The sequence below is a fragment of the Hordeum vulgare genome, chromosome 3H (genome assembly GCF_904849725.1).
Source record: "Hordeum vulgare subsp. vulgare chromosome 3H, MorexV3_pseudomolecules_assembly, whole genome shotgun sequence".
Taxonomy (NCBI): domain Eukaryota; kingdom Viridiplantae; phylum Streptophyta; class Magnoliopsida; order Poales; family Poaceae; genus Hordeum; species Hordeum vulgare.
In genome coordinates, this window is record NC_058520.1 from 74,357,326 (window position 1) to 74,429,414 (window position 72,089).

General features: G+C 43.8%; 1 protein-coding gene and 1 pseudogene across 3 annotated transcripts; both read right to left on the reverse strand.

The window, feature by feature from the left end:
• Positions 1–10,924: 10,924 nt before the first annotated feature.
• On the reverse strand, positions 10,925–18,594 carry LOC123443025 (aspartic proteinase 36-like). 3 transcript variants are annotated; one of them, XM_045119246.1, is made up of 12 exons: positions 18,316–18,374; positions 17,893–17,983; positions 14,661–14,778; positions 14,311–14,570; positions 13,977–14,195; positions 13,376–13,538; positions 13,204–13,277; positions 13,030–13,114; positions 12,850–12,916; positions 12,626–12,697; positions 12,374–12,536; positions 10,925–11,263 (listed from the first exon to the last, which is right to left on the reverse strand). In XM_045119246.1, coding segments are annotated over exons 2-11 (1,203 nt in total). In that variant the 5' UTR covers positions 17,895–17,983; positions 18,316–18,374; the 3' UTR covers positions 10,925–11,263; positions 12,374–12,393. The 3 variants fall into 3 exon arrangements, with proteins under 3 accessions (XP_044975181.1, XP_044975180.1, XP_044975179.1); XM_045119245.1 differs by lacking the exon at positions 17,893–17,983 and having other exon boundaries at positions 10,925–11,166; positions 18,316–18,594; XM_045119244.1 differs by lacking the exon at positions 17,893–17,983 and having other exon boundaries at positions 18,316–18,594.
• An 8,882-nt stretch (positions 18,595–27,476) lies between these two features.
• On the reverse strand, positions 27,477–27,564 carry LOC123445800 (annotated as a pseudogene).
• Positions 27,565–72,089: the final 44,525 nt, after the last annotated feature.

Below are 72,089 nucleotides of genomic sequence, written 5' to 3' on the forward strand. Positions count from 1 at the left end.
TTCACGGACGTCGAGGCGGCCCCCTCGCCCCTATATATTCCTTGGCGACCGTGCCGTGTTCTAGGTTTCCTCCAAGCGCCGCCACCTCCTTTCCCATCTTCCTCCTCCCTCTCCCTCGTCGACAGAAGGCGGTCGAGCTCCTCCTCCGCCATGGCCGATCCCTGATGAGGTCGCCGCCGTCGACAGTGTACCCCTTCTTCCTCTCCAAGCGATCCAAGAGCACGCGGGACCCCAGGGGAGCCTGTTCCCGTAGCTAGACGAGACGATCGCCTCTGCTTCCACTACTTTGACGATGACTCCTTCCGCTCCGACGACTACCTCCGCAGCGACTTCTTCCTCGACGACCCCTTCTTACTCTCCGTCAGGCGCGGCCTCCTCGACCAGTGGGTGAGGAGCAGGACTCCTCCCCGTTCCCCTGTCGGCAGATCTTCCGTAAGGCCGTAGCACCGCCGCCGTAGCTTCTCTCTGTAGTCGGCGTCGCCGTGCTCGTGGAGCAGTAGCTGTAGGGCATCTCTCGTCGAGTTTAGTGGTGGAATGGATCCGTGGGGATTCCCTCTTCCTCCCAGCTACTAGCCGTTGATCAATTTGAAGCGTAGCACCGGCGGTGACCCTCCCCTGTTCCGGTCGCCATCGCGTGGTAGGAGATGCAGAGAGGTATCCCTAAGTGAGTTACCTCCCCCTGTGTAGTAACAACCGAACGAGTAGCGCAGTGGTAGCAGTGGGTTTTGTCTTCGCGCAGGTCGTGGGTTCGAGCCCCCGCAGCACCCCTTTTTGATGATTTGTTTTGCTGGCACAGTAGCAGTAGGGGAGGCTTACCCTGTTTACCTTCCTCTCTCTGTCGAGCGAGGAGCAGTAGTGTAGTGGTGGTGCTAGTGTGTTGTGGACAGCAGGTTGTGAGTTCGATCCCCAAGCCACCCCTTTTATTTTTTTTATTATTTCCTTTTGTTGTTTTATAGATTGTGCTTGTTGTGTTGCTTGGGCAGCAGTATGTTGTTGCCTAAGATCTAAATAAGTATATTTTCATCTTCATTATGCTTGTGTGCATGTGTGGATGGTAGGCAAGTTGTGTATGTGGTGTGTGCTTATGTGGGTGTATGTATCCATGGTGTGTGTATGTGTGCTTGTGCATATGTGCACTAGTGCATGTGTAGGAGTAGAGTGTTGATGTGGTTGTAAGCACACCCATGTGTGTGTATGTGTTTGTGTGGGTGGACTTGTGAGTGTGATCTCATAAGCATGTGTAGGTGTGTGTGCAAGAGCCTTGTGATGCAAGCATGTGTGAGTGTGTATGGTGATGTGCTATGGAACATACATGAGGTCCAACCCTCATGTCACCATTGGAGTTGTGAGTGTGAGCATGTGCATGTGTAGGTGAAGAATAGTGTGTACCAGATATGATATGGCACTATTTGAGCCATAAGATTCTATGTTGTTTTCCTTTCAACTTTGTGCCTACATGTTGTAAGTAAGTACCTAGGTCGTATATATGTTTTTGGGGTAGAATCTTCCCAGGAATCCATTGGTGGAATCAGATTTCACTTTGGAACACTTTCTGGAAATGCCATTTTTCTGTCTTGATGCTATGTTTAGAGCTTGGTGCCATGTGGTGTGATGAGCCCAGAGAAGGCTAGCACAAAAGATACAACGATCGAACGAGGCGAGGCCTCCTGCCTGGGAGCCTCCTAACTACTCCTGCTCTTCAGCGGCCTCCACGTAGTAGGCACCGTTGGGGTAGCATTCATCATCGGCGGGATATTCCATCTCCTGGGCTCCATCATCTGGTCGCAGCAACGGATCAAGTGGACAAAGGGGGAGCAAAGCAACGGTGAGTACTCATCCAAAGTACTCGCAAGACTGACATTAGAACTACGCTAAGTATGCATCAGTATCAAAGGAAGGGGGGTAATATGTGGACTGGCCGCAACAATGCAAGAGAGAGAGGGAAGGCCTAGTCTTATCGAAGACTAGCATCTTCAGGGGGGTCTTGCAGCAATAGATGAGAGTAGAACAGGTAACACAAGTAATAGCCATATTGTTGCAGCAATATTAATATGAGGTCACGCCCAGAGATTCTTCCTCGACTCCGTGCGAGGAAGAAATCCCAGAGCAAACATTCCAGTTAAGTAACAGTTGTAGTTGTATAAGATCAGGGCACAACTCCAAGTCATCCTGTAACCGTGGACACGGCTATTCGAATAGGTAAGTTCTTCCCTGCAGGGGTGCCAAACATATTCCCCATCATGCTCGATCATACTCTGGCTGGACACACTTTTCTGGGTCATGCCCGGCCTCGGAATATCGACATGTCGCAGCCCCACCTAGACTCAACACAGAGGCCAGCCCGCCGATCTAAATCCTAAGCGCGCAGGGGTCATGGGCCCATCGCCCTTTGCACTCCTGCACGATGCGTGGGCGTCCGAGGACAGTCCTAGCACCCCTTATTACAAGTGTGATGCATATCTGGACCACTCGGGTACGCGCCGCTCCATTGCTGACGTCTGAAGAGGTTCGGTTGATACCACGACGTCGAGTACCCATAATTCTTCCCACGTAGACGGTTAGTGTGTAATAAGGCCTTCCGACCAACCCAGATCAAATACCCAAATCCATTAACATTTTAATTAACTAAACGACATAACCATGCGGGAATCCACCCGCCAAACATTATTCATCAATGTTCCCAGTAACATGGTCAAGTAACTGTGTGGTTGTAACATCAGGGGGAATCCGAGGTATCACCCTCGTTGGATTCCGAATGATGTAACCGTCAAGGTGGACCTAGAGGAATCACCCTCAAGGGTCTCACACTTGAGGGGGTTGCACGACAGAGTCATCGTCAGGAGTGGTGAAGGAGGAATCACCCTCGATAACCACGACCGACTAGCTGCATTACACATATGGCATCATGAGTACTTCGTGAGGTGTCACCCTCGGTACCCGATAGTAGCTCTGCAGCGTCGTACAAGTAAGGGGGTGTAAGTGTTGTGTCGGGTCTTGGCTCGTCGATCAGGGATCGAGACTTGATGAAAAAGCGGGGCAACTGGACTAAGGGTCGAAGGGGATGACTAGGCCACCTATACTAAGCAGTTTAAAGTGTAGTACTGGAAAGTAGCAGTTCATCAAAATTAGGCTATGCACCAGATATAGGAACTAACTACAAAAGTAGCAAAATTCTAATGCATGCATGAGGGGGAAAGAAATGGGCGATATAGGAATGATCAAGGGGGGTTTGCTTGTCTTGTTGCTCTGCAGCAAAGGGCTGGTCGTCGGGAGGGGTAGTCGTACCCGGCAGCAGCGTCAGTCTCGGAGTCTACCGGTAAGAAGAGGGGGAAGAAACAATAAATATAACACCGATGCAAACACTAAGCATGACATGTCAAAGCAGGGTTAGGCATGAGCTAACGCAATGCTATCCGTCATAGATGGGTCGGGAAAAATATGAAATGATATTTCCCGGGTCTCTCGCTACTACCCGTTAGATCAAAACGATCGAAAAGTTTCATGTTTTTTATGCTAGGGACGCGTGATAGACGAACGGATATCGTATCCGGGTTCGTCTCATTTTGTAGATGAACTCTTTCATGTTCAAAATATTTCCATCTGACTTACGGTTTATTTTATATTAATTTTTAAAGTTGTATTATTTATTTAGGAATTAACAAATTTAAATAATTCAGTTATTTTAATTATGACATCAGCAGACAACAATAACTTTGACACGTCAAATATGATCAGTGGGTCCCATGTATCATAGGCACATTTATTTTTAAGGTTTAATAAATATTTAATCAGGTTAATTAGTGGGGTGGGACCAAGCTGTCATACACTGCTTAGGGCATTTAATTTATTTTAATCAACAAATTACCTAATAATTTGTTTAATTAAATATATCTAATCTTTAAACATTATATTTACTGATTACTTATTTATTTTATTACTATTATTTTATTATCCTTACTATTATTATTTCTTTAAATATTAAATCCTAATTATCCAAAAGAGTAATTACTGTCTAAATAACTAATTAATCCAATTAATTAATTTATTAATATCAATTATTTATAAAACTATTTCTATTTATTTTAATTCTTGTTTTTGGGGGCATGGGCCCCGCATGTCATTTGGGACAGCGAGCGTACAAACACTACACGCACACACATTCGATGCACACACATATATACTTACATACATACATTCATTTTAACATACACACATATTTATACAGATGCATTGCACATACACTTATCTGCATGTATATACAAATTTTTATACCCTTGCAAACATACATACAAATATCATTTTTTTCTCTAAACAATTCACACGGGTAATCCCCCTCCTCCTCCTGACTAGGAGGAGGGAAACGGCGCAGGGGCGAGCCCTGGTGGTCCAGACAAACAAGGAGGGCTAGTGGCCGGAGCTGTGGAGGGGGAGAGGAGGAGGTGAGGGAGGAGCCCCAAGGGCTCACAGGCGTGTGGAGAGGGGGCGGGATCGGCGAGGCGCGGGGTAGGCCGGCAGAGAGGAGACGAGGACGACAGCGAAGGGGCCGCAGCAGCGATGGCTCGGCGAGCTCGACCTCGATCTCGGACAAGGGAGGGTCAAGTGGGGTCGAGGCGACCGGTGGTGGTGAAGGGCGACGGAGCCGACGAGTTGCCGGAAGCCCGCAGTGCGCCGACGAGGGCGGACTTGGCCGGGGCGTGGTGGTGAGAGGGAGGTAGCCGTCGGGGGGCGTCGTAGGGCACCGTCGTGGAAGGGGGTCGGTCGGTTGTGGGGCGAAGGCGGACGGCGGGGTCGGCCTGAGGTGGGTCGGAGGTGACCGGAGCGGAGGCCGGAGGTGCCTGGTGAGGAGGGGCTCGGTGGGGGACCTGGTGGAGGGTGGTGATGAGAGGGAGAACGAGGGGGTCTGGCTCGATGGGGGAGTGGGGAACGAGCGAGCGAGAGATGGGGGCTTGCTAGGTTCGTGGGGGTCTGGGGAAAATGAGCGAGGGGGAGGGAGGCTCGGCGGTGGGGTGGGTGAGCGAAGGAAGGTTGGGTGGTAACAAGGGGATCGAGTCCCTCGTGCTGTGAGGGTGGCTGGTGGCGGCTGGGGCGGGAAGGGAGTGAGCTGCGAGGTGGGCTAGGGTTCCTAGGAGGGTTTTATACCCCGAGTGTATGGTGGGCTGGGTCGGTGGCCGGCTGGGCCGGGTGGCCGAGTTGGGACGGGGGTTTCTTCTTTTTTTTCTGTTTTCTTTTTATTATTCTTTTTTTATTTACAGTTTTAGTTTTATTTTAACCCTTTTGTTTATTCATTTCTATTACTCTTTACTGCATTTTAATTTTAAAAAATATTAATCATTATTTATTTGCTACAACCGGAACATCTTAGTTTTGATAATTGGGGACTTTTATCGCTTTACTTTATTTAAAAATTTGAATTTGAATCGGTTTAAAACTACGCGAGATTAACAATAGTAATCCGGTGGCATGACATCATTAGCATAAGATTACTATAGCTTAATTACAGAGATTACTGTAGCAAAAACTGAGGATGTCACAGAAGCCCTATTTTCTACTAGTGACTCCAATAAACTATTACCTCACATATGCTCGTGAGATCACTTCCTTGTGTTAATTGCTATCTAGCAGTTAATGCTTTGTTGTTTATTGATGAACGATTTGTATGTTCAGATTGTTATCCATATCATTACCCCACTGATCATGTTCATTGTGATCTTATGTGAATATATGTTACATTCTTCATGACTTGGCTGAAACCATGTTGTGAGTAACCATGTGAAATTGCATAAAGTTTTTTTTTGAAATTTTGATATTATATTGTGGTGTGATTCTCTAGTGGTTATATCCGACATTGAGTTAATGTCACTTTTCTGATATGGTCCTAAAGGAGAGCACTGTGTCATAAGTTTATCTAGGAGCGGTGGTCCAAGTGACAAATAATATCAAACTCTAAAGGAGTTAATGGTTCTTTATAATTTATTGCTATGGTAAGATTTATCTTAATTATTTTTGGTATTGTTGGATGCTTGCTAAAAAATATAATCATAAGTTTGTATGAGTCTGAAGTAAGGGAAGTACATTAGTGTAGCATCTACCACTAGGGATGAAAATGAATTGGAAACTTTCCGCTTTTCCGGAGGAAAAATGAAAACAGAGAGGAGATATGAAAGCGGAAATGAAAATTTGCAAAACGGAAATGGAAATGGATTTTTTAATGCGAAAACGGAAACAAAAACGGAAGAGTGTTTTCCGGTGGAACATATGTGGAAATGGAACTTTTCGTTTCCGTGAATATGGAATTTCCCGTTTTTACTATTGGCATACGGCTGCTTTGTAGCCCAACCACCAAATCTCTCCCTATAATATATATATATATATATATATATATATATATATATATATATATATAAAGCAAATTCGGTTTCTGGTCGTCCGTCTTGAAAATTACCCCTCAAGTTTGCGTAAATTACCCACCATGCCACCGGTAAGTAATAAAAAACGTTTCACAAAGCGAAAAAACTTGGACTGGGGAGGCCCATGTAAAAACCTTCTATATTACGCTCTGCATGCTGGGAGAATATCCGGCACACCGAAAAATCTTCTATTTACGATCAGCGTGTCAACAGGGTAAATTCTTCTATTTCCTTCAATACGGGTTGTCTGGAGATAGTTCAGAATGCAGTTAAAGGTTTTCTTCAAGTTCCCAATGAATCCTTGACAGGTATTTGGGGATACCGACAGAAGTAGGCCACTCAAAGAAAGGAACTTTCAAATTTTTGAGTGATAGAATATGGGAGAAGGTTAAAGGCTGGATGAGCAAATGCCTCTCTACAGGAGGGAAGGACGTTCTTATAAAGTTAGTGGCTCAGGCTATTCCAGTCTACTCCATGTCTTGTTTCAAGCTCCCTAGAAGTTTATACAAATGTTTGTTTATTCAGAAAAACTTCATGCATTTCAAAAAAAAAAGTTTGTGAATTTAAAATAAAATCCTCCAACATCAAAAATTATGTTCATCTAATTGGTGGTCAATTCAAAAGAAAATATTTAAACCCGTTCGAAATATAAAAAATATTCACAAGTTTTAGTAAATGTTTGTAAATTGTAAAAATTGTTCTCGATTTTAAAATCATTCCCACATTTGTAAAATTGTTCACGAAAGATCTAATGTATGTAGTTAAACATTAATGTTTCTAAGTATATGTGACAATATACCCGTGTGAATTTTGAAGAATTAACTGTTGGATGGATCGGATTATTATTGTATGTTTTCTAAAAAAAATCTTGAAATGGAGCATAAATCTTTGAGTTACCAAGATTTTTGACAACCATGATATATATTTTTTGAAAATGTAAAGATTGCTTTAACTTATGAATAAATTTAAAAGAAGAAACATTTTCTTGCGTTTGTGCACAAAATTTCTAAATGAAGCGATGATATGTGAACATAATGTGGTCACCATCATTGGAGATTATATTTTTTTTTGTGGCAACGCACGGGCCATTTTGCTAGTAACACATAATGACACAATGAGCATAATGGATCATTTGATGCCCAACTTATACTACCATATATGTACTCACCTAGACCCTATACACAATTGTCATGTACTAATACAATGCTAGGATATGTTGCTAACATAATCAAATTATTTTGTAGACATGTTAGCAATTCATTAATTTTTTGTTGTTGTCTGTATTACTCTATGATTCAAGGGGGTTTGAAATTCCGGTCAATGCCCACCTCTATTTCTGTATCTGTTTTGTATTCGCTCCATGTCTGTTTCCGGTAGTATCTATTTCCGTATTCATTTCCGGGGTTTCTGTATTCGTTTCCACTTCTACAAAACAATATGAAAACAAATGTGATAGCACTAAGTTCCGTCCGTTTCCGCTCCGTTTTCATCCCTATCTACCACACAACACTTATCGAAGAAATGAAAGTTACACTCAGTAGAACTAGGTGAAAACAACATGGTGAAATACCAGCTATCCTCAAGAACGATTTGATCCATATCAGAAACACAACCAGCTTGTCCAGCAAAATTAAGGATTGTACTACATGTTGCTTTCATTACTTTTCTAGTTATTTCAATTCTTGCACTTTCTCTCTCAATCAAACACACAACAAAACAAACTTTGTAACATGTACCATGAATCTTTCCTATTTCATAAGCCAATTTCCTCTTCTCCTCGGTTAGTTTAACACTATATCTATCAGAAAGATCTAAAATTGATCGCCTATACTTGTGGGTTGTCACATATCATGATTGTGGTTCATATGATGTACACCTAGTGGTGATGTTGATCATGCAATGATTTTTTTATGTCAAGATCGTGTTGATGTCTCCAGTTATTTGTTTTCTCTAGGCCAAATTAGATGGGTAATCGGTAGAGGGATGGTGTACATTAGTTGGGTTTAATTTTGCAAGTAATCTACCATGGTTAAGGTAAATAGAAAAGGTTTGCAATGTATCATTGGCACTAAGGATAAATTATTGTATGATGCCTCTAATGAAATTATGCAATCAACACTATGTCAACTTGCTTAATAAAATTATCCATTCTATACTTAATTCTTGGATAATGGAGTGAGAATCTCGGCCAAAGAGTGTACTATTAACCATAGATGGAGGGAGGGTCTCCGTCTAAGGATTTATTGATATATTGTCCATTTAAGATCCACTCTTTACACAGTCTAGTATGGGCATGAGATAGTTCACTTCTTTTTCACATGTACTCCTCCGTTCCATAATATAAGTCTTTTTAGAGATTCTACTAGAAGACTACGTACGGATGTATATGGACATACTTTAGAGTGTAGATTCACTCATTTTGCTTCGTATGTAGTCCCCTAGTAAAATCGCTTAAAAGACTTATATTTAGGAACGGAGGGAGTATATGTTACTTTGCCACACTTTTATCTTTTGGAGAGTTACTATTGGTGAACCTATGAACCCCGTTCCAATTTTCACTATGAGAAAACACTTCCAACATATTTTACTTGTGCTTAAATTTTTAGTTATTATTTATTCCAAAAATACAAAATAATTATCAATTAATATCTTTTACATAAAGAAAAGCTACTAAGGTAGACACGCTTATAAGTGTTGTTGGGGTCAGAAGTGAAGTTTCAAATAGGTTGCAAAACTTACCGTTAATGTAGAAAACTTGTACTTCAATGGTTGATACCTTGGTTTATCGCCGAGGAAGTTTTTTGTTGTTTCCTACAAATCCTTGTAATTAGGGGCCAATTACATTGTATTGGCTATAACATGCAGCCATTAGGTGTGTTGGCATAAATCCCCTTACCCCCTTCATCATACATAGAATAATGTGAGACCGTACACCAAGCATGGGAAAAAGGAAAAGTATTCTTTTTAACAGCCGCGCCCTGCGCGCTCCACGTGTCCCTGTGGGACCAACGCACCGGCCATCACAATTCACAACCTTATCTTTTTGCAGGCGAGCAACTCGTTTCTTCCTTCTCCGTCTCTGCCATCTCCTACCTTCCATCCCCACTCCTTTTCCTCTCGGCTCTCTCTCTAGCAGCAAGGCCAACGACCACCGAAGCTTTTGTGCCCCATGCACTACTACCACCAGCTGCTGCAGAGACTCACCATCGCCACCGTTGTCGTTGCAAAGACCACGGGCTGCACCCTACAGATCTCGTCGGCGATGGGCGCTGCAACACGAGAACGCAGTGTCCCTCAACAGCCAGTGCTGCAACCGTAGCATCCCGCTGGCGGCGGGCGCAAGCAGTGTCCTTTAACTGTCAGCGCTGCAACCGCAGCATCGCGTCGACGGCGGGCGTCGCATTGAAGCTTTTCGTCGCGTCTGGTGCTGCCATGGAGCAGCACCGGTGCTACCATGAAACGACGGCGACGATGTTGTAAGTGTTGCGAGGCGTCATCAGGTGCATCGACGCTGCAATGCACCGCGTGCATCGGTGCGACGGAGCCATCGGTGCTGCATTGGAGCTCTGCCGGAGTTGCATTGGATCTTCACCGGAACTGTCGATGTTGCATTGAAGCTCTACCGGAGTTGCATTGGAGCTTCACCGGAGCCGTCGGAGCTATGTTGGAGCTCTACCGATGCTTCATACGATCACCGATGTGGTCGTCGATGTTGTGATACAGCATCGTCGGGGCCATGGAGGTGTTGCGTACTTGCATTGAAGGAGACACAAGGTCAAGAGAGATCATCGTGTCGTGGATGTCTTGCAAGAGGAGGAAGAAGGGATGTGAAGCCTATAATCGAACGGCCCAGTGTACCTAATCGGAGGGCTCCTGAGGCAGATGATGTTTTACACACATCATCCAGATGATTTGTAGCAGTTGCATGGGAAAAATGGGGGAAAGGAATCTTCGGCTTACCTGTGTGGTTGGTCAACCCTCTCTCCCCGTCGGGAAGCGACATCCACGGCATTAACTTCTATCACTTCGCCTCCTCCACGGCTTCGATTGAGAGAGAGGTGGAGAGGATTTACTCTCTAGTGTTTCTAACAACTGAAGGGACAGAAAACTCACCACCTGAATTTAGAAATGCCAGCTGTGCAACAAAGGACCGCAATAGCCTACGAATATTCGCTGGGGTCATGGCATTTGCGAACGATTTTTACGGTCTTTTTTAGAATTTTCTGGCAGACATAGAATTTGCTGTGAAAATTGTCTTGTTCACTTGAAGGATTTTCCATACTCTCAACACTTAAATTGACGCGAAAAACGTATGTTTTGGCATGGTCATCCAGCGAACGTTTGCTGAATAACATTACCCAAAAAGAGAGAAACGGCCGACCTCTCGAACATACTCCCTCCATTTTAAATATAGGTCTTTTTAGAGATTTCAATACAAATTACATACGGATGTATATAGATGTATTTTAGAGTGTAGATTCATTCATTTTGCTCTGCATGTAGTACATATTGAAATCTCTAAGAAGACTCACATCCAGCACATTTAGGAACCAAGGGAGTACAATGTATCCAGCACAAGCGTCCAGAACAAAGAGCACTCTCCGATTTCAACAGCAATACAATACCACTGGTATACGAATGATGGTGCGGCAATAGTCTCATTAGACTTAGAACAATACAAGGGTTCAACAGCAATTAAGTTCAATAAAATAAGAGCATGACTTCTGATGCTCGATGAACTGACGCTGCTCCTCTGATCCTGATAAAGAAAGTCATGAAGTTCAGCTGCAGTAGTTAATTTTTTATCCAAAGCATGACTCCTGATGCTCGAAAAGCGATGTATCTCCTCTGAAATCCTAGTAAAGCAAGACACGAATTGGTTGAATGTTGCTAATATGTTATACATAATATACTACTCCCTCTGTCCGGATATACTTGTCATGGGAATAGATAGGAATAGATGTATCTAGATGTATTTTAGTTCTAGATACATCCATTTTTATCTGTTTGTGCGACAAGTATTTCGGACGGAAGGAGTATGTTGTACTACTGTTCGTCAAATCTGATAATGTATTACAGGGTGGTTTTTCACCTTTTTCTACTAGGAAACCATGTATCTGAACATAACCATAATTCAACATTTCACATGCAAAGCCTTGTTGTGTGTTCTTTTTGTGGTCCATATTTCTCACAATGGAGTACTAACTAAAATGCACAATGGGATACTGACACTAGCCAGTTATAGATTCTTGCATGTTCTTCTTGTTTTGGTTCGCCATTATTCTTCCAAATGGCCTATCCTTTCAAATTTTTGTCAACTTGTATTATGATGCATCAATCTCTCAATTGTAAGGTCATGTCACACTAAATTAACACCCATAAACCAGAATGACCTTGCGCTGCTGGGTGACTTTTGGCTAGCTAAATGCTCATTATGCGGTCGAGATGGTTTTCTCCAATGTTAATAGAACTAGATAACTCAAGTACACAAGCTGAAGATTCTGCCACTAGGATGACAACTGCCCAGTGCATTGACTCATATGATTTTTTGCTACTAAAGTTGCAGCCTATTTGCACAAGCATGCACTCTGTTCAGGTTCTAACTAGAGAAATTAGAACATCTAATTAAGCAATGCAACATATTTGCATACAGTCATGTGGGGAGTTTGTTCGCAAGATTAGAGGCTAATACGTTTTCCTCTAAATCTGATATTTTTCTGTATGTCCTTCAAACTGACAATGATTGTTTAGAAATTGCACAATGCTACTGGTTCTGTGGATTAAAATTCATTTTACCATCATATGAAAATTTTGATTCTCTCTTGATTAGACAGATGACACACACGTGAACACACACATTGTTATAGCAACTACTCCTTCCGTTCCTACATAATTGTAGTTGCGGAGAACTAATCTAGTTCTCCCCAACTACAATTATTTAGGTACGGAGGGAGTATATGGCATACCTTGCATGGTGAGCCACTAACTAGCAGTGGAAATGACACAAGATGAGGATATGTGCAATGATGGTAGCAACCCCAGTAAGTGTCCAGATTTTATATGATGACACATTCCCAGAACTGACATGTTTCTTCCTAATCGAGCTGGTAACATTAACCGGCCGAGAACCTGGCAGAGACATGTAAAAAGTTGATTAGTGACAAAGATGAAAACGAGAAGAGCCAAGGTCAAATTATCAGACAGAAATTAGAACTTACAATCAAAATCCATCCAACCAAAGAGCATGTTCTCCAAATCATGAACAATGATTTTATCTTTCAGTACAATATCTGTCATTAACAAGCAAATTGTTGGCACAAAATCCCAACATTACATTGCCACAGAATTGTTAATAATGTTGGTTAACAAATAAATTTGGAAGTTCATATTAAAAATATGCCACAAACACTAAACTATACTATTAAGAATTCATTTAACTGACCTCCAAGTACCGTTATTTGTTCACCATAGTTCCTTTTCCATGCAATACAGTAAATTACTTGGTCCTCCTACAAAGCAAATTATCATAAGATAAATTTATGAAAGAAAGTCTACAAACTGGTAATCAATTACATATGCAATTATATATAGAATTTCAACATTGAAAGACTTTCAGACTTACAGAATGTAGATAGTTGTTTGGCCTCAGTTTCATTACAGCACCGCCCGCAAAGCGCAGTGTCAGTGTTGGAAATGATAGATCAATACTGTCCGAGAAGAAAACAGAAATGTGAAAATAATGTGTACCAAAACATAATTAAAAGATATTTTTTCTTTCATAGAGATGAAAAACTACTTGATAGATGTAACGAAGCATCGATCTGAATTCTTGACCATAGAGCGTACATGTGGAGAAACTGCAGCGGTTATCTAAAAATAAGAAGCATAAGAATGTAGTGTAAGTAGGTCATATACTGCTGTTATAGCCAAGGCAAGTAGGCAATGACAAAGTACATCGCCAAACTCACCGCCTTGATGAATGGGTCATAAGCACCATCTGCCAGGTAAGTCAATGAAGTTCCCGAATCTGCAATGGTTATATGTGTACCTGATGGTCTAAAAACTGACGGTTCAATTGGAACCTCTTGACCATTCACAGAAATACTCTCCAGATACAGTTGAAAATATTTCCTGTATTTCATCAAACAAGTTAGGGCATGAACTTTGGCAAGAGAATTAAAAGAAGATTTATTGACAAGTGATAGAGCCAATATTAAGACAAACAACATATCCATAAAATACGTGTCACAATAATAGCTACCGGAAAGTATGTGTTTTACTCGTGTATTTTTCGAACAACATCAAAACACAAGTCATTTTTGCATTAGAAGGAGCACATCAAGCCAGAATAAAGCTAACAAATAAAAATGCTGTAAAAAAAGCACCTAAAGCCAGCAAACAAAAAAGTAAGCAACTATGAAAAAGGTTCCCTAGTTCGCCACATGTATTATCATAGCGGCAGAGAAAGTATGGTCACATCATATTTGGGATGGAGTCTCTGTGGTACTGATGGTTATCCACACGTATAAGATTATCTGTACTGAATCTGCATTGAACCAAGAAACTTACGGTGAAGGTAACAATGGAGTGTAAACAATTCCCTCTTCCAGAATTTCTCCAAATACAAGGATACTGCCCCAATATGCACTCTTCAAGCATAGAGAGAATACGCCAGGGATTAACCCCTGAGAATGGAGCTGCGAACTGAAGGACATTTGATGCGGCGCAAAGGTTAAAATGCCATTAAATTTTGCCTCTACCAGTTCACCTGACAGTAAAGTGCTACATCTGTTACAACAAATATTGAGAGTCAAGAGCTGTTGAACCTATCCAACTGACATGCACTTCAATTATCTTTAAGGAAATTAATGGTCTATATGAAATAGGGAACAGTAAAACTAACCCAAAAATAATAGTGGCTGGAGCAGAAGATGTGTGTCCAACTGCATTGAGAATCTCTAAATGCACCATGTCAGATATATAGTATCCCGTTGTGTTAGAATACGCAGTAGCTCCAGGACCATAGCCTGCATGCAACTCGCAGGAATCACTCCATTTGCTGCACGCTGCAAACTCAGGGATCATGGCTTGACATGTCTTGTTTGAACATGCCATCAGAGATGATGTAGATGATGATCTAGGGTCAAATAGTCCTGGTAGGGACTGAGCACAAAACAGCAGAAATTATTTGTATTGCCAAACAGAGCATTTTGTTCTAATAGTAAATATAGATAGGAGATAAAAGTGACTCACACTAACACTAGATCCACCTGGTGTCTGGCAAGAAACCCATGATATGAAACTCCCGGTATCAATTAGCATGCTGAAATTCTTTGACGGGTTACCCAGTTGAATACGTGTCAGATATGGCCTGCAAAAGTGTAGATTCAAATGTGAGAAAAAAATTGTTGCAGAATCTGAACAACATAGTTTACAATTTGATATATTCACGCTGTACAAATGAAACGGCATCAACATCACGAGCTAAAGACTCGAACTGTTTGATCCGAACTAATAAATTGATAGGGTATTCAAGGTTCACAAATCAGATATACGTGTAAGAGCATCCGGTGTTACATTTTCCGCCTCTAATCTAAGGCCTTGGAGGCTTGCCACACATGTAGAAAGAAGAAAAAGAAAAGCAGCGAGTGTGTGCCTCACAGCCTCAGCCGCGAGTTAATTGCAAAACAATCACCATAACTGCGGCCTCGTTATTAGAAAAGAAACACATTTTTTTCTTGCGAAGAAACAAACAGCGCTCAGTAACCTTTTTGCAAAAAGCACTGATCGCACAATAAACAACGTTTGGCGCAGAAGCTGACTGGTAGGTCCCACTGAAAGCAATGATGTGGCAACAGAAACTCATGCCGTTAGACTGGACCATTCGATTCACATAGGGCCCAACCGTCAGCATCTATATTCCCTCCTCTCTCGTGCACCCTCCTCTGCCTCATTGGCATTGGACCCAACACCTAGCAAGCAGTGTGGCGAGAGGCAGCGCCACCATCGGGGCAGTCCACGGCCACGCAGGGCACATGCATCACGGAGACCCACATGATGATTTTGGATCCAGAAAAAGAGAAGGTAAGCTCATTGTGGTACATTGAATCAAACAATTCTTTTCGGGAAGTTGATAACAACAGCGGGCTAGTGTTCCTAATGTTAGGAAAATTTTGTGTGTATAGTCTGATCGTGCACGCACTAACCACATCTCCTTATTCTCTAGGATCTCTCCGTTACAGTGACGGAGAGTGGCCAAAACAAGAGGGGTGGCCACTGCATATCAGAACACACAATATGCAGTAAAAAAGGCACTAAGTCATAGAATAGAAAGGGATAATTAGATATTAGATGAGCAAGTGATCATGTCATCAGTTCACACAACTGACCGTATCACTATGTTAGAACACACAATATATCTTATTCACACAATGGGACAAAACAAACAGATATGAAGTGTTCAGACAATACCTGGGCATTGTCGGCAAGTAAAATTTTGTGCTCCCACAGAAAAGACCACACCTATCTTATTCACACAATGGCACAAATAAAACAGATATGACATGTTCAGAAGAACCTCGGCATTGTGGGCAAGTAAATTTTGCTATATCATCAGGATACTCATCCCCTGTTCTCTCTAAAATCGACTACATGCTGTTTCCCCATTGTTAGGTGAATACAAAATTCTTTTCTCTAGGATGGCAAATACAAAATTCAGAAGGCATCAAAACACGAATCAATGAATCGATGGGGTGGACAGGACATTACTGGGGGTGTACATCAAAATTTCAGTCAGTCAACTAGGCCGCTTGCACTAATCGGAAAACTACTACTAGGACATAGTGGACTGAACATCCTAATGAAAAGAAAACCAAGGGTCCAGGCCGGCGAGTGGACGACGACGTCGGGCGCCGCGCGGCGTGCACTGCCGGCATGGGCGCCGCGCGGCGTGCACTTCCGGCATGGGCGAGCCGCGTGCGGGCAGCGCGGATCCAAGCTCGGAGAAGCCGGAGGTCAGCCCTGGGCGTGCCGCGTGCATCCACTCCACACCAACGGCCAGCCGAGAGTGGAGAAGGGGATTGAGGTCTCGGGGGAGGAGGCTGGAGGCGGACGGACCGTACCTGGCCAAACGGGCCGGGCCGGCGCGGCCCGCTATATTCGTGCCTGGCACGGCACGGCCCGTCAGGGCACGTTTATTAAACGGGCTGTGCCGTGCCGGCCCATGTGCCCGGGGTCCAGGCCTAAACACGATATGCGGCATAAACGTGCCGGCCTGTGGCATGCTGACCGGTTTGATTTAAAAAAAAAAACAAAAAAAAAAACACTGGCCCCGCCCCTCTCCCGCCTAAACCCACCCCTCTCCCGCCTAAACCCACCCCTCTCCCGCGCTCCTCCTTCTTCATGCGGTCCCGCCCATGCCAGCTGGCCGCGTCGCGTGACGGCGCGATTTGCGCCCTGCCGGGGTGGAGGCCTAAGCACGGCCCAGGATGTGCTCGTGCTTGGCCCGGACACGATTAGCCTGTGCCGGACCGGGCCTGTCTCATGCCTGGCCTGCGGGCAGCCGTGCCGGCCCGTCAGACACGGCACGTTTGGCTAGATTTGGGACGGACTCGACGAGGCAACTGTGCTATCAGCTGATGGGTTGGGCCCGAGTGATCTTTTGGAAGCGGGTCGTGGTTCACCTTCCCCGGCCCGCTGCTGCATCCCTCACCTCTGCGTGGGCCGAGGTTTGCCAAGAACACAGAGAGAACATTACTTATTTTTTTTATTTGAACACCGCTCGTCCACCTTCCCCGGCCCGCTGCTGCACCCCTCACCTCTGCGGCCGTGTCGTCGGTCACCTTGCCTGCCCTCTCTGCACGCTCTCGCCTCTCCGCACCGCTTCACTCCTCGGTGGCTCGGTCACCCCACCGGCCACCGTCGTCGGCCCCCTTCCTGCCCCTTCGGCAATCTTGTTGACAACCACATCACAAATTACACAAAGTTAACTTGATGTGGCCGAGCATAACTACCACAAATGGCGCACGTTCTTCCTCTTCCTTCTTCTCATAGTACAACGTCACCCTCACGTCGAGCACCCACCGCCGGCCTCTCCCAATGACATCTAGCGCTCTACTGACGCGCGCGGCCACATGTCCCTCTGGATTTACGCCATTGTCAGTGATCCTCCTCCTCAACTTCGTCATGGGTGCCGATGTCGTCCATGCGACCATGCCGACGAGCTTGATGGAGATCCGCCAAACGGCACCTCCGTCGCGGCCGACGCGGTCGCGGAGTCGTCGGCAGCATGCGCTGTGAACCATAATTTGAGGTTACCTTCCCTAATGATGCCCGCGAGAAGAAGCCCCCTCCCTCACCCCCCTCAATCACCTTCAAAGTAGCTAGCGGCCTGCCGGCACTCGCAAGCAGCAAAGCAACGTCGCCGAGCAGAGCCGGGGGAGTGGACGGGCGGCCCGGTACAACCATGACCAGCGGAACGACTCACATGGACGAGATCGAGGCCGTCCGCGTCGTTCTACTGGCCCTGGTGAGCACCTCCAGCAGGACTCAATATACTCCCTCCGGTCTTTTTTAGTCTGCATATAAGTTTTGTCCGAAGTCAAAGTATCTCTAATTTGACAAAACTTATACAAAAAATTATGAACATTCACCATACCAAATCAATATTGCTAAATTCTTTACGAAATGTAGTTTCATAATGTATATATTTGGTATTGTAGATATTGATATTTTTTAATATAAATTTGGTCAAACTTTATGAAGTTTGACTTGACCAAAATTTAATATGCGAGTAAAAAGGACGGGAGGGAGTACTACCGGCACCTCGATCGTCAGGAAATGATAATAGACGACCAGACATGTCGCTGTAACTACTGCTAAACTAAAGATCGATGCTGCAAAAACGTACCCGCCGGCCAAATAACTGTTCCCTGTGCCGACCACGGGGAGATCAGCAACACCTTCACGCATCAGACCACGCATGGTCAGTCGGAGTTTGTCGATGTTGATCATCTCCGTGGAGGATGCTAGCCGTCGCTCCAGTCTCAGAACGACGGGCTGAGGAGAGGCTCCGGCAGCAAGCAACGCCACCGCACCGAGCAGCACTGCTGCTGCAAAACAGGGCCGGAGGAGCCCGACGCCCACCATTGGAGAGCTGTTCTATGTTTCTCGGGGAAGAAAGGGTTTAAAGTGAGGTGCGCGGAAGAGAGAGGAGCTCGCTGATGCCAGGAGAAAAGGACAGCTGTGTTCAACAGGCATGCAATCATAACACAGTGGCCTGTTACAAACAAACACCAAAGAGGTAAAATGTTTTGCCTTTCTCTATTTATGGTTACTGTCACTGAAGCGCGGCATGTGCTCGCATGTTCTCTCAGGTCTCAGTTCACGAGTCCAGCTGGTGCAAATTGCTCGATGCACGCATATAGAGAGCTGCAAAAAAAACTGTTCCAACATTTTCCTTTAACCTAATTTCTTATTAGGATGTCTCCAAAAATACACCCCATCTCTCTTTCATATATCATATAGAGAGAGAGATGCAAATCTCTCAGTAATCCAATCCACCGCGGCGGAAGCTAACCGCCCGGATTTCACGGCCCGGCACGCCACTGCCACGACCGGCCAAAGTCCCCCTTCCCGTCGGCGATTCCCGTCCTTCCACCCCGTCGGTGGCCAGCTGCAACCGCACAGTTGCATCATCGGCGGCCATGTCGCCTCCCCTTTCCTCAGGCGTCATCGCTTCCCCTTCCCTAGCTGGTCGTTGGCGATTGTCGCACCTCCATCGAGACCACACTGTCGGCACCACTACCGCCTCCCTGCACCATCATGGTATCGGCCACCGCAACACACCACTGGGTCGTAGGCAGTTGTCACTCTTGTTTCGTGTACCACTTTGATGTTGGTCATCAGGGCTCCGTTGGCGTGTCTTCTAGGAGAGAGAGAGAGGGGGGAAGGGACGGAGGGAGGGAGGGGGGAGAGAGAGAGAGAGTAGTCACTGACGGGTGGAGGTGCATAAATTCCAGGCAGGTATAGATGAAGTTGTACTGAAAAACTGCCACAAGTGCACGCTTACAAAAGCCATAAAAATATTGAGGGAGCTCCTAAACGCACATATAGTATGGTACCATATAGAAAACTCTTGGGAGATGTTATTGAGTATTTGACAAAACTACCACTTTAAAGGTAAGGGGCCATAGAACTATCACTTTTTTTTAAATGGCTGGAAACTATACTATTTTTTTATTTTGTGACTAAAAACCATCATTATTGAAAAAATAGGTAGTTTAGATGATTTAAACACGTTTCTGATATGGGAGGCCCACCTGTCAGTACTGACATGACGCAAAGTCAACTTGTTTATTTGAACCGTTAAATTGATCACTCATATATGTGAGGCCCGTGTGTGAGCAGCGACCTTCTTCTTCCTTGTCCTTTTTTCTCTTAGGCTTTTCAATGAACGCCTCATGTGCACTCACGCTTGAGCTCCGAACTACTCCATGACGACTCCCCGACGCAACACCTCCCCGGCGTCGGTCGGGTCAGATGCCTCACGCTGTTGTGCTCGTGCTGCTACTGCCTCGAAATAGGCTTTCGTCCCGCTATATGGATATAGCAACCACCAGATACAACATCCCGAACACCGTTGGGGCGGACAACACAAGCACGCCCAAAAGAAAATACAAGAGAAAATAAGAGAAAAAAGCCAACAACACCGGATCAACGAAAGCTACGACTTCCCGCGACCGTTGTGCCCATCGAAGATAACTACCACGCTCCAAAGCCACCGAGTTGTCGTGTACCAAGCACCACCTTCAAGAAGGAATGCGACGATGTCGACGCTGTTGCCCGAACGAATCCTAGGATTTCTCCCGGTACACGGAGGGTGGTGGGGTGAGAGGGTCACCCGACGCCCTTCAAGAAGGATGGTGGCGCCCGCAGGCGTCACCGCGTTGGTGCCGTCAAGATCCGACAGGGATTTCTCCCGACCCCTCGCACCCGACACCCAGGACCAACCTTCGGCTCCACCACACCCGCCGTCCACCAACATGCACCAACACAGTCACAAGGAAGTCGTCGTCGTCTCACCACGGCCAACGAAGCGAGGCCGATCGGATCCAAACGAGACACCCGTAAACAAGGACCGACAGCACCGCAACCACGAGGGAGGGAACAAACTCCACCAGCTTAGGCGGTAGCAGACCGGGCATAGCAGCAGATGCACACCAGACCAAATGTCCAGCCGATCAGAACGGACCCGTGAAGCTCCACCGCCACGCTGCAGCAGTCACGGCACATCAACCGTTGTCCCTGTCACGAGGAGCTCGCCAGAGCCACCGGAGGACAGCCCACCACGGCCCCAGCAGGCCCGCCCCGACCCAGATCGGGCCTCTAGGGCCTAGATCTGAGCCAGCCGGGCGCCGCCGGCCGCCGCATGCGAGGGCCATCACCGCCGCCAAGGGGCAGCGCCTCCGCACCGCCGTCGTCCAAATCCGCGCCGGAGCGCCGCCGGTCGAAGGGCTCCGCCGCCAGGACCGCCTGCCCGAGCCGGGATCCAGCGACTGGGGAAGAAGGGGGGCCGCCATTGCCGGGCTGCGGGGCGCCGCGCGGGCAACGCCCCGCCGCGCCCGCCGGCAGCAGCGGCGAGGGGGAGGGGCGGCGGCGGCTCGCTGGGAAGGGAAGGAGAGGGGAGCCGCCCCGGTCGCCTCGCTCGGGGGAGGGCGACGCGGGGGGCCTCGGAGGTCCTGTATTCGCTCTCGTGTTATTCGCTCTCGTGCTGATACTGCGCCGGCCCCTGCGTGCTCGTGCTGCTGCTATTAGGCGTGCGCCGGCACAGAGCAGCAAGGTGTGGCATACGGCGGCACATAGCATCCAGGTGCGCCGTGCTCGATCTGGTGCAGCTGCTAGGCGTGCGGCAGCGCGGAGCAGCAAGGTGCGCGTACGGCGTCACGGAGTAGCAAGGTAAAACATAGGAGTATCTTTTTGACCCATTTTACTCTATCTAAACAAAATATGTAATTCCTATCAAAAGTGACAAAAGAGGGTGGAAAATAGACTCGACTTAAAAAAGAATGAGTGACATGCATATATAATTTTTTTTTGCGGAAGACATGCATACTCATATCTTTATTTGTTTTGTTTATCATATATACCAATTGTTACGTACAACATCTCACAGGAAGTCAAGCCGCGTCTAGGTTGGGGATAGTCTAGTTAAATTTGCTCGTACTGAAGGAAGAATCATGACTTGGTTGGGTTCTGGTCCTGATGTTTCTTTACAGTTAGCTGATGATTTTACAGTTAGCTGATGATAATTATAAGGACAATATGCATGAGTTGAGTAATATAATTGTTTCACCCGCAAAAAAAGCCGTGTCTGTTCCAAGTGAAAGAACGTTTTCGGGACAAAGGCAAAAAATAAAACAAGGGGATATTTGATGTGTGGCTGTTCTTTTCCTAACAACGACTCTCTTTTTTTTAGGGGACAACGATTACTTTTTTAGACATGTAAGTACCCACCTCACCAGGTTGCCTATTCAGTGAAACTTGAAATGCTCACGGGCGTGCACCGTCACTACACATTGTGCGGTGTAGACATGCCTTTTTGCCTGTATAATGATCTCAGAAATAGGTTTCCTTTTTATTCTCTATTTGTAGAAATAGAGATCCCACCACCTTTGACCCGTGTCGTTTGTTGTAGATCCGAGGCCTACCTGATAAATATACCTGCTGTTTCCGGCGAGCCCAATCTTGGCCACAATGATCTCGCCGATGCAGGCAAGTAACCCATTAATTTTGAGCACAAAATAGTGTGTTCGTATTTTGCATCAGTAATTTGATAAGGTATTATGCATGATTTGAAACTGCTTAAGAAAGGTGTGTAATGGATCTATTATTAGTCAGAGGAACAGAGGGAGTAATATTTTTTTTTGAGGGGATAATTAGATACCTAGAAACTCTGGCCTAAAAGTTTCTGCACAAAGGCATAATACTGTTGAAGTGGATATCCGATTTATTCGTGAGCAGCGGTGAGTGTTGGGATGAAATTTTGGCAAAGCATCTTTTCGATCCACAAGATGCTTAAGAGGTTCTAAATATTTGTATTCATGCCTATGTGAGGAAGATTTTATTGTGTGACACTATGAGAAGAATGGTATTTTTTTATTAAATAGTATGTGTACAATTTTGCACTTAAATTAAAGGATAATCAGGACACTGTTGGCCAATCTAGAGGCGAACCACGACACATTGCAAAAGGAGGATATGAGAGTTAATTTGAAAGGCAAATGTCCCCCAGAAGATTAGAGTTTTTGTGTGGTGTGCTGTTGTCAATAGCTTAGCAGTCCTAACAAATAGAGTTAAGCACCACCAGACTAATTCAGGTATGTGCTCTATTTTCATGATGTAGAAAATAAAAACAATTTTCATGCTTCGGTGTGGTGTTCTAAAGCTCGTGCTCTGTGGTTGGCCTTGAGAGATTACTGGAATATTCTGGATGAAGAGTTCTTCAAGTGCTCGGACCAGATTGGCTTTTGACATTTAATTATGGATCAGCTTGGAGCAGCGGCATCAAGTCTTACTCCTTTTGTGGCGAGCATGGCATATGAGAAATGACTATCTCAGAAAAGGAATCCATTACTATCTCACGAATTTTTGTGGGTAATTATTGTTTCTTTTACACGGTCAATCACGACAATATCCAGTTCAATCCTAGCAACAAAGGTAAGAAAAAGACGAGAGGTGTTATTGCGGATTTATGCACAGTTGAAAGAACACATGGTGTGGAAATCACCTCCTTATCAAGATCAATGTTGACACTAGTTTAGTGTGTCAAATAGGCTTGAACGTCTTATCTTTTGTGATAGACGGTTTCGTGCTATATAGGCTGAGGCGCAGCTCTCAGATCGCGTACAAACTTGTATGACAAGGAATATAAAAGGAGGATAGAAATAGAGTTGTTACAAAGATAGAGATAAGATCTTAAACTAACAACCTAATCTATCAAGCTTCGGCTTCCTTGGTCAGGAAGACTTGTAGCGCGTCGTGGTTTAACACCCTCCCTTAATCACAACTTCATCAAGTTGAGATTACGCTTGAATTCTTCAAAGTTCTTTGTAGGCAAGGATTTTGTGAAGCCATCTGCAACTTGATCTCTGAAATGAATAAATCAAATTTCTAGCTGTCGACTTGCAACTCTTTCTCTGATAAAATAAAAGTCTATTTCAATGTGCTTTGTTCTTGCATGAAACACAAGATTAGCAGATAGATAAGTAGCACCAAGATTGTCACACCACATACATGGAGCTTTGGTGCTTTTAACACCAAGTTCTCTCAGCATGGATTGTACCCAAATGATTTCAGTGGTGGCATTTGCAAGTGCCTTATACTCAGCTTGAGTACTTGATCTTGACACAGTAGGTTGTTTCTTTGCACACCAAGATATTAGATTGGGTCCAAAGAATACTGCAAACCCACCAGTAGAGCGTCTATCATCTATACACCCTGCCCAGTCAGAGTCAGAGAAAGCACTGAATAAAGTAGATGAAGACTTATTAAAGGTAAGACCAAGATTCATAGTATTTTTCACGTATCTTACTATACGCTTGGCAGCAGTCAAGTGGACTGTAGTGGGTGCATGAAGGAACTGACATACTTTGTTGACAGCAAAGGAGATATCAGGCCTAGTCAGGGTTAAGTACCGAAGTGCTCCTACCAGACTTCTGTAATTTGTGCTATCTTCCTGATTTAGGAGATCTCCTTCTGTGAGTGACAATTTTTCTGAACTAGACAAGGGAGTTGGTGATGGTTTACATCCTTGAAGACCAACTCTTTTTACCAAATCAACAACATGTTTTTCTTGAGACAGATGGAGGCCGTCATCATGTTTCTTTACCTCAATCCCTAAGAAATAATGCAGATCACCCAAGTCCTTCAAAGCAAACTCAACACTTAAGTCCTTCAACAGTCCTGTCACTGCCTCATCAGATGAACTACTGACAATGATATCATCAACATAGATCAATACAAATATGGATGTGTTTGACTTATTGTAAATGAACAGAGATGTATCAGACTTAGAGGCAATGAAACCAAGTGCTTGTAGTTTCTGACTAAGGCGTGAGTACCAAGCCCTAGGAGCTTGTTTTAGTCCATATAAAGCTTTGTCAAGCTTGCACACATAGGATGGTGAGTTTTTACTTACAAACCGAGGAGGCTGCTTCATATATACTTCCTCTTCCAGAACACCATAAAGAAACGCATTCTGCACATCTAGCTGTCTGAGGCTCCATCCCCTGGATACGGCAATGGACAATACAAGACGAATGGTGGTAGCTTTAACAACAGGACTGAATGTGTCCTCATAGTCTATGACATACCTTTGTTTGAACCCCTTTGCCACAAGTCTTGCTTTGTAGCGGTCTATGGTTCCATCTGACTTTCTTTTGATTCGAAAAACCCATTTGCAATCAATTAGGTTCTTACCTCGTGTTGGAGGAACTAGATGCCACGTTTTGTTTTTCTGGAGTGCCAGGTATTCTTCTTCCATGGCTTTCTTCCAACGTGCATCCTTGAGAGCTTCCTCAACTGTACCAGGTTCACCTGTGTTGCAACAAGCGAGACCAAACTTTGTTTTATAATTAACATGTGTGATTACCCCTTTTTGAAGTCGAGTCCGAGGCTGCACAGGTTCGGCTTCACCATCCCGCTGCACAGCCGATCCTGCGGGTGCCCCTGGTGCTGGTTCTGTAGCATGCACCAACTCGGGATTTTCTGTGGCTGTGGCGGAGTACTGATCAGGTGCAGGTGGCGCAGAAGATCCACTAGTGACCCTGGCGCTCTGCACGGGACCGACAGGATCAGCCCCGGGTTCAGTGCCAGCGCGTCGCCGCTCATAGCAGAGGGGTCCGTCGGCTGGCCAGCGCGTAGGTGCGTGCCGCGTGTCGCCTGTCGGGCTGTCGGCTGGTGGATTGTTGCCGCTGGGCGACGCATGCAGCGACACGGACTCCGAAGGAGATCGACTGGGCGAGTGCAGCTGCAGCAGTGGCACAGACTCCGAAGACGATCGCCTGGGCAGGTGCTGTTGCGGCAATCCCGAGGGGGATTTGCTTCCTGGCTGCGGACACATGAAATATGGTCCGGGAGAAGTGAATTCTTGATCGTTTTGAGTGATTTCTTCACGTGTAATTTCTCCTACTGCATCATAGGGCTCATGCACATGATTAGGAAGGTTAGTCAATGCTGAATCAACACAATTTTCATCCCCCCTTGAATCATACCCGGTGAGAGACAAAGGTAGAAGCAAAATTTCTTTTCGGAGTAAGGCACCAACGTTTGGATGAAGATCAGCGAAGGGAAACTTGGTCTCATCAAAAACGACATCTCTGGAGATATAAACTCGCCCAGTAGACACATCTAGGCACTTGACACCTTTGTGTTGAGCACTATATCCAATGAAGACACGCTGTTTGGATCTAAACATGAGTTTTTGAGTGTTGTATGGCCGAAGATTAGGCCAACATGCACATCCAAAGACACGTAGAGAGGTGTAATCAGGTTTGATGTGGAGGAGTCTCTCGGTGGGTGTTTAATTGTTTATGACACGGCTTGGGAGCATATTTATAATATGAACTGCAGTAAGGAAGGCCTCATCCCAGAATTTGAAGGGCATGGAGGCACCAGCAAGTAGAGCAAGACCAACTTCTACAATATGGCGGTGCTTGCGTTCTGCCGACCCATTTTGTTGATGGGCATGTGGGCAAGACACGTGATGAGAAATTCCAAGTTCCTGAAGGAACGAGTTTATTTTCTCATATTCGCCTCCCCAATCAGATTGGAGGGCTATGATTTTGGCATCAAATTTGCGTTCAACGAGTACTTGAAAATTACGAAATACTTGGAGAACTTTAGATCTTTTCTTAAGAAGATAGATCCAAGTGTATTTGTTGTAGTCATCGATGAAACTAACATAGTACGTGTGTCTACTAACAGATGAAGGAGCAGGCCCCCATACATCAGAAAAAATGAGTTGCAATGGCTTGGTAGAAACACTGGTAGAAATTGGATAAGGTAACTGATGACTTTTAGCTCTTTGACAAGAATCACAAATAGTTTCAACACTACGCTCTCCAACATATGGGAGCTTATTTTTCCTAAGCACTCGTTCAACTAAAGGAAAATCTGCATGTCCTAGTCGATCATGCCACCGTGTAGAGGATAATTTGGTGACACTAAAAACTTGCTTATTGAGTCTTCGAATCTCCGGAAGCAAAGGATAGAGCCCTCGAACACATCTACCTCGATACAGGATTTTCCTCGTTGCCTGATCCTTGATCAAAAAATAGAAAGGGTGAAATTCAAGGAAGACATGATTATCAAGGGCAATGCGGTGAACGGAGAGAAGATTTTTTGATGCACTAGGGACATGCAAGATTTTTTGATGCACTAGGGACATGCAAGATTTTTCTAAGATGAATTTTCCTATAAGGGGTTTTGATAATTGAGTGACCAACATGACGGATTTCCATACCTTCTCCGCTTGCGGTGTGGATGTGATCTTGGCCACGGTATTTCTCCCTCATGGTCACCTTCTCAAGTTCACCGGTGATGTGGTTTGTGGCACCACTATCCACATACCAGTTCGTGTCCACTCCATAGGAGCCGTCTGCAGCACCAACCATCTTTTCATCTTGGGACGAGTCACCGTCGTCGTCAAACCTGTACCAGCAATCCTTGGCTGAGTGGCCAAGCTTACCATAGATCTGACACTTGATGGCATCAGGGTGCGAGCGGTTGGAGGAGTTGGAGTTGTTGCGGCGGCCCTTGTTGTTGTTGTAGGAGGGCCGGTCGCCGCCGCTGTTGTTGCTGAGAGAGTTGGTGGAGTTGTTGCTGGAGCCGCTGGTGTTCTTGGCCTTGTTGCGCGGCGGTCCTCGATGGCGTGAGCCACCACCGCGGCCACGCATAGCCGCGTTTGTAGAGGACTTGAAGCCACCGCCAGAGTTGTTCCCTTGGAAGAGGGCTACCCTCTGGTCGAAGTTGCTCATTTGAGCAAATAGGACGTCGAGGGAGACTGGAGCAGCTCGGGCTCGAGCGCGGAGACGAGTGGCTGGTACTCGAGATCGAGACCAGCGATGATGTAGGAGATCAGCTCGTCATCTCCAAGCGGCTTGCCTGCAACCGCAAGTTCATCCGCCAGCGAGCGCATGTGTGCAAAGTAACTTGCCACAAACTGCGTCCTCTTCTGTGCGTTGGCCAGGGCCACGCAGATGTTGTTGACGCGAGACAACGACTGGGATGAAAACATGTGTGCCAGCGCCGTCCAGAGGTGTGTGCATGGGCGATCGAGGTCACCTGCACCAAAACCTCCTTCGAGAGATTATTCAGAAGATAGCCTAGTACCTGCTGATCCTCTCGAACCTAGATCGGATGAAGGGGGTCCGGTGTGGACTCCTCCTTCCCGTCTTTGTCCTTTCGGACGATGGTCTTCATCGGCTCCGGCATGCTTCCGTCGACGTAGCCGAAGAAGCCCGCACCCCTGAGCTGAGGCGTGATTTGCGTTCGCCAGGGTATGTAGTTGGTGCGGGAAGCCTTTCGGTAACTTGCCCTGAGAGGCCGGAGTGGGTAGCGCTAGCGGAGGTGGCCATGGCGAGTGAAAGCTTTTTTTCGGTGGAGAGCTAGATGCGATATGGAAGAGTCAGGCTCTGGTTACCATGTCAAACAGGCTTGAACGTCTTATCTTTCGTGATAGACGGTTTCGTGTCATATAGGCTGGGGCGCAACTCCCAGATCACGTACAAACTTGTATGACAAGGAATATAAAAGGAGGATAGAGATAGAGTTGTTACAAAGATAGAGATAAGATCTTAAACTAACAACCTAATCTATCAAGCTTCGGTTTCCTTGGTCAGGAAGACTTGTAACGCGTCGTGGTTTAACATAGTGGAGAGTATTATTGATGCAAGTGCGAGGGTTGTTGTCAGAAATTCTTCCGAGCGAAATTATCATTTCCTCATGGGATTTCGTTTGTTGGTATGCAGTGTCAATGAAGCAGAGCTTCGTGCTTCCCTAGCGGGACTTTAAGAAAATGATTGTGCTTTTATACATTCTTTCCTTGCAAATGATAAGTTTGACTGTTCCCATCTCGTTGATATTAAGAAAGAGGCTCTGAGTATTGTCGGGATAGTCCAAAATTTGATTTTGTTCGAAAATAAATTGATGTGCCAATGTGGTGACTTGAGCTTGCTAAGTTTAATTTTAATAGTACTCCCTCCGTCATAGTTTATAAGGCGTGCACGTATACCTAGGTCGTCAATTTAACTTATATAAAATATATTGTTTAACATAAAAATTATATCATTAGAAAATAGAACATCTAAAGTTTTTACTGATATAATTTTTGTAATATATGTCTCTCATTAAGTTGGTCAAATTAATGACCTAGGTATACGTACATGCCTTATAAACTGTGATGGAGGGAGTAGCTCCGATGGGCTTCTTGTTAATTACGCCCCGCCCTGCGTGGCGCATATTGTAATGAATGATTGTAATATCTCTTTTGCTCAACTAATTAATATACGGTTTAAAAAAAAAAATATCCCACTCTTACGGGCACATGGCTAGCTTAGCGCAGCTGGTTTAAAAGAGGATGATCGATGGAGCGGAGGAAGTAGAGATGGCCAGATGAGAGGAGAGTGTGATGGATGCATAGTTGACAAGATGGGTGAAACAGAGATAGAGGCGTTAGAGCATCTCTAGCAAATCTGTTAATAATTCATACATAAAAAATGTTTAAGGTATACTGCAAAACGCTTTCGCAGGATCGTGTAAGCAATGGCAGAACAGATCCCGTAAATTGATGCTGCATTTTAAGAAAACAAACTTTTCGGTAACAAAATTTTGAGTCCATCACAGTGCATACATAGGAAATACAAACATCATGCTACAAATTTAACCCTAAATCAACTATTCGGCCTCCGGCCCAAGGGCTCTGACCGTCGCTCCAGGAGAGTCGCCCACGGTCTCGCGCTTACCTTGACCGCCATGGCTCCGCGACACTATCGGAGTTGTCGACCTCCGCTCCGTGCCCTGAGCCGACCCAACACATTCGCCGCAGCTTCCACCAGCGCTGTCGGACATTGAGGAGGGCAAAAACAGAGAAGAGGCGGGTGGGTTTCCCACCGGAGTTGGCTAGGACTCACGACGGAGGGGATGAATTGCAACAGAAAGGACCCGGAAGGCTAACCCTAAAATCCCACCATGATGTGTATAATTTTTTTGAGGAACCAGCAGGAGCTCTGCTTTTTCATATAGAAGAAGAAGAATTGACCAGTTAATAAGAAAATCTGGCCGAAAACCGATACAAGAACGACCCACACACCGACCCCGAGGTCGCGCATCCAACGAGTCGCCAACTCCGTCGCCCGAGCAACCGAAATCGACACCCTACAACCCTCTCCAGAGCCGCCGCTCCGACTTACAACCAACAAGAACACACGTCGACCCCAAGGTCACGCTCCGGGCGAGCCGCCCGCTTCGTCACCCGAGCAACCGAAACCGACACCCTACAACCATCTCCGGAGCCGCTGCTCCGACATCCACACTAGCCCCGAGGCCACGATCCAGCCGAGTCGATGGCTTTGTCGCCCAAGCGACCAAAGGCAACACCAAACGCAAAGGAAATCTACGGAGCCGCCGCTCCGACTTCCACACCGGCCCCGAGGCCGAGCAGACACCTGACCGACGACAAAACTCCAAGCCACTAGAGCTGACAAGCGACCAGACCTCCAAAGGCATTGCCCCCAAGGAGGAAGCGACCGAACGAGTCGACCTGATGTGGCCAAGGCCGAAGCTAAGGTTTTCACCCGGAATTTGACTGAGGCGACAAGGGAGGTGAAGGGGCTCCACTCGACGACGCCTCCAAGGAGGGAAACGACGTCCAAAGACGTCGTCGCCGTCGGCATCAACCGTGGTCATGCTAGGCTTTCGCACGGAGCTCACCAAACGCATTGCCGCCGCAGCCCGCCGACGTCCCTCGCAAGAATTCATGATGCACCAGAGAGCCTGCCGCCGCCAACCACCAGTCACACACAGCTAGCAAAAACCACCGCGACACCTCACGCCGTCGTAGCCGCCCTGCTCCAGCCACCACATGCAGCGTCGCCGCGCTGCCATCCTCCACACCATCGCACGAGACCAACCCGTCCAAATCCGTGCTGCCACCCGCCTTCACCCAGCCGACGCCCACGCAGCCCGTCGGAGCGGCACGTCGGAGTGCCTCAACCGCCAGATCTGGGCGCCGAGTGCCAGATCGACGGTCGCCGGCCTTTGCCACGCCCCGCTCGCCAGCCAGCTGAGGGAGGAGGTGAGCAGCGCCGCCACAATACCCGGGGCGGCTGCCCCGGCTTGCTCGTGCCGACGAGGCGTGGCCGTCGCCAGATGCGGGCCTTCGACCGCGGCCAAAGCCACGCGACGCGCGACGAGGGCCCTCCGCCGCCGTCCGCCAAGTGGGCTTTGCCCGCCGGCCTCCTCCGGCGGCAACGAGAGGAGCGAGAGAGGAGAGGGGAGTGGGGGTGGCGGCGGCTAGGTTATCGCCTGAGTCGCCCCTCGGGAGCGCCGCAAGCGAGCAAAGTTTTCTCGTGATTTCCGTATGGGAAACACTTCTGGCCGGTGCGCCGGCCGAACCGTTCGGCCGGCCACGCGCGACCACGCGGGCGTCCACTGACTTGACATGCAGCTTTTTTTGTCTAAAATTGTTGCAACCAGCGTCATATTTGCTACAAGCGTTTTGTTTTGCTACATCCGTCCGCTAAAAAAGTTGCATCCACGGTTGGTTGCAACTCCAGTTCGTCTGATTTTCGTTACAATCGATGTTTTTTATTTTTGCTACAACCGTGTTAATTTTTGCTACAACCGGTATTATTTTTTCCTACAACCGTTCACTAAAATAAGTTGCATCCACGTCTCGTAGATATTTGCTACAACCGGAGTTTGACTTTTGTTATCACGCACCATCAGCTTCGTTTTTTTGCTACGATCACGTAGATATTTTTTTTGCTACAAATTTTATTTTTTGTTGCAACCGTTGAAAAAATTGCTGCATCGCACCAAAATTTGCTGCATCAGAGAAAAAAATGTTGCATAAAGATCTAACGGTGCGAACGCGCGGGGTTGATGGATCGTGCGTGGCTGACCGAAAGTTTCGGCCAACGCGTCGGCGCAGAGCACTAGCCTTTCCGTATGTGTATATAGCTGTGCAGGGGCCGAATTTCCGGATCGCCCTTAAAAAACACGGATCAGACCGATATACAGAATCTGTTCGGACCATAGAAATGCCTAAACGCTACATATCAACCGGATTTTTTCTACTCTCGGAAAAAATGCGGAATTTTTCGGATAGACAGTCTTTTACGAGATGTGGTAGCTAGACGAGCGGGCGCGCTACACTCACGCGGGAGCTCCAGACCATGGTTGTGCACGCACGCACTTGAGCCCATCCCAAATGAAGATCACGCGGGCAGCTTGCATGTGCAAGTTGGCTTGCTACTTTGGCACCGATAAGGTAACCTGCATTGACGCGGCAGCACATGTGGTCGAGCGATCGAACCGCTCGATCGAAATAGGCCCGGGCGTTATTTCCTGCAGACGCGCACATGTAGAATTAGCAACATGCTGATGCACCGCCGCCCTCGCGAAAGGAAACCAGTGCACGCATGCATGCACCGCCGCCCTCCGTGCTACTCACCGCAGTACTGCCAGTACACGGTCACTTGGCTCACTCACACGCCGACACGTGTACATATTAGACGGCCCGAGGCGCCCGTGCAGTGACAAAGCTCGTCGATTAACAAAAAGACTTAGTCCAAAGGGGTGTTTGTTTACATGGAGTTTTGGAGTTCTTTTTAGTCTCATCTAAATCAAATATGAGGAACTTTTAGAGACTAAAAATGGGCATTTGGAACTAAAGAAAGAAGTCCATATGGAAGCGTCTTTTTGGAACTTTTTTAAAACTTCTTTCAATAATGTCCCTACTTTTAACATGTTATTTAATAATGTTTAGGGGAACGCCACGCGTCCGCCGGAGGATTTTTAAAAATTATCCGTCACCTAGCTAGCCGTCAGATGCAGATCTAACGTCCCGCGTCCCCGCCGCATGGTCAGTAGTTATTTCCTGAAACGACGCTCGAGTTGCGGAAACTTTCGCTTTGTTGCAGGATCCGTTAATTCCTGAAACAACGGTCGAGTTTCAGAAACAATTTGCTTGTTGCAGTTTTTTTTTCTTCGTCTGTCTGTAACATAGGTATATTTACGGAAGAATTTTTTGCAACAATGATTGAGTTTCAGGAATTTTTGCAACAAAGGTCAAGTTGCGGAATTTTTTTCGTCTCTCCCTTCTCCGATCTGACGCCGCCGCTGCCCCACCAACCAGCCGCAGCACGCGCCCCGGCCCCCGCCCGCCCGCCCGCCCGCCCGCCCGCCACACTCGCGGCAGGGCAGCGCGGCGGCACCCATGCCCTAGCTCGCCCAAGGTGTTCCCTCCTCGGCGGCCGCAGCCTCCTGACGCTCCGCCCCTGCAGGAAATCCATGGCCTCCCCTTCCTCGCGCGTCGGAGGGGACGCAGCAGGCCGGCGGCGGAGGGGAGGCCCAGCCTGTGGCGAGCACGGGAGCGCGTGGGCATATTGCGGCGACCTGCTGGCTCGTATGAGCAGTAGCGTTGCGGGAGCTTGAGGTGGTGGTGGCCATGCCATGTCGTAGGAGCTGGGAAAAGGAGCTGGTTGAGAAGGAGATAAGAAGGATTTAGCGGTGCGACGGACACGCGTCGCGTGATGAAGGCGACGGACGCCTAGTGTTTGATCCGCCGGATGAAAGGAATACTTTCCCTAATGTTTAGTGCATTACTAGGGGTAACATGGTCTTTTAGCATGTCATTTAATAACCTTTGACTCATGTTTAGTCTCTAGAACCAAACAGATAGAGACTAGAAACTTTTAGTTGTGACTAAAAAAAGTCCTACGACTTTTTAACCAAACAGGGCCTAAAAATTGACAAAAATCGAACGTAGGTACAACTTCATTAATTAACGAACGAATTTGCCCGATTGTCACCATTGATCGATGCCCAGCTTACAATAAGTGATTACCAGTTCGTTGATGGTTCACTGTAGAAGGAAGGTAAAGGGATTGGTGGAATAGTCACTGTATTGTTTGAGCCTCATGAGCTTGTATATAGGAATACAATGACCAACTTAAAATACAAGACAAGATAGAAAAAATCTAGTCTATCTCATATTTTATAATAATCAATATACATGTACGTTGTTGAGCTCATCTATTTTAGCAATTGAACGATAGGAAATTGTATAAACATATTACACGAGACATGATTTTTTGATGATTTTTTGCACTATCCCAATTTTCATGGGATGCTAGAATAATACTCGCGAGAATCTCAATAAAACATTGATGCATGAGAAGCCTGCCCAGTTTAGGTTAGGCCTATCTTGAGCAAATAATAAATGGTAACAATCAAGAAATCCAAAATGCTAGTAACATACAATAGAATTTGTACGTATAATTAACATTGTCCGAGTGGAAAACAAGACAATATGAAACAAAGCAGAACTAAATCAACATCACCAGAAAGATACAAAAAAGATGCCTCAACAATTGTCTTAATGCGTCTCCATGCCCACTTTACAATGCTTGCACCACTAATATTACACTAAAATACCAAAACCATATTCTCACTATAGTATGCCGTTCATACTCGGTGTTCTTGCATGCTAGAGTTGACGACCGCCCACTCCATTATGTGAATGGCATTTCAAAATAAGACATAATCTCTTTGGGAACCATAAATAAGAAATAAAATCTATCTACCAGTATAATGTAACAATTAAGTCAATTCGTAACATTTGTAATGTCTGATTATTTTGATAAAGATCGCCTTTTAGGGTTATGAGGTTCTCAAACTACTGATTTCAAAGAAGAGAACTGAAGAGACAGTAACATCGAGATGAGATCACACCTCAATAGTTGTAGATAAGAGTCTTACATGGTACCATTATTGACAAGGAAAAAAAGTATTGCTTATGATGCTATCATCTGGATGTTAGGTGTTGCTTTCTGAGAAATCTCAAAATTAGACTGAAAGTCATATTGTCGGTGTGCCATCATACTCATAAATAAGATTTATAAGTATGTAAGATGTTCCTTGTATGAAATTTCTCTAACATATAGATAATCTAGTAGGTCACTTCAGTTCATGTGGCAAATCTGTATTAGTGAAGTTAATAACTCAAGTCATGAACATTCACATTTTCAACCCTGATCACAATCATTTATCTTTGTAAATCCGACCCTTTAGGCTCACTTACGATGGATGGTATTGATAATGGACACACATTCTGACAGCAGCCCACTAGATGTTGCTTTTGTATTGGTTCTAATTCTTTTATGGCGCTGAGGTGCTCAGCTTCGGAAGTTATATTCCGCTTCCTTTAATCAAATGTCTAGTCTTTCTTGCTAGTATCTCAAGAAAGATAGTTCCATTTAGATATTCAACCTATATAACCTATGAACGCAAATCATATAGATTAATTGGTGAAATTTTTTAAAAAGAAAAGAGTAATTGAAAATTGATCTAAGCAACAGCTGAGCTACCTATTATTAGCGCAACTATCATCACAATAAAGTACACTCTAATACTCTCTGTGCATTGAAAATGACATCTTTAATTACTTGTCAGCAACAAATGGAAATAGCAAGGAAGTGAATATACACCTCTGAAGAGTCATTACAGTGTCCATAACTGTGAAGAGTAGACATCCATGAAGGCGGTTGCAGTTTCATACAATTAGCATAATATGAACCAAAAATAAGGAAGGAGCAATTCATAAATTAAAGGATTTGAAGTTGACAAGCTTCCACCATGCATAGTTGGCATAGCAACAATACAGTGTGATTCAAGGAATTATGCTAAATAGTGTTTTGGTGTCTAATTATGAGTAGATTTCACATGACCGAGTAAACAACCAATAGTGTAAGTGAAGAGAAAGATAAGTACTAAGATCATAATTTTAACTGAGTTATGCAAAACATCTTTTATTGGGAAGGATACCCATAGGCGAGATAGAACCATACAATGATGGGTTTCTGTCTCATCAGCACATATTGAATTTTTGCTTGTACATCCTATGTTTTTCAAATTAAGGAGCCTTCTACTCCAGTTTTGCTTAAAATGAAACCGTATGCTCTCACACACCAATACACTCAGCATTTGTTTTGTGTGAGAATACATGATGTCCCTTTAATCAAATTACAGGGGTCAAAGAAAAAAGAAACAGTAATGTCGAATCGAAAATATCATAACTAATCTTCACTACACAATGAATGTGCTAAATACTAACATCTTTCATGACGCATGCAAGGGTTGTGTTCTTGAGAAACCAATTTGACATTATTTTCACATGTCAAACTTCGTTGATGTCTTAAATCTCCAGAATCCATGAGAAGTTATTTTTCTTCTTGGCTAATATGAATATTTTATATGATTGTCTATTGTTTTTGTTAATATGTATGATGTGTTGTATACTCAGGATTGTTGACCAGCTATTCAAATTGGTCGTACATGTATGTTTAACAAACCAATCATTCTAGTAAGAGAATGTGTTCCATTACTACATTATGCTGTATTATCGAGTAGTAAAGTCTTTAGATAGTTTTCTATCAGCCCATGAATAAAGTTAGAATAAAAAAATTATATGCCATCATTTTGCATGACCTCTTACTTTTTGAGTGTAGGCAATACATCATGGAGAGAGTGCAACACTTTATTCAAATAGGAGTGTTTGTAAACTGATTATGAGTGATGGCAAAGGTGATTTGGTGATACATCTCTAACATATCAATATGCAATAATATGCTATTTTATAATATTTTTGGGAACTAACCTATTAACCAAGTGCCTTGTGCGAGTTTATTTTTTTGCTTGTTTTTGGTTTTCCAGGAAATAAGTACCAAACAAAGTCTAAATGCTATGAAACTTTTTGATGATTTTTTTGTGAAAAAAAGAGACCGTGAAAGCTTTTGAAGGAGACCATGCAATAGACGAGGAGACGACAAGGCAACACGGAATGCTTTGATGCCTTGTGGGCCCCTCATGGCTCCATCTGACCTAATTCCACCTCCATGAATTCTCTAAAGTCGGCAAACCAACGGAGAGCCACCCGAAACACTTTTTCTGTCGCCGCAAGTCTCTGTTCTGCCATGACCCCATCTAGAGACCTTTTCTCGTGCCCCGTCGGAGGGGGAATCGATCATGGAGGCCATCTACATCAACCTTGCTACCTCCATGATGATGTGTGTAGTCCACCCCAAACCTATAGGTCCATAGCTGGTACCTAGATGGCTTCTTCTCTCTCTTTGATCTTCAATACAAAGTTCACTGTGATACCCGCGATGCTCTATTCGATGTAATCCCCTTTTGCAGTGTGTTTGTTGGGATCCGATGAATTGTGGGTTTATGATCAGATTATTCATGAATATATACTGATTCTTCTTTGAATTCTTTTATGCATCATTATTATATTTTCGTATTTCTCTCCGATGTATCGCTATGGTTTGGCCAACTAGATTGATTTATATTTAGTGGGAGTGGTGCATTGTGATGGGTTCAATCTTGCGGTGCTCAATCCCAGTGACACAAAGGGACATGACACATATTTGTATTGTTTCCATTAATAATAAAACGACGGGGTTTGAACATATTGTTTGTCTTAATTTGTCTACATCATGTCATCCTGCTCCAAGCATTACTCTATTTCATACTTGATACTCTAGATGCATGCTAGATAACGGTCGATGAGTGGAGTAATAATAGTAGATGCAGGAAGGAGTCGGTCTACTTGTTTATGGACGTGATTCCTATATCCATGATCATTACCGTGAATAACATGTCATAACTATGCGCTATTCTGTCAACTGCCCAACAATAATTTGTTTGCCCATCGCGTTCTACGTTCAAGGGTGAAGCCTCTAGAGAAAAGTTATGGCCTCCGAGTCTACATAAATATATTTACTAAAAATTTATTTACCTTGCTGCAATTTATACACTTTCATATTTATAGTATCTATCTATCAGTATTTAATCCTTGCAAGTAACGAGTTCAAGGGGCTTGACATACCTCTTGCCCACGTTGGGTGCAAGTGTTTGATTATGTGTGTGTAGGTGTTATCGAAGGGGGTTTGCATGATTCTCTTACTGGTTTGATAACCTTGATTCTCACTAAGGTAAGTACTTATCTCTACTGTGTTGCATCTTCCCTCCTCTTGGGGGGAAAACCCAACACAATTTACAAGTAGCAGGAAGAATTCCTCACGTCGTTGCGGGGGAGACTTTATCAAATTCTCATCATGTACCTACACACACTATATTTACTTGGTTTACTTTGTACTTGCCTAGTATGATATCCTTATCTTTGACACACCATAATAGAAAGTGAAAAAATAAAAATCTAAGATAAATGGATTCTCATCCACTTGCTAATATATTCAAACTTGTTGCTTATTGTGAACGAGTAGCTAATAATGAAGTGATAAATGGAACTTCTATTGCGATATGATGACCCACAAGTATAAGGGGTCAATAATAGTCCTTTCGATAAGTAAGAGCGTCGAACCCAATGAGGAGCGTAAGGAAATGACAAGTTGTTTTCAGCAAGGTAATTTCTGCAAGCACTGAAATAGCGGTAACAGGTTGTTTGATAGCAAGATAATTGTAACAAGTGACAAGTAGCAATAGTTACAATAGGTGCAGCAAGGTATCCCAATCCTTTTGTGACAAAGGACAGGCAAGAACAATTTCTTATAAAAGGCAAAGCGTTCTTGAGGGCACACAAGAATTTCATCTAGTCACTTTTGTCATGTTGAATTAATTTGCGTTCGGTACTTTGATAATTTGATATGTGGGTGGACCGGTGCTTGGGTGTTGTTCTTACTTGAACAAGCCTCCCACTTATGATTAACCCTCCCACAAGAATCCACAACTACGAGAAAAGTATTAAGAATAGGTTCGAACCATAACATTAAACATAGGGATCCCAATCAGCCCCTTACGTAGTAGTGCATCGACTGGGGTTTAAGTTTCTATCACTCTCGCAACCCACCCTGTAATTACTACACCACAATTCATTCCCTTAGGCCCGAATATGGTGAAGTATTATGTAGTCTACGTTCACATAACACCACTAAGGGAATCGCAACATTCATATCATCAATATATCGAACGAATATCAACTTCACAGGACTACTTGCAACATGAATTCTCCCGTGGCCTCAAGAACAAAAGTAACTACTCACAAGTGATCAACATGTTCATGATCACAGAGGTATTAAATAGCATATTGGATCTAAACATATGATCTTCCATAGAGTAAACCATAAAGCATCAACTACAAGATGTAATCAACACTACTAGTTTTGAGAGGAGATAGTGCTGATGGTACCAATCCGAGGATCCGGTACAAGATTGAGTATAACAAATGAACTAGGGTTTAGTGCTGATGAAGATATTGATGAAGATTGGCCTCCCCAAAACGAGAGGGTTGATGGTGATGACGCTGGCCTCAATTTCCCCCTCCGGGAGGAAGGTTCCTTCCGTGGAATCGCTCCATAGGAGGGCAAAAGGGCTCCTGCCCAGGTTTTGCCTCGAGGCAGTGGCGCTTTGTCTCGAAAGTACTCCTCTAATTTTTTATAGGGTGAAAGGAAATTTATACGAGAAGATGATCGCCAGAGGTGGGCCAGGGGGCCGCTAGACATCAGGCCGCGCTAGGGGAGCTGGCGCGCCCTAGTGTCTAGTGGGCGCGTGGTAGCCCTCCTCCAGTACTTCTTCGCTCCAGTATTTTTTATTTATTCCAAAATAAATCTCCGTAAAGTTTCAGCCCAATTGGAGATGCGTAGAATAGGTATCTCTGACCTAGCCTTTTCAGGTCCAGAATTCCATCTACCGACATTCTCCCACTTGATGTAAACCTTGCAAATTATCACAGAAAAAGCATTAGAATTACTCCACCAAGTGGAAAAATGCATAAAAACACTATAAATAACAGTAAGAAAACATGATGCAAAATGGACGTATCAACTCCCACAAGCTTAGACCTCGCTTGTCCTCAAGCGAAAGCCGATAACAAAAATCATGACACATGCTTTGAGAGAGAGGTGTCGATAAAAACAAAATACGGACATAGTAGCATCATGCTCATTATTATAACAACAAATAGAACTTTATTAAATACTCCGTCACAACATTTTCATCATATACCTTTTATCATAAAGGCTTCTTATAAACAAGTAGCAATTCATCACAACATTGAAGTATGAAGCATAAACTCTATAGAAAACTAACAAACTATGTTTTCAGTCAACTTTGCAACACAATTCATCATACTTCCACGAAGGGTCACATATCAGAGCTTTTAAGAAAGTCTACATACTCAACCATCAATTAGTCTTCTATGATTGCTAACACTCACCGCATATGTATGAGCAACCGGTTTCAATCGGACACATAAAAATATAGGGGCTTATAGTGTTGCCTCCCAACGTATCCACCTCGAGGGTGATGTAAACAATAATAAATCATGACCACCCACATTCAGATGGATATATATGTCTAGATCTTTCCCAACCACATGATGCTTCCCAAAGAGAAGATACAAGAAGTAGAGGAAAATACTTTGACTCTTGCACAAAAGTAAATACATAAAGGTAAAATATAAGCCCTTCGTAGAGGGAAGCAGAGGTTTTCATGCGCTTTTTGGTTGTATGCTAAATCTCTTTGTGCAAAGGAACATTACATTATATGCCCCCTTGTGATGACACCCTTTATTATGCAGTCCGTCGCTTTTATTATTGCCATCACAAGTTTGTACAACGCTTAATTTCCCTTACACTAAATGGTCAAACATGTTTAGAAACATTTTTTATTGCTTTGTGCACCAATTACAACTTGCTTGAAAGATCTTACTCAATCCATAGGTAGGTATGGTGGATTCCTGAAACATGGATTTAGGTTTAAGCTTTTGGATGCACAAGTAGTATCTCTACTTAGTGCGGAGTTTTGGCTAGCAAAGGTATTGGTCAAGCACCACATGTTATAGGATATATAACAATATAACTTCTATGTGAATGTGAAAAAGCATAAATCATTATGTTGTCTTGCTTGTCCAATGTCAACAATTTTGGCATATTATAATTAATGGGGGCTCACAATCATAAAAGATGTCAAGGATAGTGCATTTGCATGTAAATCTTCTCTTCCCTTATTAATTCTTTCATGTGTTGCATCACCGACCAATACTATGTTTGTCAACCTTCAACAAATTTTACCACTTATACTTTTCCTTATGTGATGTCACTACTTACTATAAGATTGGCATATGATCTTTTTCATTATTTTACTTTATTTTAATTGTAGCAAGAATGCAAAGAAACAAAACTCAAACTAAACTTTATTATATAACTCTCACTCGATTACATAGATAGATAGATAGATCACGAAAATAGCACCCAAAAGAAAAGGATTGATAAAACTAAATTATTATTTGACTAAATTATGAAATAGCTAAAGATCAAACTAAGATGGATAAAGATAAATAAGAGTGATGGTGATACGATACTGGGGCACCACCCCCAAGCTTGGCACAAGCCAAGGGGAGTGCCCATACCCGTGTTACCGTGTACTCAAGTCTCCTTCTTTGGTGGTGAAGGTGGAGTTGGTTGTGTAGATGATGAGGTAGCATCATAGTGCAGTCTCAAGAGGTTCTCCAGATGTTGAATAATGCTCCGGAGATTCATGACTTGGTCCTTTAACAAAATATTTTCACGAGTAAGATATTTATTCTGAACACGAACCGTTTCGAAAGATCTAAAGGATTTGATTTCAATAGGGGTGAGATGCTCATAGTAGGGTTGGAGGTAATCTTATTCTGCCTATTCTTTTGGTGGCATGGCATGCACTTATTCTGGAGCTTGATCCCCCTTGACTTCCTTGCCCTTGTTCTCCTTAGCGGCTCCTACGTGTTCCTCCTTCTTTAGTTCCATCTTCATCAGCCAAGCATCTTCTTCTACGTGGTTGGAGGAAGGAGAAGACATGATGACCGACTTGATAGTTCTGACAGAGAAACAACACGAAACAAGAACACATGATTTCTCCGTGGTACTCAGGTCAAATAATCAGGAGATATATATATAGAGAGAGAATTTTTATACAAGGAAATATGTGTCCCACAAGAAAACGGAGCCAGGAAGGTGCCCAAGGGGCCCACTAGACATTAGGCCGCGCCAGGGGGGCTGGCGCGCCCTGGTGCCGAGTGGGCACCTCGGTTGCCTTCCTATGTGTTTCTCAATTTCCTAATTTTTCTAATATACCAAAACTGCAAGAAAATATTTGTGTGGATTTTTCTGAGCCCGTTTACTCACCGTATCACATACCGATTACTTTTAAGGGTTCTCGAATGTTCTTGAAGGTCTCCTTAATGTGGTGCTCCGGTGTCATTGTTTAGATAATATTTGTTTCAACATTAATTGGTGTACCTCGGATATAGTACTCTATTCTTTGTCCATTGACCACCTTCGGGTTAGTGCCTTCGGGATTATTGATTTTAATATCTCCAGGCAGATAAATTCTTCGGTGATATATGGTGCTTCCCATTTGGAGAGAAGTTTTCCTGCAAAAAATGTAAGACGAGAATTGTACAATAGAACATATTCACCAACTTTGAATTCTCGCATTTGGATTCTTTTTTCATGCCATCTTTTAAATTTTTTCTTTGAATAGTTTGGCATTTGCATAAGCTTGGGGTTCTCCATTCATCTAATGAGGTAATATCAAATAACCTCTTTTCAACAGCAAGTTTGAAATCATAGTTGAGTTCTTTAATTGCCCAATAAGCTTTATGTTCTAACTCAAGAGGTAAATGACATGCTTTCCCATAAACCATTTAATAAGGAGACATGTCCATAGGATTTTTAAGCTGTTCTCTAGGCCCACAATGCATCATCTAATTTCTTAGACCAATTCTTTCGGGGCCTATTGACAGTATTTTGCAATATTAATTTTATTTCCCTATTGGTTAATTCTACTCGACCACTAGACTGAGGATGATAGGGATATGCAATTCTATGGTTAACATCGTATCTAGGAAGCAACTTACGAAAAGCACCATGAATAAAATATGAACCACCATAGGTCATTAATTATCTAGGGACTCCAATACATGAGAAAATAACTTCCTTAAGCATTTTAATAGAGGTGTTATGTTGGTTGGAATAGCTTCTATCCATTTAGTGACATAATCAACGACAACCAAAATATGTGTGTACCCATTAGAGTAAGGAAAAAGGTCCCATATAATCAAATCCCCAAACATCAAATGGCTCAATAACAAGTGAATAATTCATAGGCATTTCCCGACGTCTACTTATATTACCAATTCTTTGACATTCATAACAAGAGAGGACAATCTTACGAGCATCTTTGAAAAGAGTAGGCCAATAAAATCCAGACGGTAAAACCTTGTGTGCAGTTCTATCTCCCACATGGTGTCCTCCATAAGCCTCGGAGTGACACTTCCGTAGGATTTATTCTTATTCATGCTCGGGTATACAACGTCTAATAATACCATCTACTCCCTCTTTATAAAGATGTGGGTCATCCCAAAAGTAATGTCTTAAATTAAAGAAGATTTTTTTCCTTTTGTTGATAGGTGAAACTAGGCGGTATGTATTTAGCAACAATGTAATTGGCATAATCACCAAACCACGGTGCGTTATGAGAAACATTGACCACAACTACTTGTTCATCAGGAAAGCTATCATCAATAGGAAGTGGGTCATCAAGAACATTTTCTAACCTAGACAAGTTATCACCTACAGGGTTCTTAGCTCCTTTCCTATCAATGCTATGCAAATCAAATTCTTGTAGCAAACCCACCTAATAAGTCTAGGCTTAGCATATTTCTTTTCCATAAGATATTTAATAGCAGCAAGGTCAGTATGAACAATTACCTTGGAATCAACAACCTAAGATCTGAATTTATCACAAGCAAATACAAATGCTAAGAATTTATTTTTCAATGGTAGCATAGTTTCTCTAGGCACTGTCTAGAGTTTTACTAGCATAATGAATAACATTTAATTTCTTATCAACCCTTTGTCCTAGAACAACACCAATAGAATAATCACTAGCATCACACATAATTTGAAAAGGAAAGTTCCAATGAGGTGGTTGAACAATAGGTTCAGAAGTTAAGGCTTTCTTAAGTGTTTCAAAGGCTTCTACACAATCATCATCAAAAACGAAAGGAACATCCTTCTGTACCAGATTAGTAAGAGCCCTAGAAATTTTAGAGAAGTCTTTAATAAACCTCCTATAGAAACTAGCGTGACCAAGGAAACTACGGATACCTTTAATATCTTTAGGACATGGCATCTTCTCAATTGCATCAACTTTAGCCTTATCCACCTCAATACCTCATTTGGAAATTTTATGACCCAAGACAATACCTTCATTCACCATAAAGTGGCACTTCTCCCAATTCAAGAAAAAGGTTAGTTTGCTCACCTCTCTGCAAAACTCTCTCAAGGTTGCTTAAGAAATCATCAAAAGAAGTTCCGTAAACGGAAAACTCAGGAAGACCTCAACAATATTTTCACAAAAAACAGAGAATATAATAGTCATGCATCATTGAAAGGTAGCAGGTGCATTGCATAATCCAAAAGTCATACGTCTATAAGCATAGGTTGCAAAAGGACAAGTAAAGGTGGTTTTGTCTTGATTAGGTTGTGACACGGATATTTGAGAGAAACCAGAATAACCATCTAGAAAGCAAAAATGTGGATGCTTCGATAATCTTTCTAGCATTCGTTCTATGAAAGATAAAGGATAATGATATTTCCAAGTAGCTTCGTTTAATTTTCTAAACTCAATTAACATTCTATAGTCAGTCACAATTCTTTGTGGAATGAGTTCATTTTTATCATTGGGTACGAGAGTAATTCCTCATTTCTTAGGAACACAATGAACGAGACTTACCCATCTACTATCACCTATGGGATAAATTATATATGCTTCGAGAAGCTTTAATATTTCATTTCTTACCACTAATGGGGATATGTACCTAGGGTAGGGTCATAGGCCTGACCTACATGTCCTACCCAAGGACACAACGTTCAGGACTTAAAGATTTCAAGGAATATTCCGACTGACTCGCCATGGGTCACTCGATAGAGCATCCACTCGGAGACTTTCTCCTTCCACTCGACGAAAGACTTCCACTCAGAAGAATTAGAAGCCAGTCGACCGTGGAAGTTCAGAAGTCACTCCAGGGAGGCCAACAAGGAGGCATTCGACTGGTCATTATAAGTAACATTTATTACGTACGTTATCAGTAACGCACGCCTTTGTCTTTATTACTCTAACCCTTGGTTGCCTGGGCCTTGATGAGGGGTAGCGCACTCTATATAAGTGATACGTCTCGAACGTATCTATAATTTTTGATTGTTCCATGCTGTTATATTATCATTCTTGGATGTTTTACAATCATTTTATAGTCATTTTATATCATTTTTTGGTACTAACCTATTGAAATAGTGCCCAGTGCCAGTTGCTGTTTTCTGCATGTTTTTTACATTGCAGGAAATCAATACGAAACGGAGTCCAAACACAGCGAAACTTTTTGTGGATTTTTTGGGCTAGAAGACATCCAGTGGGCTAGGAACGCACCTGAGGGGAGCTCCAATGGGAGCACAACCCACCAGGGCGCGCTTGGGGGCCCAGGTGCGCCCTGGTGGTTGTGCCCTCCTCGGTGGCCTCCCGCACCACCTCTTTGCTCTATAAATACCCCAATATTCCATAACCATAAAGAGGGGGACGGAAATCAATTGCAGCCGCCGGAGAGTCCAGAAACACTAGATCCAATCTAGACACCAACACGGAGGGATTCATCGTGTCCATTCGTGCCTCTCCGATGATGTGTGAGTAGTTCTTTGTAGACCTACCGGTCCGTAGTTAGTAGCTAGATGGCTTCCTCTATCTCTCTTGATTATCAATACAATGGTCTCTTGGAGATCCATATGATGTAAGTCTTTTTGCGGTGTGTTTGTTGGGATCCGATGAACTTTGAGTTTATGATCAGATCTATGTTTTTATCCATGAAAGTTATTTGAGTCTTCTTTGATCTCTTATATGCGTGATTGATTATAGCCTTGTATTTCTTCTCCGATATTTGGGTTTTGTTTGGCCAACTTGATCTATTTATCTTGCAATGGGAAGAGTTGCTTTGTGATTGGTTCGATGCTACGGTGCCTGATCCCATTGACAGAAAGGGAAACGACACGTATGTATCGTTGCTATTAAGGATAACAAGATGGGGGGGGGGTCTATTTCTAAATAAATAGATCTTGTCCACATCATGTCATCGTTCTTATTGCATTACTCTGTTTTTCCATGAACTTCATACACTAGATGCATGCTGGATAGCGGTCGATGTATGGAGTAATAGTAGTAGATGCACGCAGTAGTCGTTCTACTAATCTTGGATGTGATGCCTATATAATGATCATTGCATGGATATCGTCATGATTTTTTGAAGTTCTATCAACTGCCCAACAATAATTGTTTTCCCACCGTTTGCTATTTTTCTCGAGAGAAGCCACTAGTGAAACCTACAGCCCCCGAGTCTCTTTTCCTCATATTTGCCTTTGCGATCTATTTTCCTTTGCTTTTATTTTCAGATCTATTAAACCAAAAATACAGAAATACCTTTCTGCAATTTATTTGTTCCACGATCTATTTATCCTATCTACCACTTTTACCTCACGTTATGTGCCTATCTTGAGGCGCCGTACCTAAAAGGGATTGGCAACCCCTTTAACACATCGGGTTGCAAGTATTTGTTATTTGTGTGCAGGTGTTGTTTATGTGGTGTGAGGAGGTTCTCCTACTGGTTCGATAACCTTGGTCTCATCACTGAGGCAAATACCTACTGTCGTTATACTGCATCATCCCTTCCTCTTTGGGGAAATACCGACGTAGTTCTAGCACACATCAAAAGGAATTTCTGGTGCCGTTGCCGGGGAGGATAACATCAATCAGGTTCCTAATCACAAATCTCATCTCCTCGAAATTTACATTATTTGCCATTTGCCTCTCGTTTTCCTCTCCCCCACTTCACAAAAATTTGCCGTTTTATTCGCCCTCTTTTTCGTTCATCGTTTTCTCATCAGTTATGTTTTTGTGTGCAATCTTGTCTACCACTTTTTGTCGTTATAAATAGCTCTTCCTCTATTGTGTACACCCCCGAGAACGAGGTTCTTAACTTTAAACAAAGGTGAGGGGAGAAATTAAAAGATGCTTGGTATAGGATTTGCAATGCTCATAATAGATCTACCCGTAAGCAATCTACGTTGTTCTTCTTCGTTGTTTTTATGTGGGCATCACCACTTGGTATAGATTCGTCCTTGATACTACTACGGGTGGAAACTTCTGGATGTGTCCTTCTCTTGATGCTTTTAATGCTTTGGGAAATTTAGTGGGTTCACCCCCTCTCATGATCAATGAAACAATCGTTACCCTTGAGCATGTTATGGAAAGACTAGGTGCTATCAAAAAGAAAATGCTTACCGAGGAACATATTGAAAACATGGTTATAAAAATGCAAAGCTATGCTACTAAAATTGGGTCAAAAGCGGGAGAAATTTTCAAGTTGTTAAAAGAAAAGAATACTATAATTCATGAAAGAATCAAAGAAAGCCCGTCTAGGATTGATAAACTGGAATAATTTTTTTCTAATCTAGGTACAGCCTTTGCTTCCACTAAAACTCCCGTAATAATTAGTAAAACTACTCAAGCCACTAAAAGCAAGGGTGCAACTTCTAGCAATGATAAATGAGATCTTAACATGATTAGTATCCATCCCAATTTTATTGAAGTCATAAGAGATCCTTTTTTGAAAAAAAAAGTTTTCCAATCTCGTGCCTAGAAGTTTTGTCGTTGAGAATTTATATGCAAAGTCTTTGGAAAATCCTAAGTGTCCGATCAAATAATTGAAGGATAAATATAACAACACTTAGATCCTACACGTTATGCCAAGCTAGGGGCGTAAAACGATATCGCATTTTGGGAGGCAACCCAACTTGTATGTTTTTTGCTTTTTGGTTATCTTTCTGTTTTCAATAAAATACACAATTATACCTCTGGTTAGATGTGTTTTTTGGTTTAAATTAGTGTTTGTCCCAAGCAAGGCCTTTGGGGTGATTTGGGTGAAAGTTGATTTGATCTTGCTGAGAACAGAAACTTTTGCGCTCACAAAATTATTTTTCATTTTTAAGAGAAGAGTGCTTTTGAGTTGATTCTTTTTGCAGAAGATTAATAAACAAATTATTCACATCTTCCTAATTTGTAAGAAGTTTTGGAGTTACATAAATATTTGAAGTAGTTAGATTGTTACAGATTATTCTGTTTTTGACAGGTTCTGTTTTCTTTGCGTTGTGTGCTTGTTTTGATGATTCTATGGTTTTATTTGATGAGTTTTTGCCATAGAAAAGCTGGAATACAGTAGATATAATGAAAATAAATAAAATATGAATAGGTTTTCAACAGTACTTATAGTAGTGCTTTGCTTTCTTATACTAACGGATCTCACGAAGATTTTGTTGAGTATTGTGTGATCGAAGTTTTCAAGTTTTGGGTGATCTTACGATGGATGAAGGAATAAGGATTAACAAAAGTCTAAGCTTGGGGATGCCCCAAGCACCCCAAGATAATATTCAATAATTATCAAGCAACTAATACTGGGGATGCCCTCGAGTGGCATCCCCTCTTTCTTCTAACAACCATCGGTATTTTACTTGAAACTATACTTTTATTCGTCACATATTATGAGTTTTGCTTGGAGCGTCTTGTATGATATGAGTCTTTGCTTGTTTTGCTTTGTGTTTTAAGTCTGGAATCCTTGCTGGACACACCTTTTTGAGAGAGCCAAAATTATGCTATGCTTTCTCCTATGCTTCACTTAAATTTTTAGAGCCATGGATTTGCTCTAGTACTTCACTTATATCTTTTTGAGCACGATATGCTTTGTTATTTTTGAATAAATGCTTTCATGCTTCACTTAGATTTATTTGGGAGTTAGTAATTTTTTTGAGAAATTCTCTCTTTCTTCACTTAGATTATTTTGAGAGAAAGAAAAATTATGCTCATGTTCTTCACTTAAATTTGTTTGAGCTTATCAAAAGCAACATATGAAAATAGTCCCAAAGTGATAGATATCCAAGGAGGATATAATAAAAAAATCATGAAGATCGTTGGACAAAATAAACTTTATTCTTAGTAATGGTTTTGAGATATGATGATATGATATGTGAGTCATGTTGATGAGTAAGTGTGCTTTAGTAAGAATATTAATGTTAAGGTTTGTGATTCCCTATGCAAGCACGAAAGTCAATAGTTATGCAATGAAATTTATATCCTACTTGTGGTGCATTATTCGGTGTTACTTATGCTTAATAATTGGGTACGAGATTTTTCGTTTCTTGGTTGGTCGCTTCTCAATCTTTTTGCTAGCCTTCATTTTGCACTAAGTATGATCACTACTTGTGCATCCAAAACCATTTAAACCAGTTTTGCCATATGAGTCCACTATACCTACCTATATGCGGTATTTCCATGCCGTTTTAAGCAAATTTGCGTGTGCCATCTCTAATTTTCAAAATAAATTTCTCTTTTGTGTGCTTAACCGCTCGCGACGTGGTGAGGGGTGGCCAATATTTTCCATTCTAGATGTGTTATTCTCACGATGAGTGTTTATTCACTTGTCATTACACGAGAGTATGACAAAGGTATTAGGGATGCCTAGTCCAGAAATGAAAAAAAATGAATTTACTTTTTGTTGTCAAATAATAAATTTCTTGGAAAGTGTTGGTATGGAGGGCACCCGTGGATACGGACAAGCCATGGAAAGTGAAAGTAATGGTGGAAAAAGGAATATACTTTATTTTCTGTTTGAGAACCGCCTATGATGTATCTAGCATGGAAAGTGTTGGGATCTCTAAGTCGTTTTCGTTGGTGGGAAAAGTATGCCTCCCAAAATGTTTATATCTCTCAATTTTCTCTTTGAGATCTGGCACCTCTACAAATCCCTACTTCCCTCTGCGAAGGGCCTTTCTTTTACTTATGCAATTTCTATTTTGAATTTGAGTCTCCACCTTCTCTCGTAAAGCACCAACTAAGGGGCACTATGATCGTATTTGAGCATCGGGTGTAGCTAATATTCGAGTGTGTTTCATGAATGGATCAATGATTGAGCATAATGGGCTAGGGATAAATTGCTTTAGTGTTGATATTTTGAAAGACATGGTTGCCTGTTGGTATGCTTGATTATTAAAGTCTTCATGTCAAAACTAGACAATTGCTTTGAACTATATAAAAGTCCAAATGTCCATGCTATAAAGAAAAGAAATGTGATGAACATGTTAGGGAGCATTCCACATCAAAAATTCTGTTTTTATCATTTACCTACTCGAGGACGAGCAGGAATTAAGCTTGGAGATGCTGATACGTCTCCAACGTATCTATAATTTTTGATTGTTCCATGGTGTTATATTATCATTCTTGGATGTTTTACAATCATTTTATAGTCATTTTATATCATTTTTTGGTACTAACCTATTGACATAGTGCCGAGTGCCATTTGCTATTTTCTGCATGTTTTTACATCGCAGGAAATCAATACCAAAAGGAGTCCAAACACAGTGAAACTTTCTTGGATTTGTTTGGGACAGAAGACATCCAGTGGGCCACGAACGCACGTGGGGGGAGCTCTGATGGGAGCACAATCCACCAGGGCGCGCATGGGGGCCCAGGCGCGCCCGTGTGGGTTGTGCCCTCCTCATTGGCCTCCCACACCGCCTCTTTGCTCTATAAATACCCCAATATTCCAGAAACCCTAAAGAGGTGGACGAAAATCAATTCCAGCCACCTCAGAGTCCAGAAACACCAGATCCAATCTAGACACCATCACAGAGGGCTTCATCATGTCGATTGGTGCCTCTCCGATGATGCGTGAGTAGTTCTTTGTAGACCTATGGGTCCGTAGTTAGTAGCTAGATGGATTTATCTGTCTCTCTCTCTTGATTATCAACACAATGGTCTCTTAGAGATCCATATGATACAAGTCTTTTTGCGGTGTGTTTGATGGGATCCGATGAACTTTGAGTTTATGATCAGATCTATGTTTTTATCCATGAAAGTTATTTGAGTCTTCTTTTATCTCTTATATGCGTTACTGATTATAGCCTCGTATTTATTCTCCGATATTTGGGTTTTGTTTGGCCAACTTGATCTATTTATCTTTCAATGGGAAGAGGTGCTTTGTGATGGGTTCGATCTTACGGTGCTTGATCCCAGTGACAGAAAGGGAAATAGATGGGGTATGTATCGTTTCATTATGGATAACAAGATGGGGTATATTTCTACATAAATAGATCTTGCCTACATCATGCCATCGTTCTTATTGCATTACTCCGTTTTTCCATGAACTTAATACACTAGATGCATGCTGGATAGCGTCCGATGCTGGAGTAATAGTAATAGACGCACGCAGGAGTCGGTCTACTAATCTTAGACGTGATGCCTATATAATGATCATTGCCTGGATATCATCATGATTATTTGAAGTTCTATCAATTGCCCAGCAGTAATTGTTTTCCCACCGTTTGCTATTTTTCTCGAGAGAAGCCACTAGTGAAACCTACGGCCCCTTGGTCTCTTTTCCTCATATTGGCCTTTGCGATCTATTTTCCTTTGCTTTTATTTTCATATCTATTAAACCAAAAATACAAAAATACCTTGTTGCAATTTATTTGTTTCGTGATCTATTTATCCTATCTACCACTTTTACCTCACGTTATTTGCCTATCTTGAGGTGCCGTACCCGAAAGGGATTGACAACCCCTTTAACACGTCGGGTTGCGAGTATTTATTATTTGTGTGCAGGTGTTGTTTACGTGGTGTGAGGAGGTTCTCCTACTGGTTCGATAACCTTGTCCCCATCACTGAGGGAAATACCTACCGTTGCTATACTGCATCATCCCTTCCTCTTTGGGGAAATACCGACGCAGTTCTACACACATCAATAAGCCACCCCTCCCCTCTGGCACAAGGGTTCACACCCCCTGTAACACACACTACACACAACAAGAGCTCCTGAGCACTGAGACGTAGGGATGTTACCTCCACGAGAGGGGCCTGAACTCATACATCGTGTGTACAAGCTTGTCATAGCTAGGACTCTGCCCTCTCCTTTCATACCCCTCTCCTCTATTGTCAGGTTCGTTCCCACGATAGTTGGCGCCCACCGTGGGGCACGCGTCTAAGCGACTCCCAGAATTTTTGCGATTTTCATTCTTGATCATGTATTCCGGCGGAGATTTGTTCTTGGGCCGCGAGATCTGTCTCGACACGCTTGTCTTCATTGCTGATGACTCGCCATGGCTTCAGGAGGCGCCTCTTGACATTGAGGCGCTCTCGATCTGCAGGGCAACGCACTTGTGTGCAAGTTCCCGCGGCGTTCTCCTTCGACAGCCATCGACCCTGATGTCGATTGCTCTCCCCGCTACTCGTCGCCACAAGATATCCAGTCGATCGCGACTCTAGCGATGGGTGAAGCACGCGGTGGCTCGCCAGGCATCGTCTCCACAGATTGCGGATTTCGAGCCCGCCGAATCACTTCGCGACGCGTTTGACTCGGCATCAGATCAGTCTGATGTCCCTTTCGAGCGCAAGAGCTGCAATCCTCCAGCTGAGGTCTTCATGGCGAGTTCTATGGAGAGCCCGCCTGGGTTCAGTCGCGCTGGACGCAAGGCTGGAGAGCCGATGAGTGGACACGACCAACAACATCCTCTAGTTTCCGGTTGACGTTAGCAACAACTGTTTCCGAGTGGACCATAGAAGAACGTCGAGTTATTTCGTACTCCAGTTCTAAATGTTGCAGCCGCCGCTAAGATAGAAGATTCCATTCAGCCGTCAAACTCAGAGGCTGGCAGAGGCTTAGAGCAGATTCGTACATTGCTTCAAGCAGCGCAGCAGCAGAATTTAGCTGTATCACAGTCACTCAATAGATTGCACAGTAATTCACCCAGGGAAGATATAGTTCATTCGGTGTAGAGTCCAGGGTCACCTCAGTGTCGTAGAGGTGGAGGTTACCGAGAGGGTCAGTACAAAGATCAGAGGCAAAAACAGTTTGCCCCCCATTATCACCGTGATGACCGCCGTCGGGTGCATTCTCCCCCGCGGAGTGGTTCGTATGTGTCTCGACACTACGACGATAGGCGCACGTCCGGTGATGAGCGGAGTCTTGGGTTCGATGCGAGAAATGTACTCGCGCAGAGGCAGATTGACATGGGTAGAGCTCACAGAGATGGTTACGAGAGAGATCGTCCGGGTGGAAGCGGCACCATGGTCTCCACCCTCGAGTGTTTTAGTAGAGCAATTAGATGTGCTGATATTCCCCCCAACTTCAGGCTGGCGGCTGGAATAAGTAAATTTACAGGAGAATCAAAGCCTCAAACATGGCTCGATGCTTACCGAGTGGCTTGCTACCTCTTGAGCTTGCGTTGGTTTTTCCCTTGAAGAGGAAAGGGTGATGCAGCATAGTAGCAGTAAGTATTTCCCTCAGTTTGAGAACCAAGGTATCAATCCAGTAAGAGTATCAAGGCAAGTCTCCAAAGTACCTGCGCAAAAACAGCAAACTTGCACTCAACACTACAAAGGGGTTGTCAATCCCTTCACGATTGATTGCAAGGTGAGATCTGAAGGAGGAAAGTGCAACAAAGTAAAAGTGTAGGGCTGAAAATATGATGTGAAGTAGACCCGGGGGCCATAGTGTTCACTAGAGGCTTCTCTCATGATAGAAAATATTACGGTGGGTGAACGAATTACTGTCGAGCAATTGATAGAACCACGCAAAGTCATGACGATATCTAAGGCAATGATCATACATATAGGCATCACGTCCGAGACAAGTAGACCGATACTTTCTGCATCTACTACTATTACTCCACACATCGACCGCTATCCAGCATGCATCTAGTGTATTGAGTTCATAACAAACAGAGTAACACCTTAAGCAAGATGACATGATGTAGAGGGATAAGTTCATGCAATAGATATAAACCCCATCTTTTTACCCTTGATGGCAACAACACGATGCGTGCCTCACTACCCCTTCTATCACTGGGTGAGGACACCGCACGATATGAACCCAAAACCAAGCACTTCTCCCATTGCAAGAATTGTAGATCAAGTTGGCCAAATGAAACCCATAACTTGAACAGAATTGCAATGATATGAAATCATGCATATAAGAGATCAGAAGAAACTCAAATAAGATTCATAGATAATCTGATCATAAATCCACATTTCATCGGATCTCTACAAACACACCGCAAAAGAGGATTACATCAGATAGATCTCCATGAAGCTCATGGAGAACTTTGTATTGAAGATCCAAGAGAGAGAAGAAGCCATCTAGCTACTAGCTATGGACCCAAAGGTCTGTGGTGAACTACTCACGCATCATCGGAGAGGCAATGGTGTTGATGAAGAAGCCCTCCTGTCTGAATCCCCCCACCGACAGGGCACCAGAACGTGCCCCAGATGGGATCTTGCGGAGACAGAAGCTTGCGACGGCGGAAAAGTATTTTCATGGCTCTCTCCCGTGGTTTCAGATTTTTCAGGGATTTATAGGCGGAAGAAGTAGGGCAAAGGAGCCATGGGGGGCCCACAAGCCTGCTAGGTGCGCCCCCTGGCCGCGGCTGGGGGGCTTGTGGCCTCCACCGGGACCCTTTGCCTTGGTTCTCAAGCTCCGTGCGTATCTTCTGTTTCTGGAAAAAATATTTTCAGAGGTTTTATTCCGTTTGGACTACGTTTGATATTCTCCTCTGAAAAAGGTCAAAAACACGGAAAAAACAGGAACTAGCACTTGGCACCGAGTTAATAAGTTAGTCCCAAAAAAGATATAAAATGCATACAAAACATCCAAAGTTTGACAAGATAATAGCATGGAACCATAAAAAATTATAGATACGTTGGAGACGTATCATGGTAGTGCAGATTGACGGAGGAAACGACAATGTTGACATGAAGCATCTGTCTCTGATGTTGGATGGTTCGGCCAGGGCGTGGCTGCATTAGTTGGCTCCTTCTAGAATCTATTGCTCGGAGGATCTCGCCCGAGTGTTCATCAAAATGTTCGAGGGCACGTGCAAACACCCTGCTGGTTTGTCCAAGTTACAACATTGTGTGCAGAAGCCAAATGAGTCCTTGAGAGATTATATCCAGCTTGGACCACCCTTCATCACACGGTGGATAACTTTTCTGAGCACCAAGCAGTTTGCGCTTTCAAGGCTGGTGTCAGGTACACGGAACTATATTTGAAGTTTGGTCAAACAAGTGACATGTCCATGAGCAATATGATAGATATTGCCACCCGGTAAGCCAATGGTGAAGAAGAGGACCGCCTCAGCAGCGGTAAGGGAAAGGCAGTTGACAATGATGCTGGTGGCGGAAATTCCAATCGAAGCAAAAGCGCAAGGCTGATGGTTCTGCTCCGGCACAAGCAGCTTCCCTAGCGGCACAAGGAAAGAATAAGGGAAAGACCAAAGGATAATTTCCTCCCAAAAAGTTGAAGAATCAGTCGGGATCAGATGTCCTGGATTTACCGTGTGCAATCCACATGAAGAAAGATGAAGATGACAATTTGATATTGCCCAAACACACTACTCGTTAGTGCAGGTTGTTGATCCAATAGTTGAAAGAAGATCGGTCGAGTGAGAAAACTCCTAAAAAGGAGGACGAAGATAAAGATGATTTCCCAGAAGTCAATGCCACTCTGATGATTTTTGCTGATGTAGAGAGCCAAAGTCAATTGAAGGTCATAAACAGAGAGATCCACATGGTAGTTCCTGCCACCCTATCATACCTCAACTGGTCTCAGACCCCCATAACATTTGATCAGTCGGATCACCCTGCTCACGTTGCTACCCCTGGTCGATAAGCTTTGGTGGTAGACCCAGTTGTGGGAGGCGTTCCTCTTCACAAGGTTTTGATGGATGGAGGGAGCGGTTTGAACATTCTGTATGCAGATACCCTTAAGGGGATGCACATTCTGATGCCCCGACTCAACAAAAGCAATATGCAATTCCATGGAGTCATCCCTGGGAAAAGGCTAGGTCACTCGGCTAGATTGCGTTGGATATGGTATTCGACACACACAAGAACTTTCGCAAGGAGAAGCTAAGATTCGAAGTTGTGGAATTTCAGAGTGCGTATCATACCATCCTTGGTCGTCCAGCTTATGCCCGTTTCATGGCCCGCCCATGTTACGTTTATCTCAAGATGAATACGCCAGTGCCCAAGGGCGTCATCACAGTCACAGGCAATCAATAGAGGGCTGAGGATTGCTTACAACAAGGCTCCAAGATCGCCGATCAGCAGATGGCTATGGTTGAGCTGGAGGAATACCAGAAGAACACTGATCCTGCCGATCTGATGCGCTCCAAGAAGCCCGCTTGTGAGTCTGCTTTTCAGTCGGCGGGTGAAGTAAAAAAAGTGAACATCCACCCGACGGATCCTAATGTTGCCCCGACCAACATCTCGACGACACTTGACAGCAAATAGGAAGCCGAGCTCATCCAGTTCCTCCGTGAGAGCTGGGACATCTTTGCATGGAAGCCTGCTGACATGCCGGGTGTGCCTAGGGAACTGGCTGAGCACCGACTAAGAGTAGATCCAAAGGCAAAGCCTGTCAAAGAGCATTTGCATTGGTCCGCAGCAGAGAAACAAATAGCAATCGACGAGGAGGTGGCTCGACTCTTGGAGGCGAAGTTCATACGCAAAGTTTACCACTCCAAGTTCTCTTAAACGTTGTCATGGTCCCCAAGAAGGGCATGTCTCTTCCTATGTGTACCGATTTCAAACATATCAATCGGGTCTGCCCGAAAGATCATTTTCCGCTCCCACGCATCGATCAGATAGTTGACTCGACTACGAGATGTGAGCATTTATCTTTTCTTGATACATACTATGGTTACCATCAGATCCGTCTGTTTGGTCTAGATGAAATAAAAACAGCCTTCCTCACCCCTTTCGGGTGTTTCTGCTATATCACCATGCCTTTTGGTTTGAAAACTGCTGGCACTACTTTCATGCGCATGATTCAGAAATGCATGCTTGGTCAAATCAGTCGGAATGTCGAGGCCTATATGGATGATATCATAGTCAAGTCTCGCAAAGGTTCCGACCTGCTGACTGACTTGGCAGAAACATTCGCCAATCTGAGAAAATATGATATCAAGTTGAATCCAGCTAAGTGCACTTTTGGAGTTCGTGTTGGCAAGTTACTCAGTTTCCTCGTTTCCGAACGTGGGGTCGACGTCAACCCCGAGAAGATCGATGCCATCGTCTGAATGAAAAGCCGTGAGCACGTGCAAGATGTCCAGAGGCTCACAGGCTGCCTGGCGGCATTGAGTTGGTTTATTTCTCACCTCGGCGAGAAGGCATTGCCTTTATACCGACTCATGAAGAAGTCTGATGTATTCGAGTGGACTGACGAGGTAGAAGCAGCGCTTGTCAAGACGAAAGCCCTGCTTTCCACCCGGATGGTGCTTGTTGCTCCGCACAACAAAGAACCCATGCTCTTTTACATCACAACTACAAATCAAGTCGTCAGCACAGTTCTAACTGTCGAGCGTGAAGAAGAGGGCAAGGATTACAAAGTCCAATGTCTAGTCTACTATATTTGTGAAGTATTGACTATTTCGAAGCAAAGGTACCCCCATTATCAGAAGCTTCTCTATGGCATATATTTATCAGCGAAGAAGGGGGCACACTACTTTCAAGATCATTCAGTATCAGTCGTCAGCGATGCTCCATTGTCTTAGATCCTCAACGACCGAGACGTGGCTGGTCGATTGGCCAAATGGTCCATTGAACTCCTATATTTTGATATCAAATTTGAAGTAAAGAAAGCAATCAAGTCTCAAGAGCTTGCTGATTTCATGGTCGAGTGGGTGGAATAACAACAGCTGACTCAAATTCACTCAGCACACCGGACCATGTTCTTTGATAGTTCTAAAATGTTGAAAGGTTCTGGTGCCAGCCTGGTTTCGGTATCTCCAAAAGGTGACAAGTTCAGCTACATTCTCCAGATTCACTTTGATTCCTCCAATAATGAAGCTAAATACGAGGCACTCCTCTACGGGTTACGTATGGCCATCTCACTCCGCGTCCGGTGCCTGATGGTATATGGTTACTCGGATTTGGTGGTCAATCAAGTGATGAGGGAATGGGATGTCAGGAAGCCTGTCATGACCGGGTATTGCAACGTAGTGAGAAAGCTTGAGAAGAAGTTTGAAGGTTTGGAACTCCATCATATTCCCCGAGTGAAGAATCAAGGAGCTGATGACCTAGCCAAGAATGGATCCACACGGAAATGCGTACCCAGCAACATGTTTCTGGAACACTTACATTCTCCTTTAATACAATAAGATCCCTTCATTGAAGAGCCCCCACAAGCGATAAGCGCTTCCAACCCGACTGAGGTTGATGTTCCAGGAGTTATTGATCTGGACATGGAGATTCTAGTGATTACACCCGATTGGACGGTGCCGTACATTGCATATATATTGAGGCAAGAACTCCCAGAAGACGAGGTTGAAGCTCAACAAATTGTGTGCAGATCCAAAGCGTTTACTGTGATAGACGGACAACTTTACAGAGAAAGTGTGATTGGCGTAGCTCAGCGGTGCATCTCTCCTGAAGAAGGTCGATTGATTCTGGATGAAATCCACTCGGGGACCTTCATGACCCACAAGTATAGGGGATCAATCGTACTCCTTTCGATAAGTAATAGTGTCGAATCCAACAAGGAGCAGAAGGCTCTGATAAACGGATTTCAGCAAGGTAACAATTGCAAGCACTGAAAGTAGCGGTAACAAGTGATTGTGTAGCGAGGTGAAACGTAGCAAGCAAAGAGTAACAGGTAACAAGTAATAGCAATGGTGCAGCAAGTGCCCCAATCCTTTTTGTAGCAAGGGACAAACCTGAACAAAGTCTTATAGGAGGAAAAACGCTCCCGAGGACACATGGGAATTTCTGTCATTCTAGTTTCATCATGTTCATATGATTCGCGTTCGTTACTTTGATAGTTTGATATGTGGGTGGACCGGCGCTTGGGTACTGCCTTTACTTGGACAAGCACCCCACTTATGATTAACCTCTCTCGCAAGCATCCGCAACTACAAAAGAAGAATTAAGACAAAGTCTAACCATAGCATTAAACTAGTGGATCCAAATCAGCCCCTCACGAAGCAACGCATAGACTGAGGTTTAAGCTTCTGTCACTCCAGCAACCCATCATCTACTTACTACTTCCCAATGCCTTCCTCTAGGCCCAAATATGGTGAAGTGTTATGTAGTCGATGTTCACATAACACCACTAGAGGAAAAACAACATACAACATATCAAAATACCGAACGAATATCAAATTCACATGACTATTATTAACATGACTTATCCCATGTCCTTAGGAACAAAAGTAACTACTCACAAAACATAATCATAATCATGATCAGAGGTGTAATGAATAGCATCAAGGATCTGAACATAAACTCTTCCACCAAGTAATCCAACTAGCATCAACTACGAAGAGTAATCAACACTACTAGCAACCTTACAAGTACCAATCGGAGTCACGAGACGAAGATTGGTTACAACAAATGAACTCGGGATTGGGGAGGAGATGGTGCTGATGAATATGTTGATGAAGATGCCTCCCCTCCGACGAGAGGAGTGTTGGTGATGACGATGGCGACGATTTCCCCCTCTCGGAGGGAAGTTTCCCCGGCTGGATCGTCCTGCCGGAGCTCTAGATTGGATCTGCTCAAGTTCCGCCTCGTGGCGGTCGCAAAACCACGAAAAAGCTCCCTCTTGATTTTTTCCAGACCAAAACCCTTCATATAGCAAAAGAGGAGGGCTAGTGGGCCGTCAGGCAGCCCACAAGCCTGCCCTGCGCCACGAGGGTGGTGGTGGTGGTGGGCAAGCTTGTGGAGCCCTGGTGGCCCCCCTTCGGTAGTTCTTTCGCCCAGTATTTTTAATATATTCTAGAAAAAATGCACGTAAATTTTCAAGGCATTTGGAGATGTGCAGAATAGTGGACTAGGATTTGCTCCTTTTCGATTCCAGAATTCCAGTTGCCTGAATTCTCCCTCTTCAAATGAACCTTGCAAAATAAGAGAGAAAAGGCATAAATATGGTACCACAAGTAATATAACAGCCCAAAAAGCAATAAATATCAACATGAAAGCATGATGCAAAATGGACGTATCAACTCCCCCAAGCTTAGACCTCGCTTGTCCTCAAGCGAAAACCAAGTTCCATAAACATGTCCACTTGTTGAGGGATGAAGGTGTCGATAAAACATAATACGGACATGAGGGCATCATGATCACACATAGGACAACAATACATCATAAATATTCTTATGGGAAAGTAACAATTCCTTCACAAAACAAGGAATGAAGCAAAAACCTTACCGAGAAGTAACCAACAATAGTCCAAAGTCATTGAACCAATTGCAATTTATCACAACATCAGAATGAGTCAAATAAGAGCTTGTAAGGCAAACCCACATACTCAATCATCTCTTTTGTTTTCCACAATTGTTGCAACTCACGTGGTACTCATGGTGTCAAAGTTTCAGCTGGCCACAGAGGAAGATAGGGGCTTATAGTTTTGCCTCCTAACCATTTACCTCAAGGGTAAAGTCAACAACAATAAAGCATAAGTACTCAACTCCAAGTTGATATATGAATATAGATCTTTCCGAAGCATGTGACGGTAGCCAAGAAATAGGCAAAAATAGGGAATTGGTGATGATCAACATGACTCTTACAAGGGCAAAAAGTAAAGGTACAAGATAGGCCCTTCGCAGAGGGAAGCAGAGGTTGTCATGCGCTTTTGAGGTTTGAATGCGTGTCCTCTTAGTGCGGAGGAACGTCACTTTATATTGCCTCTTGTGATAAAGAACTTTATTATGCAGTCTGTCGCTTTTATGTAGTCCTCATCACAGGTTTGTACAAAGCTTATTTTCCACACACTAATAGATCATACATATTAGAGAGCAATTTTTATTGCTTGCACCGACGACAACTTACTTGAAGGATCTTATTCAATCCATAGGTAGGTATGGTGGACTCTCATGGCAAAACTGGGTTGGAAGTTTATGGATGCACAAGTAGTATCTCTACTTGGTGCGGGAGTTTTGGCTAATATGAGGTGGAAGCAATCGTCACATCCTAAGGGATCTCTAATCATATAACATTGTTTGGAACCAAGCAAACACAATTCATTATGTTGTCTTCCTTGTCCAACATCTACTCCTAAGCATGTAATAGTTTGGTGAGTGCTCACAATTGTAAAAAAGTGTCTAACAATGACTGAGGTCTATGTTGATTTATTCTCAACAAGTTTCAATCATCATACGTGTCATATGTGAAGTTATCACTTTCCATAAGATCGTCTCATGATCTTTCATGCTATCGTTCTTTTCATACTTTTGATCATGGCACAAAGCAAAGCCCTTAACTGAGATACTCTTTATTATATAGCTCGTAAGATCGAATACATCGGGGGAGAGACAAAAGCAAAAGACTCAAACTAAAAACTAAAGACTTATTCCTCTAAACGTAGAAAGAAAAACTGAAAAGGAAAGAACTAAAACAAAGGTAAAAGCAAAAGATAAAAAGGTGATACGATACCAGGGCGACTCCCCCAAGCTTGGCAGAAGCCAAGGGGATTGCCCCTACCAATGCTTAGTTGTCTTCCTTTGGTGGTGATGGTGGTGTTGTTGGAGCGGTCTGATCCTCCGTCTTCCAAGGCATAGGTGCTCCATCATGGCAGGATGAACGAGTCGCCGGAATCCTCAAATCTGCAGCCAACCTTATTGATTTAAATCTGTACTCATACTCACAGTTTTGATTATGTAGGTCATAGATCTGGCCCTGAAGTTGGTCAACCCTATCGTAGAGCCTGGAGAGGTGTTTCCCAATATCAATGGCATCCATCTTGTGATTGCTAGTGAACTCCGTGATCATCGTGTAGTTGGCGTTGAGTCCATGCTCCACCATCCCTTGGCACTTGAAGACTTGTTGCTCTATTGCTTCGAGCCTCGTCTCCATGCTTCCAGTCTTCTTTGGCCCCTCAACATCATGGATGTGCAACATCCCCTCGCTCATCTTGATAAATTGAGGGTGTTTCAACACTTCCGTGAGGTAGGGATTTATGACCTTCTCGAAGATCTTGTTCTTAGGAGCATTTGGGGAAGTCATGATGATCTAGATCTGTCACAGAAACAGCCTCGAAATGAAAAGAGAGGAAAACTGCGTGATACGGAGATCAAAACCTTCGGGCGACTATATATTGATTTTTTCTGGGCTAGAAGGAGTCCTCCGCAAGAAAACGGAGTCCGGGAGGCACACGAAGTGCCCACAAGCTTGCCCTCCGCCACCAGGGGGATAGGGGGCGGTGGTAGGGCTTGTGGCTGCCTCGTTCGCTCTCTGAACTGCTTTTTATTTTTCTAATTTTCCAAAAATTCCAAAACGGAGGAAATTTCCTATTGGAAAAGTATCGGAGTCCAATTTCTTACCGAAACAGATTCATCTTTGTTTTCAAGGTCTGAAACAGGCTGATAAACATCCCTTATGTACTCCTGTGGAGTTATGACATTGATGATATTGGTCTCAACATTTATGGGAGTACCAGAGATGTAATGCTTGATTCTTTGCCCATTTACCACTCTAGGAAAATTTCCTTCTGTGTTATTGATTTTGATGGCACCGGAACGATATACTTCCTCGATAACATAGGGACCTTACCATTTAGAGAGAAGCTTGCCTGCAAAGAATCTCAAACGAGAATTGTATAGCAAGACATAATCACCTACATTGAACTCTTGTTTCTGTATTCGTTTGTCGTGCCATCTCTTAACATTTTCCTTGAACAACCTGGCATTCTCGTATGACTGGGCTCTCCATTCATCTAACGAGCTGATATCAAACAACCGCTTCTCACCGGCAAGTTTGAAATCAAAGTTGAGCTCTTTGATTGCCCAATAAGCTTTGTGTTCCAGCTCAAGAGGTAAATGACAGGCCTTACCATACACCATTTTATACGGTGACATGCCCATGGGATTCTTATAAGCAGTCCTGTAAGCCCATAGTGCATCATCAAGTTTGCTAGACCAGTTCTTTCGAGATCTATTGACGGTCTTTTGTAGAATCAACTTGATCTCCCTATTACTCAACTCAACTTGACCACTAGACTGAGGATGATAAGGAGATGCATCTCTATGGTTGACATCATACTTAGCTAGCATCTTGCGGAAAACACCATGAATGGAGTGTGAACCGCCATGAGTCATCAAGTATCTAGGGACTCCAAATCTTGGGAATATGACTTCTTTAAGCATCTTAATAGAGATGTGGTGATCAGCATTTTTAGTGGGGATAGCTTCTACCCACTTAGTAAGGTAATGCACAGCAACTAAGATGTGAGTGTACCCATTGGAACTCGGGAATGGTCCCATATAATCAAAGCCCCAGACATCAAATGGTTCAATGACAAGTGAATAGTTCATAGGCATCTCTTGACGCTTACTGATGTTCCCTACCCTTTGGCATTCGTCACAAGACAACACAAACTTATGGGCATCCTTGAAGAGAGTGGGCCAATAGAAACCTGATTGCAATACCTTATGGGTAGTTCTATCTCTAGCATGGTGTCCTCCGTAGGCTTCGGAATGACACTTCTGCAGGATATGTCCCTGTTCATGTTCAGGCACACAACGTCTAATAACACCATCTACTCCTTCCTTATAAAGGTGAGGATCATCCCAAAAGTAGTGTCTCAAATCAAAGAAGAATTTCTTCTTTTGCTGATAGGTGAAACTGGGTGGTATGTATATGGCTACGATATAGTTTGCATAATCGGCATACCACGATGCGCTAAGTGAAGTGCGGATGACATTTAGTTGCACATCAGGAAAGCTATCATCAATAGGTAGTGGGTCATCAAGGACATTCTCTAGCCTAGACAAGTTATCTGCTACAGGGTTATCAACACCCTTTTGGTCAACGACGTGCAAATCAAAGTCCTGTAGCAGGAGAACCCATCTGATCAACCTAGGCTTAGCATCCTTCTTCTCCATGAGGTACTTAATAGCAGTATGATCAGAGTGAATAGTGACTTTGGAGTCAACTATATAAGATCTGAATTTTTCACATGCAAACACGACTGCTAAAAATTCCTTCTCCGTAGTGGCATAGTTTCTTTGGGCACTGTCTAGAGTTTTACTAGCGTAGTGAATGACATTCAACTTCTTGTCAACTCTTTGTCCTAGAACAGCACCAACAGCATAATCACTAGCGTCTCATATGATTTCAAAGGGCAAGTTCCAATCAGGTGGTTGAACAATAGGTGCGGTTATTAAAGCCTTCTTAAGTATTTCAAAGGCTTCCTCACAATCCTCATCAAAAACAAAAGGAACATCCTTCTGCAAGAGGTTGGTAAGAGGCCTAGAAATCTTAGATAAGTCTTAATTGAACCTTCTATATAAACCAGCATGACCTAGGAAACTTCGTATACCTCTGATATTTGTGGGGCAAGGCATTTTCTCAATTGCATCAACCTTAGCCTTATCAACTTCAATGCCTCTTTCAGAGATTTTGTGTCCTAAGACGATACCTTCATTAACCATAAAGTGGCACTTCTCCCAATTCAAGATGAGGTTGGTTTCTTCGCATATCTGTAAGACTCGATCAAGGTTGCTGAGGCAATCATCAAAGGAAGACCCGTAAACGGAGAAGTCATCCATGAAAACCTCAACAATATTTTCAGGAAAGTCAGGGAATATAGCCATCATACATCTTTGAAAGGTGGCAGGTGCATTACATAAGCCAAAATGCATACGTCTATAGGCAAAGGTACCGAAAGGGCAGGTGAAAGTGGTTTTCTCTTGATCAGATTGTGCAACAGGTATTTGCGAGAAACCTGAATAACCATCTAGAAAGCAGAAGTGTGTGTGTTTTGATAGCCTTTCTAGCATTTGGTCGATGAATGACAAAGGATAATGATCTTTCCTGGTTGCCTTGTTCAGTTTCCGGAAGTCTATCACCATTCTATAGCCGGTAATAATCCTTTGTGGGATTAGTTCATCCTTATCATTAGGAACGACGGTGATAACTCCCTTCTTAGGTACGCAATGTACTGGACTTACCCAATCACTATGAGCGACATGATAAATGATTCCTGCTTCCAGAAGCTTTAATATTTCTTTTCTAACGACCTCTTTCATCTTAGGATTTAATCTCCTTTGATGATCAGCAACTGGTTTAAAGTCAGGATCGGTTTTAATCTTGTGCTGACATAGAGTAGGACTAATACCCTTAAGATCATAAAGAGTATATCCAATAGCAGCGCGGTGCTTCCTCAGAGTTTTTAGTAACTTCTTCACTTCGCGCTATGAGAGGGGAGCACTAATAATGATAGGATATATCTCCTTCTCATCAAGATAGGCATACTTAAGAGTATCAGGCAACTGTTTAAGCTCGAACACAGGATCACCCTTTGGTGGGGGAGGATCCCCAAGCAGTTCAACAGGCAGATTATTCTTGAGAATAGGATATTGTTCTAAGAAAATTTTATCTATCTCATCTCTCTCCTCCATATGCATATCATTTTCATGCTCAAGCAGATATTGCTCTGAAGGATCCATAGAAGGTACGACAATAGAGGCAAGAGCAATAATTTCATCCCTACCAGACGACTCTCTTTCATGGGGTTGTCTTCCAAACTTGGAGAAGTTAAATTCACGAGATACACCCTCGAAACTTACCGTGACAGTCTGCTTAATGCAATCAATGTGAGCATTGACAATGATGAGAAAGGGTCTACCAAATATGATGGGACAAAAGCTATCTTGTGCAGTACAGAGGACGAGGAAATCAGTAGGATACTTCATCTTACCACACAGGACTTCTACGTCTCTCACAATTCCCAGAGGGCAGATAGTGTCTCTATTAGCTAGCGTAATAGTGACATCAATGGGTTCTAACTCAGTAGGTGCAGTCTCATCTTTAATTTCATCATATAGAGAATGGGGTATTGCACTAACACTAGCTCCCATATCACATAAACCATGGTAACAGTGATCTCCTATCTTAACAGAAACAACGGGCAGGCCAACTACAGGTCCGTGCTTGTCTTTCGCGTGAGGTTTAGCAATTCTAGCGGAGTCCTCACAGAATTTCATAACATGCCCATCTATGTCTTCGGCTAAGAGATCTTTGATAATAGCAACACTAGGTTCAACTATAATCTCCTCAGGGGGTCCAAGTGGTATAATGTAACCCCTACGTATCACAATTGGAGCTTTAGAATAATCCTTTATCCTAGCAGGGTATGGTGGTTTCTCAGTGTAAGCACAAGGAACAACAGGATCACTAAAAGCTATGATTTTCTCCTCAACTAGATTGGTTTTGGCTATGTTGCTTTCTATAGGAGGATGATATTTAAACCACTTCTCTTTGGGAAGATCAACATGAGCAGCAAAAGATTCACAAAGAGAAGCTACTATCTTAGAGTCAAGTCCATACTTAGCGCTAAAATCTCTAGAAGTGTTTGTCTCAACAAAAGATTTAACGCAATCAAACTAGAAATTCATACCTGACTCCTTACCTTCCTCCAGCTCCCAATCTTCAGATTTGCGTTTGATTCTCTCCAATAAATTCCACTTGTGATCATTATCCTTCTTCATAAAAGAACCAACACAAGAAGTGTCAAGCATGGTACGATCTTCATGAGAAAGCCAAGCATAAAAGTTTTGAGTGATGATTTCTCTCGAGAGCTCATGATTGGGGCATGAATATAGCATTGATTTTAGCCTCCCCCAAGCTTGAGCTATGCTTTCCCTATCACGAGGCCAAAAGTTATAAATAAATTTCCGATCACAATGTACTTAATGCATAGGATAGAACTTTTGATGAAATTCCAATTTCAACCGATTGTAGCCCCATGATCCAGCATCATCACATAGCCTATACCATGTCAACGCCTTATCCTTCAAAGATAAAGGAAATACTTTCTTCTTTACCTCATCCTCGGGCAAACCTGCAAGCTTAAATAAACCACAAACTTCATCTACATAGATTAGATGCAAGTTTGGATGTGAAGATCCATCTCCTGTGAAAGGATTAGCCAACAGTTTCTCAAGCATACCCGAAGGAATTTCATAAAAGATATTTTCAGTAGGTACCTCAGGTTGAGGAGAAACTCCTCATGCTTCCGTTCGTGGTGAAGATACCCCGAACAAACTCCTCAAAGGAAGAGTTTCCATAGTGACAAGTGACAATAAGTTTCAGCACATTATATAAATGTTTCCTTACCAATTTCCACTTACCAAAGGCGCTTCACTCCCCGGCAACGGCGCCAGAAAGTGTCTTGATGACACACAAGTATAGGGGATCAATCGTAGTCCTTTCGACAAGTAAGAGTGTCCAACCCAACGAGGAGCAGAAGGCTCTGATAAATGGATTTCAGCAAGGTAATAACTGCAAGCACTGAAAGTAGCGGTAACAAGTGATTGTGTAGCTAGGTGAAACATAGCAAGCAAAGAGTAACAAGTAACAAGTACTAGAAATGGTGCAGCAAGTGTCCCAATCCCTTTTTTAGCAAGGGACAAGCCTGAACAAAGTCTTATAGGAGGAAAAACGCTCCCGAGGACACACGGGAATTTCTGTCATGCTAGTTTCATCATGTTCATATGATTCACGTTCGTTACTTTGATAGTTTGATATGTGGGTGGACCGGTGCTTGGGTACTGAACTTACTTGGACAAGCATCCCACTTATGATTAACCTCTCTCACAAGCATCCGCAACTACAAAAGAAGAATTAAGACAAAGTCTAACCATAACATTAAACTAGTGGATCCAAATCAGCCCCTCACGAAGCAACACATAGACTGGGGTTTAAGCTTCTGTCACTCCAGCAACCCATCATCTACTTACTACTTCCCAATGCCTTCCTCTAGGCCCAAATATGGTGAAGTGTTATGTAGTCGACGTTCACATAACACCACTAGAGGAAAAACAACATACAACATATCAAAATACCGAACGAATATCAAATTCACATGACTATTATTAACATGACTTATCCCATGTCCTCAGGAAAAAAGTAACTACTCACAAAACATAATCATAATCATGATCAGAGGTGTAATGAATAGCATCAAGGATCTGAACATAAACTCTTCCACCAAGTAATCCAACTAGCATCAACTACGAAGAGTAATCAACACTACTAGCAACCTTACAAGTACCAATCGGAGTCGCGAGACGAAGATTGGTTACAAGAGATGAACTAGGGATTGGGGAGGAGATGGTGTTGATGAAGATGTTGATGAAGATATTGATGAAGATGCCTCCCCTCCGACGAGAGGAGTGTTGGTGATGATGATGGCGACGATTTCCCCCTCCGGGAGGGAAGTTTCCCCGGCAGGATCGTCCTGCCGGAGCTCTAGATTGGATCTGCTCAAGTTCCGCCTCGTGGTGGCGGAGAAACCACGAAAAAGCTCCCTCTTAATTATTTCCAGACCAAAACCCTTCATATAGCAAAAGAGGGGGGCTAGTGGGCCGTCAGGCCGCCCACAAGCCTGCCCTGCGCCACTAGGGGGGTGGTGGCGGTGGGCAAGCTTGTGGAGCCCTGGTGGCCCCTCTCCGGTAGTTCTTTCGCCCTTTATTTTTAATATATTTCAGAAAAAATCCCCGTAAATTTTCAGGGCATTTGGAGATGTGCAGAATAGTGGACTAGGATTTGCTCCTTTTCCAGTCCAGAATTCCAGCTGCCTGAATTCTCCCTCGTCAAATAAACCTTGCAAAATAAGAGAGAAAAGGCATAAATATGGTACCACAAGTAATATAACAGCCCAAAAAGCAATAAATATCAACATGAAAGCATGATGCAAAATGGACGTATCATACCTATGGTCATCATGTGTCCTCTCGGACAATTGTTGCACAAGGATACCGAGCCGGTTTTTTCTGGCCACACGCTAATGAAATGGCCAAGGAAATTGTGGATCATTGCGAAGGATGCCAATTTTACTCAATTTTGTCACATAAACCCGCATCTACTATGAAGACTATTCCACTCGTCTGGTCGTTTGCTGTGTGGGGTTTTGATATGGTTGGTCCTCTCCGAACGGGTAAGAGTGGGTTCACTCATTTGCTTGTAGCAGTCGACAAGTTCACCAAGTGGATTGAAGCCAAACCCGTAAAGAAGCTGGATTCGCGAACTGCTATCAAGTTAATAAATGAAATAACATTCTGATATGGAGTGCCCCACGGTATCATCACAAACAATGGTTCTAAGTTCAACTCGGAAGAATTCATATACTTTTGCTCCGCCTAAGGCACTCGAGTTGATTATGCGTCTGTCGTGCACCCCCAAACTAATGGTTAAGCTGAACGAGTGAATGGCCTTATCCTTCAAGGATTGAAGCCTGGACTCATGCGAGATTTGGAACATGCAGCTGGAGCTTGGGTTACTGAACTACCATATGTTCTGTGGGGCTTGAGGACGACACCCAATCGGTCGACTGGAAGCACTCCTTTATTCTTGGTTTATGGAGCCGAAGCTGTTTTGCCGATTGATCTTCTTCACAATTCTCCTCGAGTAGAGCTTTATTCTGAGGCTGAAGCTGAACAAGCGCAACAGGACGACATAGACCTTCTGGAAGAAGAGCGCAAACTGGCCCTGATTAGGTCGACAGTTTACCAACAGGATCTTCGCCGTTTTCATGCAAAACATGTCAAGAGTCGGTCGTTTCACGAAGGTGTTCTGGCGCTCTGAGTGGATCAGCAACGGCCCCACAAGCTCGCCCCCGCATGGGAAGGACATTTCATCATTACCAAGGTGCTGAACAATGGAGCCTACCACCTCTTCAATCTCAAGTAGAGAATCGACGAACCACGTGCGCGGAATGCAGATTTGTAATGGAGATTTTACCCTTGACGATCGTGTGATTTGATGTAATAAGAGTGTTCTAGACAATGTTCTTATAAAAGTTATGACTCCCGCAGCCTTTGCCGATTCCAATTGTGCAATCTCAAAGTCAAAAATACTCCGAGTGGCGAGCAATCCTCTCACTCGGGGGCTTAGCTATGAACAGGACTTTGCCTAAGTTTCTAAAAATGCTCCAAGTGCAGATCAATCCTCTCACTCGGGGACTTAGCTACGAACAGGATTTCGCCTAAGTTTCTAAAAACACTCCGAGTGCAGAGCAATCCTGTCAATCAGGGGCTTAGCTGCGAACCGGATTTCACCTAAGTTACTAAAAACACTCCGAGTGGTGAGCAATCCTCTCACTCGGGGGCTTAGCTGTGAACAATATTTTGCCTAAGTTTCTAAAAATGCTCCGAGTGCAGAGTAATCCTCTCACTCGGGGACTTAGCTGCGAACCGGATTTCGCCTAAGTTTCTAAAAACACTCTGAGTGGTGAGCGATCCTCTCACTCGGGGGCTTAGCTGCAAACAAGACTTCGCCTAAGTTTCTAAAAACACTCTGAGTGCAGAGCAATCCTCTTACTCGGGGGCTTAGGTCGAACAAGATTTCGCATAAGTTTCTAAAAACACTCTGAGTGCAGAGCAACCCTCCCACTCGGGGGCTTAGCTGCGAACCAGTCTTCTTCCAAGTTAAAACTTAGATGAGTGGATAGTAACCTATTCACTCGAAGACTTAGCCACAAACAAGATTCCGCTTAAGTTTCTAAAAACGCTCCGAGTGTAGAGCAACCCTCTCACTCGGGGGCTTAGCTGCGATCCAGTCTTCGCTTAAATTAAAAAAAACACTCCGAGTGCAGAGCAATCCTCCTACTCGGGGACTTAGCCGTGAACCAGTCTTCACCTAAGTGAAATTCTTCTGAGCAATGAATGTCAAGTTCATTCGGAAACCAAATAAATTCAGCCAAGCAAAAGATTGGAAAGCCAAATGCAGATAAAATTCGAGACCTCCAGCTCAGATTAAAGGTGTCTACACGAACGGAAGTACTTAGACTTAATGCTCGAATGAAGTTTTAATCGGTTACACCATCTCTCGGCATACCGAGGCAAGCAAAATTTTAACTGTAATCAAAGTTTATCAAGGCGCGCCAGGACACGGAGGCTCGATGAAGGTGTCTAAGTCAATCCCATCAGCAATACGAGTAGCTGCGTTGATGAAGGTCTCCATGAAGTTCTCAAACTGAAGCTTATTTGTTTTGGCCAGTTGGAGCGCCTTCAGTTTTTCCTCCTTAGCCTCGGCGAGTGCTTTGTACTTATCTTCAAGAGCCCGCTTGAGGAGGTTCAGATCATTCTTGGTCACCTCCAAATCCAGCTGGAGTTGTTTTTTCTCCTTTTCCAAGTTTACGTACTTGGTTCCAAGCTCACAAGATTTCTGAAATCATCAAACAAGTAATTCAGTCGACACTAATATTTCTCCACTCCCGGGTGAGGAATAACAGTTCAGTCGACTAGATAGTGGCCCGCTGCCCCACCCCACGCCTCTACAAAGCGTCATATCATGGTTGATGGAAACTATGTCCATGAAACCCTTAGGATAAATCTTGCTGGTTCGGACCTTTCCATTCACTCGACCAACCGAGTGATAAAAGTACTCAAGTAAAAAAGGGACCCCGATTCCAAGTTCTTAAAAATACTGCCCATCGTACACGATCTACAGTAGTCTCGGGGACTACACCCAGTGGATGCACTTAGTGTGCCCCCACTGGATACGACACCACTCGACCAGGTCTGGCCTGTCCGAGTCAAAAAAAGAGATAAAACAAATATCTGAAACTGTTTCAATCAGACCCCCGCCGGTGCAAGCACTCGACGGCGGTCTCGGTGATTACACCCATTGGGTTCACTAAGCGTCCCCCACTGGACTTATTACCACTCGCGCAGGTTTGCCCTAACGAGTGTCAACGATTATGGAAAACCAATCAAAGACCCTTGCCGATGTCACCGTCATTCGACAACGGTCTCGGGGACTACACCCAGTGGGTGCACTCAGCATGCCCCCATTGGAGCAAAGCAAGCATCTATGCACCAAAAGAAAACACCCAGTGGGTGTAAAGTCAAGATGGACAAAATGCAATTGGAAATGAACTTACAATCCCACTTACTCGGACATTAGCACGAAGCGTCGAGCTGGCATCATCTGCCAACTTGCTAGCCTCATACGCCTCCATGGTTTGCAACATCATGTGCTCGTCCTGGATCATCGCCTCCTTCCCGGCTCCAATTTGGTCTTCTAGAACACAGTGCAGAGAGAACGCGAGCATTGGAGGAGTCGGCACTACGACTGAAGTCACAAGAGTTACCGGAGGTTGTTCAATCGACGATGGAGTCACAACAGTCAAACTTGCTGAGGAGCACTCGACAGTGGTATCTCGAGCCCTGTTTTGGCTCGGGATGAGTCTCCAAGTTCCAAAGGCAATTCCACAGTCGGCCGACATGGTTCTACATCGTCTTCCAGATGAGT

What these genes read in the sequence shown, in the direction of transcription:
- LOC123443025 (XM_045119245.1), bottom strand. Translation starts at nt 18,554, where the DNA reads ATGGTGGGCGTCGGGCTCCTCCGGCCCTGTTTTGCAGCAGCAGTGCTG. An exon ending in TGCTTCGTTACATCTATCAA is followed by an intron (nt 13,115 to 13,203) that starts GTAGTTTTTCAT and finishes CTTCTCGGACAG; the next exon opens with TATTGATCTATCATTTCCAA. An exon ending in ACAAATAACGGTACTTGGAG is followed by an intron (nt 12,698 to 12,849) that starts GTCAGTTAAATG and finishes TGTTAATGACAG; the next exon opens with ATATTGTACTGAAAGATAAA.